The sequence below is a fragment of the Urocitellus parryii genome, chromosome 16 (assembly GCF_045843805.1).
Source record: "Urocitellus parryii isolate mUroPar1 chromosome 16, mUroPar1.hap1, whole genome shotgun sequence".
NCBI lineage: Eukaryota > Metazoa > Chordata > Mammalia > Rodentia > Sciuridae > Urocitellus > Urocitellus parryii.
In genome coordinates, this window is record NC_135546.1 from 10,545,691 (window position 1) to 10,617,779 (window position 72,089).

The window sequence follows — 72,089 nt, forward strand, 5'->3', positions numbered from 1 at the left end:
AGCTTGTGATTTCTACTTAGCTTGTGATTTCTAGCAGTCTTAGCAGGTTGATTTCTACTTACTGTGATTCACAGTGTTTTCCATGGTGGAGTTAATACAAATGTCACATTTCAGCATAAACATATGGGTTAAGACAAGTTAAATGTGGGGTTTAGGACAGGTTAAATTTGCATACACACACACACACACACTCACACACACATACATGCAACTGTGGAACTATTAGTGCTTTCTGCTTTTTTTTTCTTTAATTACTTTCTGTTTTCCAGATGCTGAAAAGAGAGAGAATAGAAGAGATTCTATAAATTACAAATTTATTTAAAGGTATGGTCTACTTCCTCCAGACCATCTAGACTGGTTCCCATTACCTAGCAAATGCTTCAGAGAAGCAGTAGGGATTTTCTGTTTACAATGGAACTACTTGGGGCAGGGATGGTAGCTCAGTGGTAGACAGCTTTGTGTCTTTCATCTCCTCCTGCTCCTTTTTCTAATTTTAGGGATCCTTTTATTTTCCTTCCTGTAACTCATCTTCCATTATTTCAAAAATATCTACCTTTATAGAACACACATGAAAACAGCCTTAAATCCACTTTAAACTATGGACATTTGCTTTTAAGGACAATGTGGTCATGTCCTTCATATGTCACTCCCATCTGAAATTAATGGGCCCAAGTATGGTAAGTCTTGTGTGTCAGGAATTAAGCAGGCTAAGGGCAAAGACCTAGTTTTTTTCATAGTAATGGAGTTGTTTTCCTAATCTTTGTGTTGCTATAGCCAATATACCTGACTAGAACAATTTAGAGGAGGAAGAGCTCATTTTGGCTCAGGGTTTCAGAGATTCAACCATGGTTGGCTGACTCTATAGCTCTGGGCCTGAAATAAGGCAGAACATCATGGCAGAAGCACTTCACAGAGGAAAGCAGCTCAGTTCTTGAGAGCCAGGCAGCAGAGAGACCTTAAGTGCAAGGAGCTAGGGATAAAATAATTCCCTGAGGCATACCCCCAGTGCCCTACCTCCCCCCAGCCACACTCTACCTGTCTACAGTCACCACTCATTCATTAATCCATTCAAATTATTAATCCATCAAATGGATCAATCCATTGAGGAGGTTACAGTTCTCATAATCTAATTATTTCACTTGGACCATTCCTGCATTTTCTCACATGTGAGCTTTTGAGGGACACCTTATTCAAACAGATGGCATGAGGATGTCAAGTATAAATGTTTAAGACAACATGTTATTGCTTTTCAACCTGCAACAATTATGAGTTCACTCTATCCCTAAATTTTATAATAACTTTATTTTATTTATTTATTTATTTTTAATGTGGTGCTGAGAATCAAACCCAGTGCCTCACACATGCTAAACAAGTGCTGTACCACCAAGCCACAACCCCAGCCCTGTCCCTAATTTTTGTGATTAATTGGATACACGACTAATTACAATTCTCGGAAATAGTTGTGCTAGTAGGGAAAGAGGCAGTGGGTCCCTTGAGAAGCGCTTCTCCCTGATGCTTAGCTAACTGATTGTTCTTTTCCCTTGTCCCTAGGACCTGGGGAGACACAATGGAAATCTAGAAGTTATAGGAATTCTCTAACCTCAGTATGATTTTTGTGCAAAGATTAATACCTGCTCCTCCTCTCCTTGGGGAAATGGTAGAAATCTTCTCTCCTGTGTTTTGAAGTAGACAGTATTTTCATGAGAAATCTGTGTATCAGAGGTGAACAGAATAGTTGTCCTAAGCAGTGATTTTCAGTAGTTCCATGTTATATTTTTACTTACTTATTTTATTTTTTAAAATTATTTTTAGTTGTAGATGGACACAATACCTTTATTTTATTTATTTATTTTTATGTGGTGCTGAGGATCAAATCCAGTGCCTCATACATGCTAGGAAATCTCTCTACCACTGAGCTACCACCCCTGTCCCAAGTAATTCCATTTTAAACAGAAAAATCCCAACTGAAGCATTTGCTAGATGATGGGGCCATGATGCTAGATGGTCTGGAGGAAGTAGACCATACCTTTAAATAAATTTTTCATTTATAGGATCTCTTTTCTTTTCTCTTATCTACTAAAAGCTGATTCTCCAGCTGAGGACACATGTTCACTTTTATTCTATTCAGCACTTGTTGGGTCTCTGAGCTTGGTCTTTTTGAATGATGCTGGTTAAAGGGTGGGGATGGGGGCATGACTTGGGTTTTACTCTTTTTGAGGTATGTTTATTTTGTTCAACGGGGACATCAAAACCCTGACCAGGTGACTCCTATATACAGGGGATTTTTTAGTCAAGCGTGGGAGGGAAGGCTGGAGTAGCCTCTAGATGGGAAGTATGGTTTATTCTAAAGACATCATGACTCCACAATTGGGATTCCAGAGTATGTTGTCCTTGGAGTTGGTGTTACCAGTAACAATAATGCTAAGATCCACAGTGACAGATAATAAGTGTTTCATAGTGAATTAAAAAAAAATTAGTTGCCAATGGATCTTTATTTTACTTATTTCCATGTGGTGCTGAGAATTGAACCTGGTGCCTCACACATGCTAGGCAAGCGCTCTACCAATGAGCTATAACCCCAGCCCTCATAGTGAAATTCAAACCAAGAGAAGTATGAATAGAATATTCAGTTGGAATATTCAAAGGCACAACCTACTTTTAAACAGGTAGTACTATATTGGCCATAATTTCTTAAATGAACATTTATTTTCCCTGGAAGCTTTTATCTTCCTTTTCATTGTGAAAAATCATTATCTTTCCCACTGAGATTGACTTTACCTATTTAGAGGGTCATGTTAGCTACCAAAGAAATGCAGAGTGACTTGGTGGCTTTTACCCAAATTGTAAATTAGAATGGAGTGATTTTGATTCACTTTACCCTAATGCTTCATATACTCTTTGCATCTTTTATTTCTGCCTGAGACTTCAATTTTATTTTGTCTGATTCCCTTCTCTCTCCCTCTTGGGCCCCCAAATTTTCATGTTTTTGGCTTTTCTCATCCAAATGAATCTGACGTGATTCACCTAGTGGGAGTTCCCCAGGACCCAGCTAGATGCCAGAACAAATCTGATAAACCTCTGCATGAAAATGAAAGTGGTAATAAGGGGAATTGTGTCTCAGCACAGTTAGTACATTTGCATTTAATATGGTTTTTTAGAAACTCCTATGAAAGAAAATGAAGCTCAGGGAAATTAAGTGACTTCCTGGGTTATGTGGCCTTTTTATTTTGTCATAGGATTGGAGTCTAGGTCTTCTATTTTTAGCTCATCTATTTTTCATTCTATCAGTATTTTTCCAACTTGAGCTCCCTTTATGACCCCTTTCAAGTTTTGCTATTATATATGTGCATATTTGTAGTATTAACTGCTTAACAGAGTCTAATGGGCTTTTTCTCATGTTTTTTTCAATATTGCTAAAACTATGGATTTGAAAGTTATGGATTTGCAATGTTATGTATTTACATATAAACATGCACACACATATTTACATATGCATATTCTAATGTACACTAAAATAAATCACTGTGCAAATGAAAAAAGAATGAGCTTACTAAAATCATCTTGGAGACTATCAGTGGAGTGTGACTTCACTTGAGAAAAGTAGGAAAATTCAAGTCACACTGTGATCTCTTTTTTAATGCCTTAACTTTACTTCATAGGTAATGTTGGCACTTTGATTGACAGCCTGGGAAGAGGGAGAGAGTGAGAGAGAGAGAGAAAGAGAGATCTCCTTGTTCAAATTATTCCACAGAAGTAGTAGTGTACCCCTCGGAGTCAAGCATTCATGGATTTCAAAGAAGATCTCAGGGTCAGGTATGTGCCTTTCAAAGTAAGACCTGGCTTTCAACATTCTTCAGTTAGAAGCTTTTCTAAAAGATAAAATCACTGGGTTCCCCTTATAGTGGTAGATACCTGATGGTGTAAAATAATAAACAAGACATGGTCCTTGCCTTTAAGAAGGATCCATCTACAAGCAGAGATTATTGCATGTAAACAGAGACTATTTCCACTATAACTGCAGGCCAAAGGGACATATTTCATAATTTTTTTCTCCAAAATAGAGTGTCCAGTAGGATGCGGGAAAGCTCTCTTATGATTGAGCATGGAAGCTGCTGGAAGTGTTAGCATTAGAACTGAGCTCCAGAACAACGAATGTGAACAGGCTTGGAGGGTGGAGCAAGGATGTTGGGCTTCCTGTGTGACCTGAGCTGCTAACTTGCATTGTGGTGGCCCTCTAGTGAGAAGGCTCCACTTTGAGTTCCCATGTGGCCTCAGCTTTGGTAGGGATCTTGACATTGTGTTGGAACTCTTGGCTTGATTGGTTGACTTTAACTCAAGAGGTTATAGTCACGCTGAGTTGGTGAGTGAGAATTGGTTCTCAAGGGCTTCCTTCTGCTGTGCTCTGGATCCTCATCCGTCCTTCTCCTGATGGTGCTAACCCTTCCTTGCCTGCCTAAGACCTTCGCAAGGTCATTCCTGAAAGAATCAATGACTAGACTTAGAATCTAGAGTTTCTTTTAAATCATCCCTGGCTTGGTGGACTCCTGCACATTTGTCACCTTGAAATCTTTTTGTAAAATGTAAATACACTTGATAGAATCTACTATGGGCTAGGTGCTCTAATAAGGACTTAAAAACCCTGACACTAGCGAGTAAGAAGGGAATATTATTACTCCTGTGGTCAGTGATGTTAGTGCTTTGCCCAGATCCACTCAGATACCTATAGAATTCTCATTTATACCAATCCAGTATATTTTTAATAACAGCCCTTGTTTCTCTGCTGAAGCCTGGTTTGCCTGTATTTATCAAGAGACATTTAGGACTTTAGGTCTCCCTGTTACCCCCCAGAACCAATGACTGACAGATACAGGAATACATTCAGTTCCCTTGCTCTGGTTGAGATGGCTTTGAGGTAAGACCTGTGCTCTCTCTATGGGACTCTGCTTAATGTCAGGCTCCCTCTCATCCCTGTTCCACTTTTCTACTCTGCTACTAGCTTTTCCTCAAAGAACACTTCCTAAAAATCTACATATTCATATGGATTGTTGTTTTAGTGTTTACACTGAGGAAATTCTACCTAAATCAGTCACTATTATACAGTTAGGAAACTGAAGCCCTGAGAGGTTAAGTGGTTTTCCAAGGAAAAGATTAGGGAGCCAGATGGGTTATCAGGAGGAATCTTCTTTAATGAAGAGGGTAAGAGGATAGGGGTTCCCAAGAAGTACTGAGGCTAGGGTTGAATGGCTTGGAAATGATTCTCAGGAATCAAATGGATTATGAGAAAATGGAGAGGAAACTGAAGATAGGAGGGTAATTGCCAGTACTGGGGGCAGGGAAAGGGAGTGGGCATTGGTGTTCCAGGGTATTAAGACCCAGTTATTCAAGATGGACAAGTACTGAAAATGTGCTGGATGACATTGTGTTAGTATTTCATCACTGTGATCAAAATACCTGACAAGAGCAACTTAGAGGAGGCAATGTTTGTTTTGGCTCATGGTTTCAGAGAACTGGCTCATGGTTTCAGAGCCAGTTCCATTGCTCCGGGCCTGAAGTGACAGAAAATCATGGTGAAAGGGTGTGGCAGAGGAATGTGCTATCAGCTCATGGCAGCCAGGAAACAGAGTGGGGAGTGGAAGAGATAGAAAGGTGTCAGGGAGAGATATAGTCCCCAAGGCCATACCCCACTGTGACTTACTTCCTCTAGTCATGTCTCACCTCCCTATAGTCTTCACCATCTCCCAATAAAGTCCATTCAAATTATTAATCCACCAAGTGGATTAATCCACTGATGAGGTTACAACCATCATGATCCAATAATTTTACCTTCACAATGTGGCATTGCCTAACCGTTGAGCTTTGGTGGGGGGACATTCCAAATCCAAATCATAACCAACATTATGCCTGTCATTAATTGTACTATACTGTGCACTTTAGTGTTTGTTTAAGAAAGCAGATCTCATGTTAAGTATTCTTTTTCTTTCAGTTGTTTTTTGAAATTGTAGATGGACAGAATGCCTTTGTTTCATTTGTTTATTTTTATGTGGTACTGAGGATCATACCCAGTGCCTCACACATGCTAGGCAAATGCTCTGCTGTCGCGACCCCTTGCCCACAAGGAAGACGCAACTCAGGAATCTTCTTTCAGCAGTTTATTCAGGCCTTTACTTATGTGTCTCTGAAAGCTTCTTTTTCTCTCTACTACTACTACTACTACTACTCCTACTGCCACTACTCCTACTACTACTACTACTCCTACGTGCCCCAGCCTTACTAAAGCAGATAAAGCCCCAATGCACAACTGCCACATGGATCTTTCTCATAGGGTGTTTTACAGCTACGTGCCAACTCTCCCAAAATAAGGAGTTGTTTATCACAGGCCACGGCGCTTATCAGCGCCATCTTGTAATGGTGGCCACAGTACACAGAAACGGCTCACCACACTCTGCCACTGAGCTACAGGCCCAGCCTTCATGTTAAATATTCTTACTAAATTTTTTTAAAAAGAAAATGGAACACAACATAGCATTGTGGCTCAGAGCGCAGGCATAAGGGTTAGACAGACCTGGTGTGAACTTGGCCTCAGATACTAATTTTAACCTTGTTCATATCATATTTTCTGGTTTTTCTTCTGCAGAATTTGATAAGGATTTCTATCTCACAGAGGTAGGAAATAGGGAAATAGGGAAGCCTGCTTAACCCAAGTATTAGTACTGATAGGAATTTGTCACCAGCAACCTAAGTAGTTTTCACTATGCCTGGCAAATAGCACTAAACCATTATAACCATTATAGATCCCAAGTCCTTGCAAAAGTTAGTGTACTTATTTTAGAGACAAGAAGATAGATATGGAAAAACGATTCAGGATTTGGAACAGGACAGATTCTTAATAACAGTCACTTAACTAAGACTATAAATACTATAAATCTTCATCTATATTCATCCTAACATAGTGTTTGTAGGCTAGCCTGAGAATCTGCCCATCATCCACATTTATATTTTTAACTGAAAGAGAAATCCAAAGACCCAAATTACAGACCTCTAGATCAAGTGCTGAAACAGTAGACAATCCTGTTTACACTAGGAAATCAAGAGTCAGAATTATTAATCCATTTAATCATCCTGATTGCAAACTTAATTGGACATGAAAGAAAAAGTTTTTGTAAAAACAGATGCAGGAAAATACGACAACATACATTTCCCAGATTGGTTACTTACCTCAGGTAACCTGAAAATGACACTGTATTCTCACTTGACATAAAGATGTAGTGAGAGGGTATATTTATCAAACTCTGGGTGCAACGTCTGCTAGAGAGCTGTTCAATGGATATTAATTTATTTCTTTCACTTGTGTTCAGATATCTGGGATTTCTAGAGTAGATGTGCCCCTTGGACTTCAGGGACCCTGGTGGTTCCATCTGACATTTCCAATACGATCTGCAAGGTGGATTCTGTAAAGTCTGAAAGATGTCTTACACTGGATCTTTTAACAAAGCCTTTTATAGGAATGTTTTAAAAAGGACAGAATGGTAATCTTTTTGAAATGCCAAAAAAGCTATTTGAAAGTAAGATAGGTCATCACTGTGTCAATCTAAAACCTCTCTAAGCAGCTAACAGCATCCTATAGTAACTGGAAAGACCACGAGGTTACTGTTTCTGTAGATAAGCAGAATTATATCCTTTGGCTCTTTCCTTCAACCTCTTAAAATTCTTCAAAAGAATAAAATCTCATAGAAATGACAAAATTAAAATGACCTCTCAGTTTCATTAATTATCCATTGAATGGGATTTTTCAGAACAGTAAATCAAGAGACTTAAGACTATTAATTTATCTTTTGTAAATTCAGAGTTTGACTTAGCAGCTGAATTTATAGTAATTTACTTCGTTTCTTTGTGTTTCAGCGTACTTCCCAAGGAAAGAAATTCAACCATGAATGTGGCATATTTCATTTAAAGTAATGGAGAAAATTCTGAGTTAGTCTTTTTAGAAAACAACACATATATTATTTCATTTGACAGGCTAAAAGAAAGCCATAGAAATGGTTACATTTTTTTCACAAAGATGCAAGTTTTTTATTTGCAGTTATCCAGTCTGTTTTATCTATACTTTTTTTTCCTGGGACTTTTCCAAAGAAGATATAATAAGTCTGGATAAAAATTTAAACAACAAGAGATGAAAATTAACCAGATTAGGATAAAGATTTAATTAGGGAAGTTGTTAATCAAATAAGATCTGCCCCTGGAAAAGGCAAACAGCAGTTCTATAGGCCACACCAGCCTGTTTTTATAAAATCTTATTGGGACACAAAAAAATTCATTTGTTTATATATTGTCTGTGGTAGCTCTCACAGGTGAGTGGCAGAATTGAAAATAGAGACCTGTAAGCCTATAATGTCTGTGCCATATTTTGAAGAAAAGTTTTCCTGTCCCCTTAAACATAGGTTTAAGAGAATAGCCTTTGTTTAGAGTCTCTAAAGAATACTGGAAGAATACATGTACTTTTTTTTTGTATAATGGCATTAAAAAAAAAAGAATACTGGAAGGATTAAACGAAAGATGATATGTATTTGTCTCCAAGTTCGGCATCGGGCTACTATTGCTGCAGGAAATAGGGAAGCCTGCTTAACCCAATTATTTGTACTGATAGGAATTTGTCACCAGCAACCTAAAAAGCACTTGTAGAATTCCTTCTCTGTACCCTCATGCCATCTTATCACTGTAGATACATCACAGGGAGTCCCATGGGTGGCTCTGGTAAATATTCTCTGGGCCTTCTATGACCCTGCATTTCATGGGATAAATATTTGAAGAGCACATTGGAACCTCCTTCCCCAGGCAGCAGGTGCATCAGGGGTCTCTGTGGAGTATACTCCTGGGCGGGCCTGGTAGGGCTGGCATTTATAGGCAAGCACATAAATTCATAGACTTCCAGGATCTCAGATTCCATCTAAGGCACTGTTTCTACGCTAGAAAAAAATTGGGGTTCTGTGAGTTAAAATAAAAGATTTCCATCACTAAATGTAAATTGACAGTTTTAATTTGATTTATAGGAAAAATTGTGATGGATATACGTTCTCAATTTCAAGCTCTTTCCTTTAACATTTTCTGAAATCTTTAGTGCCTGCTAAATTTTCCTTTATCAATTATTCATGTGTGTGCTCATTTATTATTAATTCATGTATACTCTCAGCAGATTTTCTCTGTGGGCCTACTCTGTGCATGGACCAGGATCTGTGCTGGGGCCTAGAGCAAGGAGAGGAAGAAATAAGACATCTCTTTCTCATGAGAATGACATCTAGTGGACAGATGTCAAACAAGTTGTTTCTGTCTAGTTGTTCAAATCCCAGTGCCTCCACTTCCTAGCTATGTGAACTTCATCAAATTGCATTACCACTTTGAATCTCTGATTTCTTGCATACAAAGTGGGGACATAGATCACATTGTGTTATAAGGCTAAAATGCCATACCAAACTCAAAGCATGTGGGATATTTCCTGCACATTGTATGTGTCAGAAAACATGAGAGTCTATTATTTCAGATACATGTACAAATAAATGTATGTTTGGTTTGGGGCAGATGCTTTGAAAAACAAAGTTGTGCATGAGAAAATAAAAAGAAGAGATTTAACCCTAGTAGTGTGGTAATGTGACTTTGAGGATAGCCTGAGATTTAAATCTACAAGGAGAGTTGTAGCTAAAGGGCCAAGGCAGTGTAGACAAAGGCCCAAGGCAGAACATGGCCTCTAAAGAGTTCTAGGTTCTCAAACAAAAGTGTTAAAGCTATAGTTTAGTGAAGGCTTCCTGTGGCTCCTATTTGGACATCTAATTTCCTACCTTAGATAGACAGATTAAATAAGACAATATATAGAAACAGGGATATAGAACAGTGCCATGCATGTAATAAGCTTGCAAAATATTGGCTGTTATTCCTGATGTTGTCATCATTGCTGGGATTCTGATTTCTCATATTTGGCTTTCAATGTTAAGCATTTTCCCTGGTCATTCAGAGGAGTGGTTGTCAAGGGTTTTAGGGTCACAAAAAAATAATGCTAATGAGAATTGGTCTGATGAAAGCCAAGTTGCTTCTCAGAGAAAAATCACATTTACTCAATGGAGAAGCTGTCATTCCATTTGAGGCATCTCATTGGCTCCCAATTAAAGTTTCTTGAAGACCAGAATCATACTTTTTGCTTATTTAGAACTCGGTCTAATGTAGAAGATGCTTTATTTTTAGTGATCACTTGTTTCTTGCCTTTTTAAAAGCCACATTTTTATTTGTGCTAAGATGCACCTTTTTTCCCATACTTTTAATAATCTGTGATGTTGGGTTGCATCTTTTTTGAAAAATTATTTTATTTATTCATATTTATTTTTATGTGATGCTAAGGATCAAACCCAGTGCCTCACACATGCTAGGCAAGCACTCTGCCACTGAGCTACAGCCCCAGTCCCTGAGTTTAATCTTATAATAGGAACACTGCCATGGTATATTCAGCAGAATTTTTTTTTCTTAGTGCTCTATAAGGTCATGATACATCTTACTGTGCATGGTGTGTTTGATTTGGCAAAACATGGTGCCTACCTCCTGTGTTAGTCCATTTTCTGTCACTGTGATGTAATACCTGAGTTGAATCAGCTGAAATGAGAAAGGTGTATTGTGACCCACAGTTTCAGATATCTTGAGTCTGTGGTTGGCTGGCTCCATTGCTTTTAGCTGTGCAGTGAGGCAGAACATCATGGCAGAAGTACATGACAGGAAAACTACTCATGTCATAGTAGCTGGGAAGCAGCGGGGGTGTATGTGAGCAGAGGTCTGGGACAAAATGTACCCTTCAGGGAACTGCTTCCTCCAATTAGGCTCCACCTCCAAAAGTTTTTGCCACCTTCCATCCATCAATGGAATATCAATAAACCAATCCATTGATGAGTTTAGAGTCCCACTGAGGGCTTTAGTGACCTCCAAAGGCTCGACTCTGAACACTGCTACATCTGGGACCAAGTATTCAACATAGTAGCTTTTGTTTTTGTCTAAGCTATAATATTGCTATAACATAGTCTATCAAGCTCCAAAATGCATGAATATCAGGTCTTACAAAATGTTTTAATTTCTTCAACTGCTTCCTTTCTTTAAGATGTGAAAAGCAGTTTCCTCTTAATTCCATAACAGTTCTCCTCCAGAAAGGGATTGTTGACAGGGCCACTCCATCTGGTTGTCAGTTTGTGCTCTGCACAAAAGTACGTGACCAGCAGAGGTGCTAGATTCTGGCCTGTGCTTGCTCCACGTGGCTGGCTCTGGAGAAGGCCCTCAGAAAGGACAGGCTTTTGGGATCCATCCGCTCAGATTAGGTGCCTTTGTAGTTTGTCCTCCTAGAGTAGGTGACCTTTTGTCATTTACACAAGGCTTATTTCATGCAAGGGGCAGACCTGATGTCCCACAGCATAGTCTTAACTTGTTGTCTTTCCTTTTTCATCCATCTTCATTGGTGGCAGGTTTTATTTTTCAATGAAAGAAAGTATAAAGGAATCCTAATCTAGTTTTCCCAACTACATGTAAATAAACACTCTTTCTAGTGGACACGAATTATTTTGTGGCCTCTCAGCATCCATTTCTTTCCATGATATCCCTATAGACAGTCACTCCCACCCACATGCTCTCCATGAGAGTTTGGGTGGGATCCAGACAGGGCTGGGAGTCTACTAGGCCTGAGTCAATAAGCTGATCGTGCTCCCCTGTCCACAGGGGACTCGGGCCCAATCAGAGTTGAGAAGATACAGGAGGGCTTTTTTTCCTGGGAATTTTTGCCAGGAGTCTGTCTTTGCTGAACTGAGATGTGAGGTCTGGAGGGCATGATGCTGCCTTGTTTCTGAAAACGGAGCCAATGGCCTGGAAGGTGGAGCCAAAAGGAAAAACTGGGTCTAGATTTCACAGTGTGAGATTTGAAAACAGTTTTGTCTGAAGTCAACAACATTCCTGAAATTCTGCTTTTACAGTGCTGGGGATGGAATCAGGACCTCAGGCATGCTAGACAGGTGCTCTACCACTGAGCTGCATCCCCAGCTCTCAACTTTTTAATGCATTAGCAGATACATTCTGATTTTTGCTCATAAGGGTAGGCTGCTTTGTAATTTGCAGCAAAAGAGTCCTGATATGCCCTCAGCTCCACTTTCCTCACAGTTACAACAATCTAGGATTAATTTGTTCTGTCTCTGTCTTTCTAAGTCTCTCTCTCTTTCTCTCTCTCTCTCTCTCTCTCTCTCTGTATCCCTCTTTTTTCCCTGTTTCTATCTTTCTTCCCTCCCCCTCTCTTCTTTTAGGAAACTTTAAAAGCTACTGTAAAAGCTAGTGCTGAGACTTTTCTCTTGATGCAGTAGAAAGACAAGTATCATGTATTTGCCTAAAAAATAAAGCTTTTTCTGATGAGTTGAGAGATCTCTTAGAACTGTCCTAATTTTACTGATCATTCTTCTGGCACTACTGTATATGGGTAGGAGATTTCTGGTTTTGATGAGGAAATGTTTTTGTCAGCTACGTTCATAAAATATGGATGAGCGGCTGGGGTTTGGCTCAGAGGTAGAGAGCTTGCTTAGCGCATGTGAGGCACTGGGTTTGATACTCAGCACCACACAGAAATAAACAAAATAAAGGTATTGTGTCCATCTACAGCTAAAAATTAAAAATATATACCTGAATGAGTTCATAATGGAGGAGAGCATTAGTGTTTGGTTATTCTGAATGGATGTGTTTAGACGAAATTTGGAAATTATGAAATCTTTAGCAATTGGATGGCAACTATTGTTACTAAAGAACTGGTTTATCTAGCATAGTAAGATAATAAAATATAAGCTTCACTAGGTCAAGGATTTTACCTTATTCAAAACTCTCTAAATATTCAATACTTAGAAGGAACTTAGTAAATATTGGATAAATGAATAAATGATGACTCATTTTTGTTGATGAAGTTTACTTCATACTTGAATTACCACATGTGTGTTCATGATCAGTTGTAAGGCATTAAAATAAAATGTATTTTGTCTAGTTATTTTGTTAATTGAATGTGGGAGGATACCACTTGAAACGTGTTTTCATTGTAACAGGCTGATTCTTCCTGATTCCTGTTTTTTCCCTTTTCTCTGTCATCTCAGAGTTGCTTGCCCTTTGGATGTCAAGTTCAGCAGTTCCTATGGTGAGATGGCTTCTCATTCTTTCTCCCTGAAAATATCTTAGCTGGAATAATCAGTCAGCTATCCCCTCAGATTCTGAATTTCTGTGTATCTAAATGACATTTCAGATAAATTTCACTGAGATAGTTTAAGGAGTAACATGTATAGAGGTAGAATAGTTTTTCTGTTGCCCGGGAAGGCATCCTGGGATTCCTGATGTGGTTGGCTAGACTCGCCCTTTTAAAACTATAGAATGCCATTCTCCATCTCTGATGGTCCTATTATCTCCTTCTCTTTCTAGGGAGGAGGCACCTCTCCAAAGCTATATTAAGCCATTATCTCCTGTTTGAATTCAACAGTCACTTGGCCCATTTTGGCAAATACACATATGTTCTCAAAAGTTTTGTCCCAGGCAGTGATATTTCTTATAGAAGCTGTCCCTGGATTTGCATTTGCATTGAGGAAATGGCATGTTTAGCTGATAATTTGTTTACACAGTCAGTGCTTCTTGGGGCCAGAAGCACAACAAATGTTTGTATAGTTCTCTTTTGCTGAAAGCTATTCTTTACAAAAGAACATGCAGGTAGCACTTTTGCAGATTGCATTTTTCATCCGCTTGAATGACATATTTTATAAAGTCTTCAGAGGGAGTCTTCACACTGCAGATAAACAATAAAACAGAGTTATTCCCTATAGGGGATTTAGAGTCGCAGCCCATTACATTTATTGACAAAGGACAAATTATTCTTTTCATTGTATCCAATTCAGGGAGCCAAGTGATTCAGACTCCTTACACCTATACTTTATCCTCTTTTTCCAAAATTGCTCACAGAAGTATAAAGTATGCAGACTGCACTTTGGGTGATGACCTAATTTTTCATTTTACCGAATTCCTCATTTAGCATTTAAAGATGAATTCTTAATAGAGAGCTTGCTTACATTCTTGGAAGTGTTTGATATGGCTTAGAGTGACTTACACATTAAATGTTTAATATGGTTTACATTGGTAATTGAATCAGCACCACACTTCATTCAATCTTTTTTAACTTTTCAAAATCCCACTTTTCCCTCGACAATCGAAAAGCTACATTTAATGAAGTTAAGGGCTCACACTTTGAAGCTTTAACTTCTGTGGTGTGATTTAAATTATCTATGGCAATTCATTTTCAGAACACTCATGCTAACTCTTTCCTTGGATTTCAAGGTAGGCAAAATGAGGAGGGAGGTAAATAGAATTGTCTGAATAATTTAAGCCAGGAACAAACAAGAGAACCATTGTAGTGATAGTGAGCAGTGTTACCCTTGATCAAGATGAATGTCTCTTTTGATGGGTTCTCTGAACTACATAGTATATTTCTCTTTGAAATGAAGCCCAAAGCTGTAATAGAGCCAGGGGGCTCATAGATTTCAGATTGACATCTTTTATTCCTCTCTAACTCAACAAAACATTACAGGTCTTGCAATTGATTTTCGCTGCATTCACAACACTTCAAGGTAGCATCCAACTGGGGAAAGAGAGCCCACTGTTGAGTACCAGGAACTTTCGCCCACTACTGCTTGGCAAGTTATTAACTGCCCATGTGTTAGTTTAAGATACACAGTGACTGTTTTATTGTTCAACAGATAACATGAACATAATCTCAGTCACCTAGAGTGAACAGGAAGACAGGAACCATCCATTCACAGGCTGAAAGGGGGCATTAAAAATGAAACCATTTCATGGAAGACAAGACAGTCCTAAATTGAAATGTACCTTGCAGAGTGACCATGTTGGCAAGTTACTCAACTTCTTTGAACCTTTTTTTTCTCATTTAAAAACACAAAATAATGTCTTTTTTATTTTAAAATTGTATGCAATCCTTATACATATATGCATAAATCTAGATACACATATGTGTTAGTCAGGGTTCTCTAGAGGAACAGAATCAACAGGAAGTATAATTATAAAAAGGGGATTTATTAGGCTGACTTACGTCACCAGAACCTCGATAGTCCACAAGGGCCATCTTTAGGCTGGAGAGCTGGAAGAGCCAGCCGTTCAAGAGGCTGGACAGTTCAAGAGGCTGAAGCCCCAGAACAAGAGGGATCAGCGGTGCAACCCTAATCTGAGACCAAAGGCTTCTGGAAACTTCCTGGAGAATCACTGTCAGAGTCCACTTTGGAAGGGTGAAGAAGTGAGGGTCTGATATCCTTAGAGGATTGTAGCAGCAATCAAGAACCTGTTCAAGAAGAATTGAGCTTGCATCTGCTGCTGCTTCCTTATTCTTCCAACTTTTATGCCATCTAAGTCAACATCCTATTAGATGGTGCTGTCCATGCTTGGGAGGGGTCTTCAATTCAGTTGGCTATCCCACATGCCAGTCATTTCTAGACATACCCTCATTGAAATTGGCATCTCTTAATCCAATCAAGTTGACAATTATAAATTATCCATTGCAACATATTAAACACTTATTTATCCTGTCTCATACCTGCAGTATGAGAAACATTTAAAAACAAATGTTGTGCCCGGCTTGGTGGTGCACTCTTGTAATCCCAGCAACTTGGAGGTTGAGGCAGGAGGATGGGGAGTTCAAAGCAAGCTTCAGCAACTTAGCGAGGCCCTAAGCAATTCAGCGAAACTCTATCGCTAAATAAAATAGGAAAAAAATGTCTGGGGATGTTGCTCAGTGGTTAAGCATCCTTGGGTTCAATCCCTAGTACCAAAAACAAAATACAAAAATCGGCAAATGTCGTTGTCTTATCTTTCCTTTGTTTTCTTATAATCATCCTTCGCACAAGGTTTATAAACTTCATGGCAAAACAAATCTTTCTGTAAGTTTTACAGAATTCCCTCTGTGTTAGTCAGCTTTGTGTCACTCTGAAAGAATCAACTTACAAGAGGGAAAATGTTTTTTCTCCCAGTTGTAGAGGTTATAGTCCATGATCAGTTGGCCCTGTTGCTTTTGGACCTGTGGTGAGGAAGCACATGATGGAAGGGGCTTCTGGTGGGGCAAAACCACTCATCCTATGGCCGCAGAGCCAAAGAAAGGAAGAGGAAGGGGCTAAGGTCTCATTGAGCCCTTCAAGGACGCACCCCCAATGACCTAAGGACCTCTCTCTAGGCCCCACCTCCTGAACCTTGAACATGAAGGTCTCTGGGAGATATTCAAGATCCAAGATATTCAAGGTATTCCCTCTAACTGGGAAGCCTGGTGAGAAGCAGGTATTGTCTGAAACTGGATACCATGGTGGAGCTATATCAGAGTGGTAAAGGTAATAGAAAGAGAAATAGGGCCAATCATGGAGAACTTAACATTCTGGCCAACAGAAAATGGGACCCAATGGAAAGGACTGGACAGGGAGGCAAAAAATAGGTAATTCCTAGACCACTCTGGAACCATAAAGTGCCTAGGAAAGTGTTGATGGAACATAACATGCTTCGCCAGGGATAGATTGGTGATGTGATATGAAGAATGGTTATGAAAAATTTTAAGACTATTAGAAATTTCAGTGCATTAGAAAAATATTATTTAAAAAATCAGTACACTAGAAATCCAGAAGCAGATATTTTTGTAAAGAAAAATATCTTATTGCTAGTTTTATTCATTATGTCAAAATTCTGTTTTGTGACTTTACATTTTTTACCATATTGAGTTAAAATAACAGCAGCAGCAAATGTCAATCTCTGCATCTAGTTTTGCCTGCCAGACTCTAGAGGATATAACAGGTATTCAATAATGGGTTGATCATCCCTTCCAAACAGGCCAACCTATTGATCTGTGGGAGAGTCAGCAACATATTAGATAATTTTTGAAATAGTTGTTGAGATCTAGGATCTTTAGATTTCTTTGGTTTATTGCACCTGCCTCTGTCTCTACAAGGGAGTTGGAGGAATCATGAAAATCTGGTATGTTAATCAGCAAGTTTGTGGTATGCAGGAAATGCATTGGGTCGGGGGTGATTGACAGGCCATTATGAAAACCTGGTTAATGTATTGGTTCCCATCCAGTTGCTTCTAGTCTCTATGGGTCAAAGAACTTTTATATCTGGTTATGTTTTACTCAGCTTTGTTGCTGTTATGACAAAAAGACCCAAAAAGAACAATTTTAGAGGAAGAAAAGCTTATTTGGTGCTCATGGTTTCAGAGGTCTTAGTCCTTAGATGGCTGACTCTATTACTCTGGGCCCAAAGTAAGGCAGAATATCATGGCAGAAGGGTGTGGAGGAGGAAAAGCAGTTCAGATAATGGCAGTCAGAGACAGACGCAGTCACCAGGGACAAAATATAAGCATCAAAGGAACACCTTCCAGGGACACATCTCCTCCAGCTACTTCCTACATGCCTATAGTTACTGCACAGTTAATCCATGCCAGTGGATTAATGCACTGTTTAGGTTAAAATTCTCATAACAATCATTTCACATGTAAACTTTCTTGCATTGTCTCACAGGTGAGTTTTTGGTGAACACCTCATATCAAAACCATAGCAAATTGCTACTGTGTATTTGTTACTTTATGAAATGTACTAACACCTTCCCATTTTCTGTCTTCTGAGCAATCTCCAGTCCCCTCTGTACATACAGTTCATATTCTGTGGTCTGAGACTAGAGCTCCTGCTGTTGGAGACCTCTGTATAGGGGGTTGGTGGATGGGATCATTGTCTTGCTCTGCCAGGAGGCTATTCAGTGTCAGGGAGGCAAAATTTTTCCCTTCTTGGGGATGGAGAGAGAGCAGGAGAAGTGTGTGGGAAAGATTAGTATTATTATTATAAATTGAAGATTGTGTTCAATCAAGTAGCCTATTTCTTTAGAATTACAAAGTAAGAACTGTCCCTTTCCCTTTCCGTGTGCTATGTAAATATCAGGATTCTGGACTCAAGGAGGGTAGGAAGCATTCTGACCTGATCTGCTTCAAAATGGAGCATAGATAGCATGATCTTAGTCTATTTTTTAATTTTAAAATATTCTGATTATTTTCAAGTTGAAAAATAAGTCAAAATAACTCATTCATTTGAATACTACAACAAATGCTTAGAATCCCTAAGAATGGACTTTGGACTTGGAAATGAACTACCATTTAACCCAGTTATCCCACTCCTCAGCATATACCCAGAAGACTTAAAAATCAGCACATTATAGTGATATGGCCACATCAATGTTAATAGTAGCTCAAATTATAATATCTAAGCTATGGAACCAACCTAGGTGCTTTTTAGCTGATGAATGGATAAAGAAAATATGGTAGATATACACAATTGAATATTATTCAGCCATAAATAAGAATGAAATAGTGTCATTTGCCGTTAAGTGGATGAAACTGGAGAATATCATGCTAAATGAAATATACCAATTCCAAAAAATCCAAAGGCCAGATGTTCTCTCAGATATGCTGACTCATAATAGACTGGGATGGGGGTGGTTCACCAAACTGGACAGATGGACTTGAGGGAAGGGAGGGAGAATGGGGGAAAAGTCAGTAGATGAATTGGACATAATTTTTCTACATTCATATATGAACACATGACCAGTGTAACTTCACATCATGTACAACCACAAAAATGGGAAGTTATACTCCATGTATGCAAGGTATGTCAAAATACATTCTACTGTATGATTAAAAAGACCAAAGGAAAAAAAAAGAGTGGACTTTGGGTAGGAAAATACCTATCTAACTCATCATTCTTTTCTCTATTCCTTGGAAACTATCCCCCAAATCCAGAAAAATGTAAAATATACAAACAGCATTTGTTTGATCACATCTGGAAAGAGAACCAAAAATATTTGTAAAGACTTTTAAGAGCAATTGAATTCCACAAAGACCATGTGGGAAGAAATAGAGAAAAGAAAGCTCGGTCCTGCTAATGCCCAGAAATGATCAATATAATACACTTCTTGAAGGTATAGGGCACAGGGTGAAAGGCAAAGAGTAATATTCCCTTTTGCAATGTTTAAGCACAGAGTCAGGGGGGAGTGTTAGGTAACAGGAGAGCCACCAGGCTCTCGACTGGCTCAGGGGTTTAGTGAGAGTTGGGCTCCATGAAGAAGTACACAAAACTCCATTGTCCTTGAAGCTGCTTTGTGTGTGTGTGTGCATGAGAGACAAAGATAGAGACAGAGAAATGGATAAGCAACCATTACATGGTCTGTTAATGGTGCTAGTGGTAATGGATTATTCAATGATTCTCATTAGATATGGACAGGTTTTTTTTTTATGTCAAAGATTAGTTTTGGTGACTGCTCTGAAAGAAGCATCACCCAGCTTACCAATGGGCCCCCAGTTGCAGAAATGAAGATTTGAGATTCCAGGGAGCAGACTTACTAATGGTGAGGATGCTTGCCAAAAGCCTGAGTCTCCAGGCTTACTCAGACATGGGAATTAGGGTACAATTAAAAGGAAAAATATAGGAAGGCAATTACTCAATTTTAGTGAACAGTAAGAATTTCAGTTACCAGTGTTTTTAATGACTGCTTGCTTCATAATTGACCAAGTCCAGCCACTTACATTAAAGTATGTGCCATGAGAGAGGCAATAAAAAGAAAGGCTTTTGTGGAGAAAGCAATTTACTTTTTATTCTGATATGGGGGATGAAAGTACAATTTACACTGTTACAGTCTTTTTATTAATGGCAATAATAGTAGATACCATTTAATCTGCTTATTATATGGTTGGGTATTGTGCTAGAAACATAGATATTTTCTCATGCAGTCTTTCCAAGAACTTAGTGATGCAAGTTATATTTTTGTCAGAAAGCTTGAAGAAGTACCTAATGTTAAAAAGGGCAGGTCAGACTTTGAAGCCCATTCTCTTTGAACTCAGCTAAAGTCTTCAAGAACTACCACTCCATCTTTTCGGGTTTCTCTCTTTCCCTCCTTTGCAATGCCACTAAATGTATGGGGGTTGTCATGGTTTGGATTAAGTGTTCCCCCAAAGCTCCCATTAATGCAGGAATGTTCAGAGGTGAAACAATTGGACCATGAGAGTTGTAACCTATTCAGTCCATCTTAGTTTGAATGGACTGTCTGGGTGGTGACCTTAGGCAGGGGGGTGTGGCTGGACAAAGTGGGTCAATGGGAGTGCCTTGGAAGGGTTGTTCTTCCTTGGCCTCTCCATACCCCCCTGATTCCTTGCTCTATCATGAGATAAGCAGCTTTCCTCCACTGGGCCCTTCCCTTATGATGAGCATGTTGTGGCATGTTGGGCTCAGAGCAATGGCATCCACCATCTGTGGATGGAGACCTTTAAAATCTCGAGCCCCAAAGAAACATTTTCTCTTCTAAGTTTCTCTTATTGGGTATTTTGGTCACAGTGACCATATAATGTATCTTATTTCTACTTTTGGAAGACAGGTTCTAATAAGATGTTCTAATAAGATGTTCCTATTGTTGTAATAGCTACAGATTAGGTTGGGAGATAGGCATCTCAAGAATGTATTGCACACAGGTAAGGGAAAAGGAAAGATCAGAGACACAGGGACAGATAACACAGAGGTGAAGAATTCAGGACCAAAACATCCGACAAGATTTGAGTAAAGGATTTTGACAACTTATCAGACCCATGAATGAATCAGCTCAGCAACCGGATTCATTAATATTCAAAGCCATTTGAGGTTAAGAACTGCTTAATTCTGTGCTAGATTGGAAGGGAATTAATCCCAGTGCCTAAGGTAGAACCTACTAATGGAAACTAAATAATTGCAAATATGTGATGAAAAGATCACATAGATCATTATTGAGTCTTTGTTTCTTAGGGAACTCTCACCCCCAGGAAGCTGCCTAAATAGGGGAGAAACGAGATCACTGAAAAGCAGGGAAGTATTCCAGTCACACCAGGTGCATGTGGGTTAGTGGAAGCGATTTATTCATTCAACACATATTTACTGATACCTACTAAATGCCAGGCATGGTGTAGGGAAGTCGTGGAGAGTGGAAAATGGTCTCTGATTTTGTGGCGTTTACCCTCGTGCTGGGGAAGATGCTACTAAAGTTCGTACATGAGAAAATTACAACCATAACTGAAGATGTGGAGGAGCAAAGGCTGGTGCCATATGAGCCTGTCATAGGGGAAATGGCCTTGTCAGGGAAAGCTGGGCTCAGAAATGATGAATTAAACTGGTTTCTGAAGCAAGGGTGGGAAGAAACTGGCAAAGAAGCTTGGTGAAGAGCCTTCCAGGCAGAGCAAACAACCTGTTAGGTTGAACCATATAAAATTGCTGCCTTTAAAGGTCAGCAATCATTGAACATCAGCTATTTCACATGGTTAACTTATTTATGAGTGTTAGGCACACAGACAGCGTCCAGAGCACTGTGACTCAGAGTAAGGTAATTTATATGCTTCCTGTACTCATACTTCTTACAGTCCAGATGGGACAGCCAGGAAAGGATAAATAAAATTTAAATGATGATAAAATAAAAAAGATCACAGACAGTGAGAGATCTTTTGGAGAGGAAGACTTCTAGAGAAGCCTTGTGCTTTAGATGCTGTTCAATGAGGGTGGTTTTGAGGCTCATGGCTTCCCATCAAAGGTATGGGGTAGAGACTTGGGATGAATCTGCAATGGCCATTCCTTAGCCTGACCTTCTTCCTTGTTCAAGGAAGGCACTATGCTAAAATAAGCCTTACAAGATTGCCTCACTGACTGTGTCCACACAGTGTCTTAATGACAATGAGATCAGTGGAGACCAAATGACATAGTCACTCAAGGGTTTCATTAGTTAGTCATTTTCTTCTCAACAGAATGGGTTGGTGCTGGTGGTGTTAAATTATCTCATATATTTACAGGGGATTAGAGACTAAGGGAACTCATCTAGTACAGTCAGGGAAGTTTTTCTCTTCCTCCAAAATAAAGAAATGAGGAGGCAAAGAGAGTTGTGTGCGTGCTAAGAGTGGATACATACCATGCTGCTTTCCTTCTGAGATGCTGGATTTACACTGTGGTTGTCTATTTGATGCTCCTGATATGCCATTAACTATATTTTTGAGGATATTTTTTTTTTAAAGAGAGAGTGAGAGAGGAGAGAGAGTGAGAGAGAGAGAGAGAGAGGATATTATTAGATGAAGGGAAGAGAACTTTGAGCTTCCTTGGAGGTAGATGTGCTAGTCACTGGACTTTGGTCCACTGGAAGAAAGTCAAGTTTGTTTTTTATTTTGTTTGTCTGTGGCTTAATAATATAAGAAAAATGAACGAACAAGAGCTAAAGTTCTTAAAAATTATCCCATTCATTCACATTTTTCTTCTTAAAGCCTTTACTTATGAAATAAAAATTTTTATATTCTCAGCTTTAGTTCTTGGGAAGGGGTCAGTAATCAAGGGATGTAATGTGTCATTCAAAATGCTGAAACCTATTTTCCAGACTTTCTTTCCCAAGTGAAGAGTTTGAGAATGATGCTTACATTTATGTTAGATGCTTACCTTCACCCTTAGAGCATGCTCATTGCCATCATTGCTCTCCACAGCTCCGGGAACAGGCTGTAGGAGCCAGCAGCTATGTCTGTTCTTTCCCGCCGCCCTTACTTGTGCCTTCACCCTGAGCTAGCAGTGAGCTAAGATGCCAGCTGATTGTGTGCTTTCCTCTGAGTCGCGTAATAAGCCACCTCATTATCTCTCCCACCTGCAAAACGATGAAAGGTGAGGTGCCACTGTTTCAAATGCAATTTTCATTTTCTAAGAAACACATTAGATACAGGAAGTCTGGGTGAAAATTCAGACACAAGAGAAGAAGATGTGTGAGCAGAAGAAAGAGGCCATATATGTCTCCTTATTCTTGTCCAATCAAAGTTCACCATTGTCATCGTGGAAATGATAGTGGCTGACATTTAGTCTTTATTGAGTGATTGCTGTGTGCTGGGGCACTGTGCTAAAGTGTTTTGCATGAAATATATTCCTGAAGTTTTACCAAGAAGTTTATGAAATAGATACTTTTTCTGGTTTAGTTTCAGAAGGGAAATGATTAGATTATGAGAGATACAGACTAATTAGTAGATTCACTCCCTGAGAGAGATTAACTGGGTGGTTACTGTAGGCAGGGGAGTGTGGCTGGAGAAGTGTCACTGGGGATGTGCCTTTGAAGTCTATATTTTGCCTCTGTGCTTCCTGGTGGCCATGTCCTGAGCTGCTTTCCTCCACCACACCGTTCTGCCACCATGTTCTGTCTCTCTGGAGGCCCAGAGCTATGGAGGTGCCCAACTCTTGGCCAAGACCTCTGAAACCCTGAGCCAGAACAAACGTTTTCCTTCTCTGCTTTGTTCTTCTCAGGTCTTTTGGTCACAGTGATGCAAAAGCTGACGAAAGCAATTCTCTATATGATCCCAGGATTATACGGAGAGGTGAATAACTTAACCTGAGATGACAGATGTGGTAAGAAGTGTTGGAATGTGGTCTTACAGAGCCGGCACTTTCAACCATGTAGTATTGTTCCACATGACCTTTGGAATGGAAGCGCTAACATCGCTTGTTAATAAGCAGATCCTTGAGCTGTACCCCCAGCACACAGAGCTCCTCTGGGAGGTGAGGCCTGAGGCTCCGGAGTTTAATAAGCCTTTCAGGTGGTTCTGATGTACACCGCAGTTTCAGAAGCACTTTATTTCATGAAAGTAGAGAAAGCACCATTTTTAAGTGAGTTTTAGCCCACAGAAGTCTGCCAAAATGGTCATAGGTAAGTGGCCGCCCCAAATTAAAAAATGGAAGCCTTGGTTCAGATGATCATGGTTGTGTGTAGTAGATATATCCCACTCATTCCTCTGGGCATAGGAAGCAGCTGATTCAGAACTATAGAAAACACACACCCACACCCACACACACCCACACACACCCCCTTACTTCTCCTTGTGGGGGAGGATCAGAGCTGGTTGGGGCTAACTCCCTTTTTTCTGTCTTCATTGACTTTAACAGATTATTACATGAGTCAGGCTGTTTCTTACTTTTTTTTTTTTTTTGGTACTGGGGACTGAACTGAGGTGCACTTGACCACTGAGCCCCATCCCCAGACCTACTTTGTATTTATTTAGAGATAGGGTCTCAATGAGTTGCTTAGCGCCTTGTTTTTGCTGAGGCTGGCTTTGAATTTGAGATCCTCCTGCCTCAGCCTTGTGAGCCACTGGGATTATATGCATTTTTAAGGTGAATAAACTAACATCTCTGAGCCTCTTTGCCTGCCCTTCCTTCCTTCCTGCCTTCCTTCCTTCCTTTCCCCTGAGTTTCTACATCCATAAATCAGTAAGAGTCAAAATACCCTTAGGGTTTGGGTTAGAGATCTTTTTGTCTCTCCAGATGCATTTCTCTGCTTTTCCACTTTGCACGGTGGCCCAGGAGGATGACTTGTCTGTCACCTTGTCCTTTGCTTTCCAACTGGGTTCAACCCCTCTGGGCAGTACCAGAAAGGGATCTAAATGCTGAAGGAAAGTTAAGGGGGTTTGATGACCTCTGCTCACTTCTGAGGGGTCACAAGTATTGGCTGTGTTCCTCTCAGAAAGACCACATCTTGCTCGTTAGTCTTGCCAAGTCTCCTCTCCCTGCGTTCTTGTCATACTGCTTGACCTTCAGCTCCTTCTGCCTAGGGATGGTGAAGACTGGCTGTCCTTAATTCCATGCATCAGTCTTTGTTCATTGCCTTTAACCAAGCTGCTGTCTTATAAATAATAGTTTAGCAGAAGCCCCTTTGACTGTACTCCTGATTGATGCTGGGATCGTGGCAGCTAAAACTGTGATGAGGATAAATGACAAGAATTTACACAATACACTTGGCCTCATGCTATCAATGAGTGAGGGCCTAATAATATGAATCATTATCATTGTTGCTTTGTAATATTTGGCCTAAATTGTCCTGATCGTTGTCTGTATCTGTGGTACCTATCCATACATGAACAGCTCATTAATAACCTTTTGTCTTCTTCAGGTATCACTTAAATTATCTGGACTGTCTTCTTCATTTTCCTCAATCCTGGGTAAAATTATATGTTCAATTTTTGTCATTCGTCTTAGTCCATTTTCTGTTGCTATAACAAAATACCCAAGACTGAGTAATTCATAAAGAAAAAAATATTTCAAATGATTCTAAAGACTGGGAAGTATAAGGCTAGGGCCTTCTTGCTGATGAATATTTCCAGGGTGACACAGGGCATCACATGGCAAGACAGAGCCAAACTTGCTTTTGTAACAGACTCACTGTCAAGATGATTCGGTAACCAATTAACTCATTAATCCCACTCATAGATTAATCCAGGACCTGTCCTTATGACCTGATCACCTCTTAAAGTTCCTAACCATCTCTTCTCTTCTTGTCTAACAGTAGGGATTAAAGCTTAACACGATTTTCTGGTAGAGAGATTCAAATCATAGCAACATCTAATAAAGATACACAACTAATGTTGAGCCTTTAGATATAACTATCCTGTTTTGTCTTGGGCAATGTTAACTAGTGCATGACTCCTATTTTTAGCTGTGTTAATCAAAAATATTGTTAGATTATTGCCTCCTTTTGAGAAAATACCATTATTGAACATAAATAACATAAATGTAACATATTTACATTTATGGGCAATGATGTGAGGGATAGCATCGCTGGGGTTCTTCCCACATTTATTGGCAAGATGGAAAGGAAGAGTCTTTGATGTCATCGAGAAGCTGTTGTACCAGTTCTGAACAAACTGCCTCTTTACTTTTTAAATGAAAAAAATTAAACCCCAAGTGTGCAGGCCACAGTTGTTGGGCTTTTTGCTGCCTGCAAACAAATGAAATCATGACAATTCTCTTTAATGAGAGATTGAACCAAGTCTCGCCAGTGTCATTAGAAAACGTTCAACGGAGTAACAGGTGTATTTATTTGAGAAATGCAAATTTAACAGAGTAACAAGGATATTGCTTTAAGAAATGGGGGCTACTTTTAAAAATGCACCAAATTTGTACACTTTATCAGTATCCCTTCAGTTAGTCAGCTTTCTGTCACTGTGACAAAATATCTGAGATAAACAACTTACCAGGAGGAAAGGTTTGTTTTGGCTCACGGTTTCAGGGTTTTTTCCATGATTGATTTGCTGTTGCTTCAGGCCTGTGGTGAGGAAGCACATCACAATGGGGGAATATGGCAGAGGAAACTGCTCACTTCATGGCAACTGGGAGACAATGAGAGACAGGAAGGGAACGGGTTCCAATATGTCCTTCAAGGATGTACCTCCAAATGACCTAACTTCTTTCTACCAGCCTCAACTCTTAAAGGTTCTACTACATTCCAGTAATTCCACACGGCTGGGGACAAAGCCCCTAACACAAGAACCTTTGGGGGACACTTATTCAAACCATAGTACCCATGAGGAGTGATTTGCAAAGCAGACTTGTTCAATCTTGGTCATTGCTGTATCCAAAGTGTCTTCTGCAGTGCTGGATACAGACTTCATAATCTGAAAACAAATGTTTTCTTACTGAATGTGCACAGTGTGTGTTTAGTAGAGAGTGTGACTGATTACATTTATAGGCAATGACAGGAGGACAGCATTGCTGAGGTTCTTCCCACATTTATTGCCAGTTTCCATGGTCCAAGGCCTAGGAGGGAAGGTAACAGGAGACTGCTGTCACCATCTATGTCTTTATAGGACATAGGACAACATTCAGGGAGGGGTAGGCTCTCTGAAAGCAAATAAGGACATGAATGTGAATAAGGAAGTGTTTAGTCTCTATATGGAGTGGTATGGACTTAGAAGTTCTTCACATCTCTGAAGACATTTTGTGCCTTTTGGGGCCTTAAATTACTTCTTCATTATTTTTCCATAATTTTTCAAATTTAGAAAATCAAGAGCATAGAAAGATCTGCAAAATTCAAAAAGACCTATAGGGGCTGGGGTTGTGGCTCAGTGGTAGAGTGTTCACCTAGCATGCACTGGGTTCCAGCCTCAGCACCACATTTAAAAATATAAAATAAAATAAAGATATTGTGTCCACCTACAAATATATATATATATATATATATATATATATATATATATATACACACACACACACACACACACACACACACACACAAATAAATAAATGATGTCTTACATAAAATATAAAATAAAGGATCTATAGTCCTGCATCTAGACTTCAACAATTTCTGGGTGCCTTTGATGGACATTCATTTCCCATCAACACTAACTTCTTTCTAGAGCCTTTTTCTGCTGATGTTTTTCTGCAACCCAGCTTGGTAATTGTGACTGACTTTCTAAATCTGCTCTGCTAAGCCATGATAATGAACGATACTTAAAGTTGTCATTTTGCTTTAATTTGCAAACCTTTAGAGCATTTGCTTCCTTTCACTGCATTCTTGATATTGTAATTTGCAACAACAGGTCCTTATTCTGAAAGTAGTTTATTTAAAGATGCCTCATTTACTGTTCCTCTGGGTATGTTATTACTGTGCAATGCATTTGAGCTTTATTATCCTTGTCCTCTTTTGACATACATGAGCAAGAGCTGATATTTTTAGTGTGCTATTAATACTATTAAATTGTATTACATGTTTTATTTGGCTGATGTGTTATTACAGTTACCTTTCAAATTTATATCTTTAATCTCAAAAATTAACTAGCATTCATATTTTTAAAAATGCTTTAAAATGCCAACAAGGTAATTAAAAATATAAATTAACCAAAGCCAAGGGATTTTGAAAGACTTTATAACCTAATAATGGTAGGGGAATGAGGAAAGAACTGAGAGAAGTTGTTGTAGGAGACTTCTCCTCAGACTGTGTAGGTATATAGCTGATTTCCTTTAGAATTCATGTGGGCCTTCCTTTGCTGTTAGACAATCACTGAGAAGTGAGAGAATAAATTTACTTTGATGTTTGATATATAAATCTCACTTTTGGGGGTTGGGGTTGTGGCTCAGTGGTAGAGCACTTGCCTAGCATGTGTGAGCCACTGGGTTCAGTTCTCAGCACTGCATATAAATAAATAAAATAAAAATTTAAAAGGTCCATTGACAACTAAATTTTAAAAAAAATCCCACTTTTGTTGAGCCCTTATATTCGGATTAGTCCCTTCCTTCTGTTTTGAAAAACCGTGCAAATCTGAAACATTTCGTGTTATGTTTCTGAAGTTCATTCATTCAGCCAGTCATGTTTATTCAACATGCCTTTATTAGGTGTCTCCTTGACTGGAAATAAATTGGTGAGCAAGACACTGGGGTTGCAGTGAAGAAGAGAATCCCAAGGTCACCCTTCTTTTGCATCTTGCCACCCGGTGGAGGGAAGCTGGAGTGTGTTAACTAATCACAGTGATAAGTCTGTAATTATAAATGGGTGCTGTTGCAGGGAAGAAGAGGATCATAGTTTAATGAGAAGGTAAACAGAAGATTCCAAGCTAGGCTGGCAATGACTTTTGGCTCAAGGTCAAAAGAGATTCAGTGAGGAAGTAAAAAACTGGGGCTGAGAGTTTAGGATGCATAGAGGTGAAAATTAAAGGATGGAAAGGTGGCGGGAGGGCAGTGGGGAAGGGGGTTGTTGAGAGCAAATTTAAGGCCTGTGTCTAAAGAGAATGTGGAATGGGCTTGGGCCCTAAAAGAGAGACATGTGGCTGGAACCCATTAAGCAAGGGATGGAGTCAATGCCGGCTAGACAGGAAAGTGGACCTCAGACTCTGCAAAGCCAGGAAGGTCATGTTAAGAATTTAAGCGGTGGGGATGTGGCCCAGTGATAGAATGCTCACCTAACTTGCCAATGCTTACCTAGCATGCATGATGCCCAGGCTTCAATCACTGGCCCTGGAAACCAAACATTTATATCCTAAAAGCAATGGAAGGAAGCTACAGGGAGGTTTGTTCCATCTTTTTTTTTTTTTCCTTAACCCATTTCCCTTTGCTTATTTTCTTGTGTATATATGACTCATGGCTCTAACTGGGATATTATAATAATTAATTTTTGTGTCAACTGGCTGGACCACAGTACCCAGATACATTATCTTAAATGTTTCTAGGAAGGTTTTTATTAAGGTAGGTTGACATTTGAATTGATAGAATTTTAAGTAAAGCAGATTATCTTCTATAATGTGGGTGGGCCTCATCTAATTAGTTGAAGGCTTGAATAGAACAAATGACTAACCTTCCCAGGGCAAGAAGAAATTCTGCAGCAGACAGCCTTTGGACTTGAAATGCATTATCCGCTCTTCCCTCGGTCTCTAGCTTGCTCATCACCCTGCAGATTTTGGACTTGCTGGCCTCTACAAGTGTGTAAGCCAACTTCTTAAATACGTTTCCTTACATGCATATCCTATTGGTTCTCCTTCTCAAGCATACCCTGATATGGGTATCACTATCTCCTTGAAATAGACAATGGTTTTACTCATTTCTGCACATTCTTGGTACCTACTACATTGTAAATGGTGATTGTTCAGTAAACTGGCATTTCTGTAAGGATAATTACTCAGGATGCTATTTATGCTACACCTAAAATATAGCAAAACTTATCAATATAGTTTAACTTATCAATATAGTTTATCAATTATAAATAGTCACTTTCAAAAATTTGCATAGACCTGGATCTGTGCAAGTTGAATAAACTTTTTCACATGCATTCTCAGGATCTTGAAGGTGCTATTATCTTTTGTGACAGAGTTAGATATCAACACATTCTCAAAAACTTTTTTGTGGAGCCTCTTGTTGGACTTGCGTTGGGTATCATTAGAAAAAAATATTTATTGAGCCAAAGGTAAATCATTTCACTCTTTGTATACTGGAGTCTGTATATTTCTGAATTTGGTTAATTCTGCATAGAGGGAAATGTTTATTTTTGAATTACTAAACTTCATCTGATGAGTCCTTTGACTAGAACACTTCAGTGACTTGGTTTGTTTTAAAGAGGTTTCACTAGAGTTAGGGTTGTAAGACGTATTCAGGAGATTTAAGGATTATATAGGAGGTTGCCAAAATGTTTATACATAATAGAGAAAAAGAAAAAAATCAGCATTATCTATAAGAGTTCCTCAAAATGTGTTTGATGGATTGACCATTCTGCACAAAAACTGAGAAACTGAGAAACTAAGAGGAAGGATCAAAAAACTTTCATAGCATTTGAAAATAGTTTATGTTGATGTAATTTATTATATGTATTTCTATATGCCTTTTAAAATACACTTTTTATAGTAAGTAATTTTAGTTGGGTTTACAAAATTATTGATCTGTGATAGATTGGAGATGAAGATAATGATTAAACAAAAAACTGAAATTGGTTAACCATTGCAGCTAGTTTGAGAAGCGCTGGTCTAGACTGGTGGAGAAACCATTCTGGGGAAGCGCAGCTGATTAGAGATCAGCTCTAGGAGCAAGCTGTCATCTTTGAGGAAGAAACATCGTAAGCAAGAACTCAGAGACAGCACTGAATATGTGGCGTAGTGGCCAGCATGGAGGCTGCAGGATGGACCAGGGAGGGGAAGGTGGAGCAGGCCCCCGGAACCCACTTGGGCAGCTTTATGGAGACAGGCCTTGTCAACTTGTGTTTCTTGTCAGATGTCGAAGGCCTCTGAGGAGCAGCATTAGGAGGCATGGCCAAATTGTGTTACCCTTTGGGGGATGGTTCCAGCTGTGTACCAATTGCTCCATGAGCTTTATTGGTCCATTTCTAAACAGGAGTGTTAGTCTGAAGGTTGATGATTCCTCAAATGGCCATGAGAGTATGTTACTTGGCAGAGAAAACTCTAATTAAAATGTTTACAGGAAGCCAAAGCTAATTCACTGTTTACAAGAGAACACTTCCATAGCCTGCCCTCCCCTCATATCCTGGAAGAAATAAAGAATACTGTTTGGTTTGATTTCTTCTAGGAATAGAGGACACTTTTCAAGGTCAAACTCTTGCCAGATGTGTATTCTTTATAGTTTGTCCATCATTATGGGTTATTAAAATGATGATGTTCCTGGCAAGGATCTTCCCTAGTCTCCCAAGAGGTTTCAGAGGTCATGTTCTATCTTCAAAAGCTAAAAAAGAAATGTTTCATTCTTATGAAGAGAGTGGTTACAGAACCAATATTTTAGGAACTTGAAAAAGCAGCTGGGACAAATACATTTATGAAAATGGTAGATACATATTAATGACGTGACACTGTTTTTTAAAGTTATTGAAGTATCATTGACCAAAGCTGAGTAGTGTCCCTTCTGTTTCCTGTTTAATTATAAATGTATCAAGTTTTAAGCAAATTTGAATCAGGTGAGGTTTAGTTTGCAGAGTGTAGAAGATAACGCACAATTGAAGGGTTATTTTGATTGCTCTGTTTTGGTTATCGCTATTATTGAGATCTTAAATGTTTTTTTACTTTCTATCCATCTGTCTGTCTTTCCTCCTTTGGTGATATGATGCTCTGGTCAGTATTTTTATTTGTTTCAAATGATTATTCTGTTGGAAATCTATTGAGCTATTAGGTATTTTCGCAAAGCTTTGGTCAGTAGCCTGGATTGTGAAGATGTAAGAACAGCTCTCACTTCTGGCTGCACAAGGAAAAGACCCAGGGATGGGAGGGATTGATGGATTCACTCTTTCATGCAAGCAAGCAAGCAAGTGAGCAAAAACACAACAAAAGACCCTAAACCTAGGCCCTATAATCCCTTTAAGTCAGATTCTTTTTTGAAGTTGTATAGGTGATTTTAAAATGTCATTTGTGATGATGATTTGCAGCTAGGATTGAAAGTCACCACCTTAAAGCAGAATCACCTGAGTGATTGCTGTCCTTCTTGCCCCCCCTCCCCCCTGAGCTGCTAATCAAGTAAGGCTGAGTTGGGGTCTGAGATTCCACTTTTCTCACACTATAACAAGTGATGATGGTTCTGGCCTTTGGACTGCAGTTGAAAACCTTGGATGGGAATTGAGGTTAACTTCGAGAAATGAGCAGAACTGGAACAGAGGGAGGGACAAGGCAGTGTAGCTGGAAGCAAAAAAATTAAAACTAGAAGATCAGAGGCAGATAGCTATCTTCCCCCACCCCCAATCATAGTCTTTTGTTCATTAATATTAATATTAACTAATATTAGTTAATATTGAAGGTGTGGTCCTTTAGAGATGGTACCTGTCAGTGATGCTTTGTTTTGTTGGATGCTTTTGTTTTGTTTCCTGTCCATGCATTCACCATTTCTTCAACATAATGCATAATGCCTTGTATATAGAGTCTGCTCAGTTTGAGCTTTTAAAACTTGGTTTTGTTAAGTATTTATTTATGTGACTTTTGTTCATAATTTTATTCTTGTGATAGTACCATATTACCGATACTATACTGCTAAGTGACATACTAAAGGAATAAGAAAAAAAGATGCAAATAACCCAGTGTGGCAATCAACCACTTTTTCTGCAAAGCACCAATAGTAAAATCTTAGTTTCTGTGGGCCAAGAGAAAAATTGATATTACACAGGTATTTATATAAGAACTTAAATTGTTATTATTTTTAGCTTAGATTCTATATAAAAGGAGGGCTTGGGTCAGATCTGGCCACAGGCTGATGTTTATCTCTCCCTGATGTAGTAAAAAAAGAAAAGCCTTGATTAAAGTCACCTATATGTACATGAGTGACATTTTGTTAATCACAATAGGGGGGAAAGTTGTGGGCTCATACAAGAAGAGGCAAGAGGGGTGTTATCTGGGATGGGAAGGGAAGTCAGAGAAAACTGCTTCAAGGAAGGGCAAATTGCATTGTCTTCCAGGATAAGCTTTGGAGTCAAGTAAGGAGTATTTAGGGACAGGAGGAACAGAGGAACTAACGGAAAGCCGTCAAAGTGACCAAGGTGGGATTGGAGAGGAGGAGAGACTATAGTTTTCAGAGAAGAGAAAGGTTACTACAAATCAGAAACAGTGGGCAGCACAGGCTGTAAACTTGCTGAATAGAGAGATAAATCATGTTTTAGTGAAGGAATTAGAAAAACCCATCATCTCTATAAACTGAGGCCTAGGTAATTTTGTGATGAGAAGAAAAAAACAATCTGTTCTGCTAAGAAGAAAAAAAAAATCAGTTCCTGGGGAACAAGAGATGGAATTCAGTGAGACTGAGGGCATGTTAATTTCATGCTTGTTGAAAGCCAGGCATTGCATCCTAGATGGTTACTATCTTAAAAATATGTTATTATTTTCCTGTTTCCAGAGGAGCAAATTGAGACATAGGGCAATTTAGCAAATTGCCTGACATTTTACTTTAGTATGTGGTAGAGTTGGGATTCAAACCTGTGCACTCCGATTCCAAAATTCATGCTGTTTTATTTTCTCTTCTAGTTTTATTGTTTTGAAAAAAAAATATCAAGACACAAGGATACTAAATAAATAGAGAAAACTGTGATTTGCTTCTTGCTCCAGTGAGCAAAACATTTTAGCTTTTTAGAAGATGTACATCCAAGGTGGCAAGTATCTAGCAGATGTATTATTCTTGTTTGTTTGTTTTCCCTTACATCTCCAGAAGATGTTGTTAAGCATTTCTTATTGAGTTTCCATAAATCTCTGAATTCTTTTCCATAGAAGAGATGTAAATAAAATGTCAGAACATTGTTCTGAAGAAGTAAAAATGTGAACAATTCTTGATTAATATAATTAGTAGCAGGGTCTGGGGGTGCCATTGGAAGTTGGCTTGGACCTTCCACATTTCCACATTTGCTCGTGCTTTCCCTCTTACTACTTTTTTGTCTTCAGACCAGGGTTCGGCAAACATTTTATGTAAAGTGCCAAGTAAGAAATATTTTGAGCTTTGTGAGATAGTCTCCATTGTAACTACCTCTGTTCTGTTGTGTAAGCAGAAGTCACAGACAATATACGAATGAATGAATGAATGCAACTGTATTCCAGTAAAACTTTATTTAAAAAGTGAAAGCAGCAGGACAGATTGGCCTTTGGGCTGTAGTTGTAGACTGAGTATAAGTGGTGATGGTAGCACTTTTTATAGTGTTCTTTTGTTTCATGTGTCTATAATATCATATATTATATTATCTTTGCAAATCTCTGTCTTTGACAAGCTGTCTCTTTGTTATGAGCTTTTCTAGGGCACACCCTGGACTGTATTTACCCATTGTGTGCTTATAATACTTAGGAAAGTACTGTCATAAAGATTGGTGGTGTGGATTGAGGCAGAAGAAGACTGTATTTTCCAAATCTGGCCAGAGCATTATTTCCAGATCTATATGCCTTTCTAGACCGTTCCACTCCCCTTTCAGAGGAGGATTTTCTTCCCCTACTTCCTTCCACCTAGCTTGGATTTATTTGACTGCTCCAGCCAATAGAATGTACCAGAATTCATGCTGCATGATATCTGAGACTAGGTCATAAAAAGTGAAATACGTTTCTTTTGGCTGTATTTCTTTCTCTCTCTCATGACTCACATCCTGGGATCCCAGGCTCCATGATGAGAAGCAGCCCCAGCTATCCTAAATGGAGTGAGTCTGTATGGAGTTGTCCACGTGGAGAAAAACTGAGGACCCTCTCCTCCTCAACCTCCTCAAGCAAATGAGCCTTCAGGGCTCCTAGGGAGCCAGATCCAGGCAACGGCCTGTTTTTGTAAATGAAGTTGTCCTGGGACATACCATGTCTACTCATTATTGTCCATGGCTTTACTATCCTGCAACAGCAGTTATGAGTAGTCATGACAGAGACTGTGTTATGGCCTGCAAAGCCAAGAATACTTATTTTCCAGTTCTTTACAGAAACATTTCCTGCCTCCTGCTTCCCAGCCTTTAGGTTTTTCATTGAGGCACAAGGCATCTGGAGCAGAAACAACCATGCCTGCCAAGCCTGTCTGAATTCTTGAGCTATAGAATTCATGAACATAAAAAACGATGCTTGGAGCAGAGCTGGGGAAAAAGGAAGATGGCGGCTGGGAATGAGTGAGCCGCTCTGTGCTCCGCGCCACCGCCGCCGCAGCGTATGTTGCTGCTTCTTAAAAGAAGAAGTAAAGATCATCAAAGGACATCTGTCGACAAGGATTCAGCACCGTGTCAAGAAAAGGGCCTAGATGGAGTGAATCCGCCACGACTTCAGCTCGAGCAGTAAGGCTGCAGCCCCCGAGCTGTCGGGCTCCCTGGGCCCCTTCTCACTCCCCTCTCCGCCTCTCCGCTTCGCTTCTCCCCCGCCATCTCTCCTCCCACGCTCACTCCCTAAATCTAGATCTCAATCTCTTTCCCCCACCCCACCCGCTCTCTCGCGTGCCCAGTACCCGGCCCGCGCGGGCCCCGAGGCACTGCCTCCCCTCCCCCAGCCCGCACCCCCTCCACGGGGGTCCCGAAGTCCACAGCTTTGCCGCCGCCGCTGCAGCCACCGCCGCTGCCGCCACCGCTTTCCGCGGAGCACCTTAGAACAGACTCTTAACCAAGTAAAATGGAACAGCTGATAAGATGAGTGACAATTTAAAATCTAAATGATCCAACATGGCGGCGGACGCGGAGAGATCAAGTCTCTAACCCCTTCAGCTGCACGGGCATAGGGAGAAGTAAACTGTCAAAATACTGTTCGCTCAGGACCACTAGGCACGGTTGAGCTGAAGTGGACCCCGGGCGAACGGTCTAGCCTTCTCAGAACACACCGAGCCCGAATTGGCTGCATTCTAGCTCAGGTTCGCCTGCTTCATGGACTCAACACTAATGATCCCACTGAAATAACTAGTCGGCCCGCCTGAACTCAAAGAGGTAAAAGCCAACTGAGCACCACAGCCAGACCCAGGGATCAGGAGTGACGCAGGACTAGCGGCGCAGGACTCCCAGCTATTGCTATCACCAGTGCTGACAACAGGTCCCTTGCACCAGCTATCAGGGGAGTTGCTGCTACCTGAGGGCAAACAAATTCGCTGGGGGCCCTCAGCCCCAAGCCCTACAAACTTAGGGTCTGAGGGAGGCAAACAGAAAGGGTGTGCCCAGGCACCCATGAAAACAGGGCTCCCAGGAGCAGCAGACCTGGCGTGTAGTCAGTATTGTGGTGAGTGTCACAGGTGAGCGGGGCCTGGCTTGAGGAACCACAAGAGAAGGCCCTAGGCACTCAGGATTAGAGACCCACACAGTCTGGGAAGAAGAGCTGAGGCACAGTGATTGGTTCCCACCTATCAAGAAGAAAAGCCTGGCCCAGTGGGCATAGCTCCACCAACTGGATGAGAAGTTAACCGAGCTATATGACTGCATTTATTATTACTATTATTATTTTTTTTAATGATTATTATTAGTATTTTTTTTTATTTTATTTTCACTTTTTGTTGTTGATGTAGTTGTTGTTCTTTAACGTTCCTATTAATGGTTTCAATTTTTTTAAATTCTTTTTATTTTATTAGTATTACTATTATTTTTTAAACTTTAATTTCCATTTTTTTACTATCATTATAAAATTTTTTCTTTTTTTCTTTTTTTTTTGTTGGTTTTAAATTTTTATTTTTTTTTCGTTTCTTCTTTCTTTCTTTTCACTTTTTTTTTCTTTTGTCTTCTCACTTCTTTCAATTTTCCTATTCCACCTTCCTTGAATTCTACCTGCCTACACTCATTCTCTTTAGTGACTTCTTCCCTCCCCTTCTAATATCTCTCCTCCCCAGTATCACACTAATTGGAGGAGGATCACAGCCACTACCTGCCCTGAAAGGGTGATTTTTCAACTATACAAGAGCAATATAATTAAATAGAGGGGGAAAATATCAAAGACACAACAATTTCACCAAGCAGAAAGAAACGCCAGCAGTATGAAACGACAAGGAAAGAAAGGACCACAGGCAATGCAGGTCAACTCAACTTTAGAAGAGGTAATAGCTGCAACAGATGGAATGTCAGATAGAGAGCACAGGACATACATGCTTCAGATGATCTGGAGTCTCAAGGAAGACATGAGACAGCAAAATCAGACAATGAAAGATCATATTGACAAGCAAATCCAGGAAATAAAAGATCAATTTCACAGGGAGATAGAGGTAATAAAAAACAAACAAATAGAAATACTAGAGATGCAGGAATCAATAAACAAACTTAAAAACTCAATTGAGAATACTACCAGCAGAGTTGATCACTTAGAAGATAGAACATCAGACAATGAAGACAGAATATTTCAACTTGAAAAGAACATAGATAGCTCAGCAAGTCTACTAAGAAACCATGAGCAGCACATTCAAGAGCTATGGGATAATATCAAAAGACCAAACTTAAGAGTCATTGGGATACAGGAAGGCACAGAGCTCCAAACCAAAGGATTAAGCAATCTATTCAGTGAAATAATACAAGAAAACTTCCCAGACTTGAAGAATGAGACAGAATCCCAAATCCTAGAAGCCTACAGGACGCCGAATGTGCAAAATCATAAGAGATCCACACCTAGACACATTATAATGAAGATGTCCAACATACAGAATAAGGAGAGAATTTTAAAAGCTACAAGGGAAAGGAAGCAGATTACATTTAGGGGTAAACCAATCAGGATAACAGCTGATCTCTCAACACAGACTCTAAAAGCTAGAAGATCCTGGAATAACATATTTCAAACGCTTAAAGAAAATGGATTCCAACCAAGAATCGTGTATCCGGCGAAATTAAGCTTCAGATTAGAAGATGAAATGAAAACCTTCCACGATAAACAAAAGTTAAAAGAATTCGCAGCTAGAAAACCATCTCTTCAAAAAATCCTTGGCAAAACATTACAGGAAGAGGAAATGGAAAATAACATTGATAACCAACAATGGGAGGTAGGACAGTAAAGGGGGGAAAGTAGTCAAAGAGGATAACAAATCAGGTATAGTAACATCAATAAACAAATATGGATAGAAGAACAAACCATATCTCAATAATAACCCTAAATGTTAATGGCTTAAACTCACCAATTAAGAGACACAGGCTAGTAGAATGGATCACAAAACAAGACCCAACAATATGCTGTCTACAGGAGATGCATTTGATAGGAAAAGATATACATAGACTGAAGGTGAAAGGTTGGGAAAAATCATATCACTCATATGGACCACGGAAACAAGCAGGAGTGTCCATACTCATATCTAATAAAATAGATTTCAAGCCAAAGCTAATCAAAAGGGATAAAGAAGGACACTTCATACTGCTCAAGGGAACCATACACCAACAAGACATAACAATCATAAATATATATGCCCCAAATAATGGTGCAGCCGTGTTTATCAAGCAAACTCTTCTCAAGTTCAAGAGTCTAATAGACCACCATACAATAATCATGGGAGACTTCAACACACCTCTCTCACCACTGGACAGATCTTCCAAACAAAAGTTAAATAAGGAAACTATAGAACTCAATAACACAATTAACAACCTAGACTTAATTGACATATATAGACTATACCACCCAACATCAAGTTGCTACACTTTTTTCTCAGCAGCACATGGAACCTTCTCAAAAATAGACCATATACTATGTCACAGGGCAACTCTTAGACAATACAAAGAGGTAGAGATAATACCATGCATCTTGTCTGATCATAATGGAATGAAACTGAAAATCAATGATAAAAGAAGAAAGGAAAAATCAAGCATCACCTGGAGAATGAACAATAGGTTGCTGAGTGATCAATGGGTTTTAGAAGACATCAAGGAGGAAATTAAAAAATTCCTAGAGTTAAATGAAAACACAGACACAACATATCGGAATCTATGGGACACATTGAAAGCAGTTCTAAGAGGAAAATTCATTGCTTGGAGTTCATTCCTCAAAAAAAGAAAAAACCAACAAATAAATGATCTCATACTTCATCTCAAAATCCTAGAAAAAGAAGAGCAAAACAACAGCAAAAGAAGTAGAAGGCAAGAAATAATTAAAATCAGAGCTGAAATTAATGAAATTGAAACAAAAGAAACAATTGAAAAAATTGACAAAACTAAAAGCTGGTTCTTTGAAAAAATAAATAAAATTGACAGACCCTTAGCCATGCTAACGAAGAGAAGAAGAGAGAGAACCCAAATTACTAGCATACGGGATGAAAAAGGCAATATCACAACAGACACTTCAGAAATACAGAAGATAATAAGAAAGTACTTTGAATCCTTATACTCCAATAAAATAGAAGATAGTGAAGGCATAGATAAATTCCTTGAGTCTTATGATCTGCCCAGATTGAGCCAGGAGGATATAGACAACCTAAACAGACCAATAACAATAGAGGAAATAGAAGAAACCATCAAAAGACTACCAACTAAGAAAAGCCCAGGACCGGATGGGTATACAGCAGAGTTTTACAAAACCTTTAAAGAGGAACTAACACCAATACTTTTCAAGCTATTTCAGGAAATAGAAAAAGAGGGAGAACTTCCAAATTCATTCTACGAGGCCAACATCACCCTGATTCCAAAACCAGACAAAGACACTTCAAAGAAAGAAAACTACAGACCAATATCTCTAATGAACCTTGATGCAAAAATCCTCAATAAAATTCTGGTGAATCGGATTCAAATACATATCAAAAAAATTATACACCATGATCAAGTAGGATTCATCCCTGGTATGCAAGGTTGGTTCAATATACGGAAATCAATAAATGTTATCCACCACATCAATAGACTTAAAAACAAGAACCATATGATCATCTCGATAGATGCAGAAAAAGCTTTCGACAAAGTACAGCATCCCTTTATGTTCAAAACTCTAGAAAAATTAGGGATAACTGGATCATACCTCAACATTGTAAAAGCAATCTATGATAAGCCACAGGCCAGCATCATTCTGAATGGAGAAAAATTGAAGGCATTCCCTCTAAGATCTGGTACAAGACAGGGATGCCCTCTCTGGCCACTTCTGTTCAACATAGTCCTCGAAACACTGGCCAGAGCAATTAGGCAGACGAAAGAAATTAAAGGCATAAAAATAGGAAAAGAAGAACTTAAATTATCACTATTTGCAGATGATATGATTCTATACCTAGCAGACCCAAAAGGGTCTACAAAGAAGCTATTAGAGCTAATAAATGAATTCAGCAAAGTGGCAGGATATAAGATCAACACGCATAAATCAAAGGCATTCCTGTATATGAGCGATAAATCCTCTGAAACGGAAATGAGGACAACTACTCCATTCACAATATCCCCCCAAAAAATAAAATACTTGGGAATCAACCTAACAAAAGAGGTGAAAGATTTATACAATGAAAATTACAGAACCCTAAAGAAAGACATAGAAGAAGACCTTAGAAGATGGAAAAATATACCCTGTTCATGGATAGGCAGAACTAACATCATCAAAATGGCGATATTACCAAAAGTCCTATATAAGTTCAATGCAATGCCAATCAAAATCCCAACAGCATATCTTATAGAAATCGATAAAAGAATCATGAAATTCATATGGAATAATAAAAGACCCAGAATAGCAAAAACAATACTAAGCAGGAAGTGTGAATCAGGCGGTATAGCGATACCAGACTTCAAACTATACTACAGAGCAATAGTAACAAAAACAGCATGGTACTGGTACCAAAACAGGCGGGTGGACCAATGGTACAGAATAGAGGACACAGTAACCAATCCACAAAACTACAACTATCTTATTTTTGATAAAGGGGCTAAAAGCATGCAATGGAGGAAGGATAGCATCTTCAACAAATGGTGCTGGGAAAACTGGAAATCCATTTGCACCAAAATGAATCTGAATCCCTATCTCTCGCCGTGCACAAAAGTTAACTCAAAATGGATCAAGGAGCTTGATATTAAATCAGAGACATGGCATCTGATAGAAGAAAAAGTTGGTTATGATCTACACGCTGTGGGATCGGGCTCCAAATTCCTCAATAGGACACCCATAGCGCTAGAGTTAACAACTAGAATCAACAAATGGGACTTACTCAAACTAAAAAGTTTTTTCTCAGCAAAAGAAACAATAAGAGAGATAAACAGGGAGCCTACATCCTGGGAACAAATCTTTACTCCACACACTTCAGATAGAGCCCTAATAACCAGAATATACAAAGAACTCAAAAAATTAGACAATAAGATAACAAATAACCCAATCAATAAATGGGCCAAGGACCTGAACAGACACTTCTCAGAGGAGGACATACAATCAATCAACACGTACATGAAAAAATGCTCACCATCGCTAGCAGTCAGAGAAATGCAAATCAAAACTACCCTAAGATACCATCTCACTCCAGTAAGACTGGCAGCCATTAGGAAGTCAAACAACAATAAGTGCTGGAGAGGATGCGGGGAAAAGGGCACTCTTGTTCATTGCTGGTGGGACTGCAAATTGGTGCAGCCAATTTGGAAAGCAGTATGGAGATTTCTCGGAAAGCTGGGAATGGAACCACCATTCGACCCAGCTATTCCCTAAAGCCCTAACAAGAGCATGCTACAGGGACACTGCTACATCGATGTTCATAGCAGCTCAATTCACGATAGCAAGACTGTGGAACCAGCCTAGATGCCCTTCAATAGATGAATGGATAAAAAAAATGTGGCATTTATATACTATGGAGTATTATTCTGCATTAAAAAATGACAAAATCATAGAATTTGGAGGGAAATGGATGGCATTAGAGCAGATTATGCTAAGTGAAGCTAGTCAATCTTTAAAAAACAAATACCAAATGACTCCTTTGATATAAGGGGAGTAAACAAGGACAGGGTAGGGACGAAGAGCTTGAGAAGAAGATTTACATTAAACAGGGATGAGAGGTGGGAGGGAAAGGGAGTGAGAAGGGAAATTGCATGGAAATGGAAGGCAATCCTCAGGGATATACAAAATGTCATACAAGAGGAAAGGAGGGGTAAGACAAGATAATACAAATGGAAGAAATGATTTATAGTAGAAGGGGTAGAGAGAGAAAAGGGGAGGGGAGGGGAGGGGAGGGGAGGGGAGGGGGGATAGTAGAGAATAGGACAGACATCAGAATACATCAGACACTAGAAAGGCAATATGTCAATCAATGGAAGGGAAACTGATGTGATACAGCAATTTGTATACGGGGTAAAAGGGGGAGTTCATAATCCACGTGAATCAAACCGTGTAATATGATGTATTAAGAACTATGTAATGTTATGAACGACCAATAAAAAAAAAAAAAAAAAAAAAAAAAAAACGATGCTTGAGGATAATTTTTTATGCAGTCTGCATACCTGGAGTACAGGTTAATACAGCATACTTGGAATACAGGTTAATATAGTGCTTGGGAAAATCCAAGTTTCTATTGATTGAATTAGCAGAAGACCTAAGCCTACTATCTTTTCTTCCCTGTTCCTCCATCCCCTAACACATTCAAGCTTCTGTGCTTTTCATATTCTAACTAAGACTAAGAAACATGACCACTGATTTCTCTCTTAGTGTTTTGGATGTTAGGTTTTATTTTTCTTTTACAAAGAAAATACTAGTTAGTGGTGTCTTGATTAGATTTTAGATAGCAGAAGGTCTTGCCCATATAGGAGAGCTTTTATTTCTACTGCTTTTCCACGGATATCCAAAACCATGCAGTCTCATAGCTCAGTTATTCTGTTTCTTAATCCTTGTAAGAATCTTTGAGGACTAGTGACAAGCTCTGGTCTCAAGGCACTGGTAACTGTGGCCATCGTTCTTGCAGCTAGAGATGTCATGAATATCCAGAATCGAGTTCTGTATTCTGCCCTTTTGCCATTCATCAAAATGAAAGGTTTTCATGAAAAGAATAAAAGACCATAAAATAAAATATATTATAATGCTTTCTCTGAAATGTTTTAAGCATTTATTAAAAATGGGGCAGTGTGAGGTGAAAGGTCATCCAGTAATAATCAATTTCTATAATGTTGATGTGATTTTTATTAAACATTTATCATTGGGGTGTCATTTCAGAAGGCTCGGGAAATCATTTTTCATCTTCCACATATCATTCTGTGGTTGTCAGTTACCCAGCTACAGGAAACGCAATATCGCAATTTCTCTACAGTATATAGCGTTTTATGGACTTGTTTTTCCAAAATTCCAGCTTCTGAGAAATTACACAGTGGATGGACATTTATAAAAGGCAGATGTTCACACAGTTTTCTGTGAGTTATAAAGAGTTTTGTTAAGTTCTTTGATTCAGATTTTAACAAAATATGGAAAAATTTTATATTGTTTCCTTAGTTTCTCTTACATTAGAAGGTTAGGGGCTTAAGAAACATAAAGTTTATTTCCAACTTGTCTTTCCTATTTTAAAGACATATTAACACTGAAACAAAGGTGAGATAATGTTTTGTAGCTCTTAAAATGTACACATGAATAATATCTAACTCCAGTGAGGGTGCAAATAATATGATTACAATTGTTTTGTGCCTTCAAAGGAAATTTGACAAGAGATTTTAAGAGCTACAAATATGTTCTTACCCTTTGACTGAGAAACTCACTTCTGGGACACTATCATAAAGAAGTTATAGTTTAGAGATGAGGTACCCCACAAAAGTTCATGTGTGAGACAATGCAAGACTGTTTATAGGTGAAATGATTGGATTATGAGAACATTAGCTGAATCCGTGCATTGATCCATCAGTGGATTAACTGGGTGGTGACTGTTGGCAGGTAGGGTATGGCTAGGGGAGGTGGGTCACTGGGGGCATGCCTTTGGGCTATACATTTTGTCCATCTTGAGGAGAGCTCTCTTGGCTTCCTGGTGCTGTATCCTTTCTGCTTCTCTTTTCCACATCTTTCCACCCTGATGTTCTGCCTCACCTCAGTCCCTTCGGAATGGAGCTGGACATCTATGGACTGAAACCTCTGAAACCATAAGTCCCAAAATAAACTTGTCCTCCTCTAATTGTTCTCATCAGGTCTTTTGGTCATAGCAATGGAAAAATTGACTAAAACAGAAATAATTTCAAATGAAGGGAAAATCATGTACAGATATGTTTGGGGCAGTATTACACATAGTATAAAAAATTACAAGAACTTTATTCACCAAGAGAATTCCATGACTGACTGTACTCAAGGGAGGTATAACCACAGCACATGAAGTATGATGCTGTGTGCAGCAATCAGGAAAGTTCTAGTTCGACGACTAAGAGATTATGTGAAAAAAGCAGGTTTATTGTTATTTCTCTAATCATGTTAAAAATTTGCCTCTATAAAGATAAATTCTAGAAGGAAAGATAAATGCTAGAAGGAAACAGGCAAATGAAAGAAAAAAAAAAGAAAAACTCTTTTCTGTCTCAGTTTATTTTTTTATTTCATTTTATTTTTGGGTCCTGGGGATTGAATTCAGGGTTACTAGACCATTTCTGTGAGTTGAGCATGGAGGGTTGTGGGGTGTATGTGAGACAGAGATTAAGCAAGACCACAGTGCACACTGCATTTATGCAAAACTAAGAGGTTCCATTTGCCCTTAGGGTTGTCATGAACACCTTACGTTACCAATCGGCTGTTGCTTTCATTAACCATGATGTCCAGTAACTGGTTTGTTCTGTGGTTTATAGGGTAATGGTGCTTAACCACTGGGGGACAAACAGCACTGGGAAGAAGAATAAGGGTTTCAGTCTCACACATCTCAGGCATTAAATCCTAACTTTGCTACTTTTTAGTTCCTATACTTTAGTTATTTCACTTTCCTAAGTCACAGTTTTTCTGAATCTTTATAAAATAAAGACTGCTATGCTTATCTCATAAGGGTCATTCCAAAGATTAAACAAGTTACAATTATCTTAACATCATGCCCACGCTTGGCTTGTAGGAAGCCATGATAAATGGCTCCCATTACGACTTATGCTTCCTCCTAGCTGAGGGTGGAAAGTGTTTTGTCATTTCAAAGAAGGCTTTAGAAAAGTCCATGTACTCAAAATGTTTCTCCTATTTTGTGTTATGTTATCTGTAATTTGATGCCATTTAGTGAGTCTTTTCCTTAAAGCACAATTCCTGGGATAAGCAGTAATCAAAATAGGCGTGTTACCTGTGAATCATCATGTGTGATATTCAGGGGCCTGGATTTGAAGATCAGATTAGCTAGCTGTTGCACAGGGCCTGTCACAATGCTAGGGTATATATAAGATATCAGGGTTGACTTTTCTGAGGAGGAGACAAGCAGAAAGGACAGGCATGGGTATGGTGGATCCCTACTAAATGTATGGTAGTGTTTTGAAAATATGTAACAGAGATCTGAAGAAATATATACTACTTACAAATGTCTCAGGAAGTTGGGTGTTGTGAACAACGTTGGTGCCCCCCCAATTCTCATTAAAGTCCTCTTCTCTGCATCTTTTCCCTGGATGATGTTTATTCTAACAACCCACACCCACAGCTTGTCTTTGAAAGACTTCCTGCAGGTGACAGGAGCCAGTTTATTCTCACAAATGCCTGGAAGAGCCTGGGTGATTGTGGCAGTTAATTTTATATGTGCTGAAGACTCAGGGAACACAGGATGTGAAGCGGAAGAAGGTAGTTTGAGATGCCAGCCGTCATTACATGATGAGTCACAGAAATGAGGACTGCAATCGTCATTCACATTTCCTCTTAATTTATTATGAGTGAGTGAGTGTGTGTGTGTGTATCACTGTGTGTGCATACACATATATTTGTACTCACACACACACACACACACACACACCCTGCAAATATCTTGGTTTTCTTCCATCTTATTCCTTTCTCATATAAGATGTATTGATTTTATATCATAATATGTAGATGTTAATTTTACCTTACAGAATTCTGGGTTATCCAGGAGAAGAATAACATCACCAAGGAACTTTGGGGAAGGGGTTAGTATATTCCTTTATGCATAAAGTATTTGTGTCAAGGTAGGTGGATAATAACTTTGTTAATATCTTTAAATTAACTTCCAAATGAAAATAATAAAAATAATTTGCTGCACCTCCAAATGAGAATAATAGTAACTTTGTTTTTAATGAAGATAATAACAAGTTTATTTTGGAGATTATCTCCATTTGGAAGTTAAGCAAAAATATTTAAGGAGATGCACATGGTTGGCAAGTGGACAAAGGATAGAATTGTATGGTTACATTTTTCTTTTGGTACCAGGGGTTGAACCCAAGGACATTTAACCTCTCAGCCATACCCCCAGCCCTTTTTATTTATTTTTACCTTTTTGAGAAAGGGCGTCTCCAAGTTGCTCATGACTACACTCAATTGCTGGGGTGGGCCTTAAACTTGCTATCCTCCTGACTCAGCCTCCTAAGCTGCTGGGATGACAGACATATGCCACTGTGCCTAGATAATTGTATGGTTTTACCAACCTGATTGGGCTGAGATGCCTAGATATTTGGTGAAATATTATTCTGGGTGCATCTGTGAAGATGTTTCTGGATGAGATTGGCATTTGGATCTGTAGACTCAGTAGGTGGATTGCCCTCCCAGGTGGAGTAGGGCTCATACAATCCACTAAAGTCTTGAGATACTCAAGGTTAAGCAGGAGGGACTCCTCTTTGAACTCAGATATCTGTTTGCTCCTACCTTGGACTCATACTAGAAGCAAGCCTTTGGTTTTCCTGGGGCCTCTGCTTATTGACCACAGATCTGGGGTCTTCTTAGCCTCCATAACCACATAAACCAATTCCTTATAATAAATACCTTTCTCTTTGTATTAATATAATATTAATCATTCTATTTATATATCTACCTCCCTTCTGTTGGTTATTTTCTTGGAAAAACCACACTAACACCATGATGCCAAGCCAAAGGCTCATGGATGTTCCTGGTTGTGGCAACTCTAAGGCACAACTAATGCCCTAGTGTTCCATTTGGGATTGGGATGAAGGTAGCCTCTGAGAGACTTTGCACAGGATCTTGCTTTTGTTTGAATAGTTCTCTGAGTAGTTCCTCTGTGACATTTGCTAGTCTCCTCTGGGTGTCTTTCCTTAATAAATCACTTGTATACAAATCCTCATGTCAGGGTCTGCTTCAAACCTTATCTGATCAAAGGGTAAAAATAAATACTAGGGTTTTTGTTGTTATTTAAACAGATCTGTAAAAAAAATGTGCTTTGGGGAGAAAAATACTTCATCTGTTTAAAAGAGAAAAAGTGGAGACTGACCAGCTGTTTTGGTGGGAACGTTGAAAAACCAGTATACATCATCTGTAAGGAAACAAAGAAGTCATTCAGCTGTGCTGTTTAATAAATTTATAGGAGCTTGCACAATGGGGGCATACAGCAAGAGAGAAGCAAGCAGGAAGATGGTACCAAAAAACACAGAGGATCAGACAAAATTGCCTGTGAAATCCTGCCCTATAGTTTCCCCACAGGAGACTCTTTCATTCCTTTCTAAGTTATCTGCTAAAATGTCAACCTCTTCTTTTTTGCTTGCTGCTGAAAATCTTTTTCTGCTATGACATAGCCCAGTGGTAGTAAAATTAAAGGGAGTAAAGAAAGTGGGATGGAATCCACTGTGGTGAGTTCTGTTACAAGGCTGCAAAAGTCATGAGATTCCTATACTGGGCTAATTCATTTTGTAATCAGGAACTTGCAACCAGAAGATATTAAGAAATATGTATGCACCACCTTCTGAATTCCCAGAGCATTCTGGACAGCAGACAGGTGTGCCAGTGTTCATCAGAAGGTGTTCTAACTAATTCTGTTTTCATTGTTCAGGACTAAATGAGCCCAGTTGGCGTCTGGGCTCTGCTTACTTCTTCACTACTCTGAATGGGGTCTGTAGTTAGCCTTGCAGGAAACTAATATCTCTAGTTCTTCAGCCCCAAAGTGTTTTTTTCCACCTATGTTTTTCATTGGAAAACCTGAGAAAAGTGCTAAATATAGGGCAGGACAGAAAATTCATTTGTTGACAGCCTATGGTGGGCCAGAGAGGAAGGTGCCTAGAAATATCACCTTTCACAGGAAGGAGACAAAATAATGAATTTAATTACAATGATTAAAAGCAATTAAGTACCTAATTCTGCTTCTTGAGAACAAAAGACCATTGGTAGGGTTTCCAGCTCCAAACACTTACTAGGGTAGAAATGATAACTTTCCATAGCCAATCAGTATTTTCCATTTTGGAAGACTAGGGAAAAAAGTGTTGATGGAAAGAATGTCTCTGGGATCATGGATACTCTTATAGTTGGGAGCACCAGTCACTTTTCCAATTCACAGAATCAGGACAACAGATGTTTTCTCCTCTCCAACCTGCTTTGTAAAGTTATCATGAGAATCAACTTAAAGAATGGATAGATGTATGAGGCCCACAGCAGAACTGCCCAAAGGAGTGATCAGAGGATTGCTTTTGACCCATTCTTGCACAAAAGCTTTGTCATGGGCCTTTCTTCCTTTTTTATTTTTTATTTATTTATTTATTTATTTATTTATTTATTTATTTATTTATTTAAAGAGAGAGTGAGAGAGGGGAGAGAGAGAGAGAGAGAGAGAATTTTTAATGTTTTTTTTTTTTATTTTTTAGTTCTCGGCGGACACAACATCTTTGTTGGTATGTGGTGCTGAGGATCGAACCCGGGCTGCACGCATGCCAGGCAAGCGCGCTACCACTTGAGCCACATCCCCAGCCCTCCTTTTTTATTTTATTTAAATTTTATTTTTAGATGTTGGTGGACCTTTATTTTATTCATTTATTTACATGTGGTGCTGGGACTTGAACCCAGAACCCAGTGCCTCACACATGCTAGGCAAGTGCTCTACCAGTGAGCCACAACCCCAAAACCATGGGCCTTTCTGTATTTCCTTTCTTTCCTCCCCAAATTATGTTCTCATGCATGTTTTTTTATATATTTTTTAAATTTTTTTTTAGTTTTTGGCAGACACAACATCTTTGTTTGTATGTGGTGCTGAGGATAGAACCCGGGCCACACACATGCCAGGCGAGCGCGCTACCGCTTGAGCCACATACCCAGCCCCTCATGCATGTTATAATCAATTTACCCACCTTCTGGAGACACAGCTCTATCTATATCCATGTTGATGCATGTCAACATGTAGCACAAGCTACACATTTCTTCAAACTCAGACCACAGAGATCAAAGCATAAGACAATAATTGGTAAGTACATATGACAAATTTCTTTGGAGAACAATTTCTCCAAGTTATTTAAGAAACATCTGATAAACTGTGAATACCTCTTATCAGGGAACATGTAGCTGCTGTGCTATCCCCCACTGGAGGAATGGAAGAGAACATGGCTACCTACCTCCACTGTGTCTATTTGTGAACTCAGAATTTCTCTTGAGCACTGATGACCACAAGTAAACAATGAGTTGGTAGATGAACTGAATGTGTTTGCAGTCCTGTTCTAAAACTTGTTAGCGTTTATCTTTGGAACATGTGTGAGTCCATCCTTGCCATCAAGACCGCTATAAAGAGCATTTCACAGCAGGAAGGAGACAGAGAATAGGATAAATTTTGACTTGAGATAGGGCGGGAAGTTGCAAAGTATCCATAGTAAGAAGATTCTCTAGGGGCAAAAGAGCATTGTAAAAGGAAAAGAGGAAGGTCAGGAAAACAATCTGCTTCTAACTTTACAGTTTTACTGTTCAAAATGGTAGCCACTAGACATAGGTGCTGAGTGAACATTTGAAATGAAGATGGCCTGAGTTGAGCTGTGCTATAAATGTCAAATATACTGCTGAATTAAAAAAAATGTATCTCATAAAATATTTCAGCAAATCTATTTACATTGTTATAAGCAAAATTCAAGATTTTCATGTAACCTGTAGTATATTAATAACGTCAAATTATACATTTTTTCTAAATTGTTATAGTGCTCAAGATTTTTTAACTTGATCTTAAGTTGGAGAAACTTTTCAACTAAGGAAGTAGTAACTGGTGTTGTCAATAAATTTTTAAATATGTTTTTATTTTTAATTGGCATTAATAATTATATACCTTTCTGGGTACAGTATGGTATTTGAAAACATGTACACAATCTGTAATGATGAAATCAGAGTAGTTGGTATATCTGTCATATCAAATGTGACATGTTTGGTTCATCTACCAACTGATTGTTTACTTGTGGTCATCAGTGCTGAAGAGAAATTCTGAGTCCACAAATGGACATAGTGGAGATAGATAGCTATGTTCTTCTCCATTGGTATCCCAGTGGGGGATAGCATATTTCTTTGCATTGGGAACTTTCTAAATATGCTACATGTTTTGAAATATGCTATTAATAGTTGTTAAGTATAGTTACCCTACTAAATGTAACACTGGATTTTGAAGACAATGAAAAAATAAGGTAAAATGGCTTATAAGTAATTTTTCATATTGATTACATATTAAAATCATAGCAGTTTGGATATATTGGGATAAATAAAATATAACATTAAGCTTGATTTTACCTTTTCTTTTCCATTTTTAAGTTGTGACAATTAGAAAAATAAAATTACATGCATCTGTCATCATATTTCCATTGGATAGTTCTGATCTAGGCTATGGGTTTTTACCTGGGTCCCAATAAAAGTATTCTTGCATAAAGTTTAGAAGTCTGGGAGATCTGTGAAATTATATGCCCTGTGTTATGTGCATTCACACAATTGAATTTTGCTAAAAGAATATTCAATTTTTATCAGAGTTTATGATACCAAACAAGGGTAATCACCCTTGGTCCAGAGTCATTCAGGAAAAATTAGAGCTCTTAAATGTATAATTTTAGAAGACCAAATGTATAACCTTCTCACTTCTGAAATCCTCAGAGAAGAATCAAGGTTTCATTATCAGGGTGTCAAGACTATATTTAGTTAAAAGCAACCGTTGAGTACCTTGTTCACCATTTCATCCTCAGGATCTGGCATGCATGGTGTGACACTGAAAAAAAATTTTGTTATGTAATGTCTTTGAGGTTATTGCCTGTGAAAATTTTGAGGTCATTATTTTCTGCATAGATTCTAAGTGCAGTCCAGGGGATAAAAATGACAGCATGAAGCTTATTTAGAAAATATTTTTGCCTCAGAAGGTTTCCCCAGAATCTAAGGACTTGAAACCATGATAGGAAAGCAAGTAGCAGCTTAATTTTGGGGTTGCCCAGTGGGGAATGGGGAAGTGAGGGTGGGGTTGGAAGGAGGCCAGCTCTAGGTGAGTGAATGAGCAGGTTATTGGTTGGGTTCTCTGGGAGACTGCATAGATCATGTTTCAGAGTTCTCTCACAGGAAGGGTGAGGAATCCAACTTCCATGGGGTCATTGGTTGAAGGCCTTGGGTTGGAAGCTTGCCAGGTCCATCTGACATCAATGAGGGCTGAATATCCTTCTGTAGCCAAGGAAAACCCTCAGGCTTTGAGTTGCCACCTCATAGGATAAAATTTGACCCAATTTGGGAAGAATAAATGTCAAGGGGATGCTGGTGGGGTATTGACAGCTTATGCTAAGTATAGCAAGGAGCAGAGTGGCTAGAAGTTATTGCATTATTTAGCATTGAATGGGACAGCCATGTTTATTAGAAGACAGTGGTTCTAATCCATGGGATGTGAAAAACTCTGCATGTACAGATTTCATGAAGATGGTAACCTGCTTTCTGTGGATGAAAAAAAAATGAATGCTATTTCTATACCAAGGGTTTGTTTGCATTTAGACCCATCGAACCTAACATTGTTTTCCAACTATTGTAATACAAATGAATACACATAGGAAAATGGATCTTTGAGTGTTGTTGAAAAACCATTTGTAAAGCCGTAATTATTGTAAAACAATTTGGCAAGGGCGAGGTTTGTTGGTGGAAATGAAAAACATTTTTGAGGCCAAGAGTTTGTTATTTTCTCACAAACAAGCTTAATGGAAAATAAAATTATTTCCTCTCTTTGGCCAACTTTAAATGTTTAAATATTTTCTGGGAGCAGTGAGTGCACATTCTGTCCCATTAATGTAGCTAAAGGCAACCCGTGCCTCATCTTGACAATTCCCAGCTTTTAAAGTATTTTTTGGGAAGAACTAAAATGCATATCAAATTTGGAAGGGCTGTAAGTTGCCTGATGGATCACAGTGTTTACTCTTCTAAAATCCATTCTCCGTTACAAAAACCTAATTATTAGGATGAAAATGGCTTATAAGTAGCAATGCCCTCACTTTGTCTGAGATTTGAAGGGGTATGTTTCTCAACTTTACTTTTTTGCTTTTTTTTTTTTTTTGAAATGGAGTCTTACTGTGTTGACCAGACTGGTTTTGAATTTATAGGCTCAAATGATCCACCTGCCTCTGAGGTAGCTAGACTATAGGTGTGCTTCACGGCATCTGGCTTCACTGTTTTTTTTTATTTTAAAAAATTACATTTTTTTAACTTTACATTTTAATTACTCAGTCCTATTATTCATACAAATGAATGAGTTTCACTGAGACCTTTCCATACATGCATATATTGTCCTCAATCAGGTACATCCTCCCTATTATTCTCTCTTTACTTTCCCATCTCCCCCTTCCTTCAGTGGTTTCTAAACCTGTAAAAATATATAAACATCCTTAATTAAGCTTATCTGATGCATTTTCAGGAACAGTCTGATCCCAGTCTTTCAAAGGGGCAAACAGGATACAGATGCACTTGAACTCTTTGCCAAGAGCAGGGCTCTTCAAACTTTTGAATTAACTGACCTCCAGCACTGCCTTTGTGGAAGGCAGTGGTGCAGGAAAATAGAAAGGAAAGGACCAATGGCATTTTATTTTATTTCTCATTTATTTTCCCATGAGCAAGTTACAAAATGTAATTCTCCAGTAGCCTACCTTTAATTTACTCAGTTCGGATATACCTAAATGCTCCTTTTCCCTTATTTTTGTGAACTTTTACTGGACAACAGCTAGAAATATCTCAATGGTATTCTGAAACTGCTTGATCTGTGATAACAAGGTTGCTCTCCCAATCAAAAATGGAACCCTTGGGGCTGGGGTTATGGCTCAGCAGCAGAGCACTTGCCTAGTATTTGCAAGGCCCTGGGTTTGATCCTCAAATTCTTCCTGCTGAGTGTATACCCTAGTTCTCTCCTCTAACTGTAGCTTCATCATGACTGTTCTCATTGTTCTGACTATGCCTCAGTTCCCTGAACCTCAGCTCCCTGTCTTCTCAGGAAAGATCCTGAGATCTCCATCTCCTTCTTCCTATGTGTCCTGTTTATCTCTCTTCCCATCTGACCTCCTGCCATATGCAATGAGAGCACCCTGAACTTTTCACTCCTTGTGCTTAGCACCATGGTGGTAGCTGCCATCAGCTGCTGAATGGTGATGTTTCAGTCAGCACACACAATGGTGGCCCCATAGGATAGTGGAGCTGAAGAGGTCCCGTCTCCTATTGACACTAAGGCCATCATGACCATGTGGTGCAATATATTACCCATGTGCTTGTGGTGATGCTGATGTAAACCTAGTCAAGTAAAAATATAGCACATACAGTTATATATGGTGTATAATACATGAAAATGAATGATTCTGTTCCTGGTTTATGTATTTACCATACTCCATGTTTCAATCTTATCTTAGAGTGTTATCTTGCTTTTGTTCAAATCCAAGTTTCCCATATAACAGCCTCTCATGATATACCAGCTTACTTATCTCTTTTTAAATTTTTTTTAGCTGTTGATGGACCTTTCTATTATTTATTTATTTATATGTGGTGCTGAGGATTGAACCCAGTGCTTCCCACATTGCTAGGCAAGTGCTGCACCACTGAGCCCCAACACCAGCCTCTTTTGACTGCGTCAATTTCTTTTGACTTGATATAATCTCATGCCAATTTGTTCCCATAGTGCTATGAGCCATAGACTATGCTATACACACATGCACACACCAAGTGGCCTTGGTGCACAATAGGCTATGTCATCTGGGTTCATGTAAGTACACTCCATTGTGTTCACATGGACCTATGTAATGATGCACTTCTCTGAAGATATCCCAGTTTTGAAGTGACCCGTGACTATAATGAGTTATAGTATAATTTATTTAAGGTTTAGTTAATACCCTTATAATCATGGTTTGGTTCAAATCCTCCCTAGTGTCTGATGTCACTGTTGACACCTCATAAGTAATGAGTTTTCAGTTTAGATGAACAACAGGATGACTCAAGACATAATTGCTCAGGTTTTTTTTTTCTTGTCTTTTAACTTAAGTGAATAGTTTTCTATTTAAAATCAAAGGTTGGAAAATTTATACCAAATCATAAAGTGCCTGATTTGCCCAGAAGGGAACATCTTATAATATTTCTCATCTTTGCTATTTACACCAGTGGCCAAATGCCTCATTTTGTCATTGCACAAATATCTTGTTTCTCTTAAGCTCCACACGGGCACTGCCATCTTCTCTTTGTCTGCCATAATGGCCATCACACAGGATTTTCTGAATGAGTAAATGAGAAAGGAGTTAACATTGAAAATGTACACATCACTTATGGCTGGGATGTTCTGAGCAGTCTGAAAGTGTTAGATGAGATCAAACAATGAATTATCCATGTACTTTGATCTCTTCTTGAGTCAAGAAGGGTTAATGAAGGATGTTTGTTTCAGGGGCTTTTATCCAGGATTCCAATACCACCATCAGGGTTTAGGGGTTCAAACCCAAACAGGATGCCTTAAGTAGCTCCATAGGCTGAGGAGAAATCACGAGGCAGGTGAAGATGGATTGCAATTGACTTTCATGAAGGAGATGATCCACATGCAAACTTCAAGACTAATAGTAATGACCCACACTGAACCTTAGAGATTGCCTGAACCTGGTAGATACCGTCTCCCCCCTTTTCACTGTGAGAATATGATCCGGTTTTTTCTTTCTACCTCCTGTCTCTGCACCATGTACAATATAGTACCCTTAATACATGCTTGCAAGAATTCCTCTAGTGCAATCCATAGTCTTCAGATTACTGAGAAATTTCTCTTAAGAATTTTAACTGTGTGGGCAGAAAAGTTAAAAAGTAATTCAGACACAGTATTTCTTTATTTGCTCTGAAATATTTGGAGCCCTGTGTAGGATCTGTCCCATAGCAGTATTCATGTATCTATCTATCAAGTAAGTAATTATTATATGTATGTGACAAAAATATTTTTTGGCTAAAAAAATAAAAATGAGACAGCATTTAACAATGCATCTTGTCTTCTGTTGACATCCGTCCTTGTTAGTGGCAAGTTGGACTTCTGCTTTAACTGCATCTTGCCTTTTTTATGTTCACTGCCACCTCTTTAGTCAGAACCACCCTCATCCCTCATCAGGACCATCCTCACAGCAATCTGATTACTCTCATCCATCTGTGGCTATCTTCAAGTTGTTCTTAGCAACAAATCCAGGGGGACATTTGCAGATGTGACATTTTTTCTTTGTCATTTACTTTGTTTAAAACATTTCCAAACATTTTCATTTTGTTTAGCTTTAATTTAAGCAGCATTTTCTCCAGCTACATCATTCACTGGGCTTCTCCTTCATTACCTTGTTCTAGATGCACAGCTTTATTTCTATCATAGATCCTTTGCACATGCCATTCCCACCCCTCCACCTAGAAGTCTCACTCTTCTCTTCTGGACCTACCTCACTCCTTTTCACATTCAGATCTTAGCTTAGCCATCAATTTTAGGAATAGAACCATGTGATGGTGAATCCTTGTCAACTGGACTGTGCTATAAGGTGCCCAGACATTTGGTCACATATATTATCTCTGAGAGCAAGATCATCATTTGACAGTAACTGAGGAAAGCAGATTGCCTTCCCTAACATGGGTAGTCCTTACCGATCATTTGAAGGTCCAGATAGAATAGACAACTCCTCCTGTATGTGCCATTGTCCTCTGCCAGCCTTCAGATCCAAACACCAGCTTCTCTTGGGTCTGGCGCCTGCTGGCTTTTGTACAGGGACTTACATCTTCACCCCTCCTGGTTCTCAGCCTTTGGGACTCAGATTGGGACTAGTACACATTGGCTCTCTGGTGTCAAGCTCCGTTTTTGTCTTTTTGTGCTCAGGACTTCTCAGCTCTCATAATGTGTGAGCCAATTCCTTAAAATAAATCTCTGGATTACCCTGACTAATACAGCCCTAGTCATCCCTCACTTTAATTCACCCTCCTAGAGGAATACTTTGTAGGACATGACATCTGCATTTTTCTTCTTGTCCTGGGATTAAATCCAGGGGTTAATCACTGAGCCACATCCCCAGCCCCTTTTTAATATTTTATTTAGAGACAGGGTCTCACTGAGTTGCTAAGTGCCTGGCTAAGTTGCTGAGGCTGGCTTTGAACTTGATCCTCCTGCCTCAGGGATCACAGGTGTGTGCCACTGTGCCCAGTACATCTGCATTTTTTCTTCGCATTTGTGTGATTGTTTAATTGTACTGTCTTCCCACTATCAGTGTTCCAAGAGGGCTGACGGGGATTTTTGTGGCATCCTATGAAATTGTAAGCACTTAACACTGCACCTAGAACCAACATATTTGAAGAAACACCTGTGTTGAGTTCCATGGGTAAACCTGGGCCGTCAAGGGACATCGGGTCCATCTTTTCCTAAAGGGCTTTTCATGGGATTCCAGCTCAGCTACATCAAGTTGACCTTTTTTTGTCCTTTCTGATTGGATTTTCCAAATCAAGCAGCTGAGATTCTGCCTTGTTTATTACTTAGTTCTACCTGTAGCATGATTCTGTTGTCTACTGTCCCTGAGGTCCTGCCTGGATAATCTACCCTGTATCACATGACCTCAGCGAGAAGGTGCTTCATTCCCAATCAGGAGTCCTCTTGAGTTCCCAAATCTCAGTCCAGGGATTATGTCCCTGAGTCTGTGGTTTAACATGCTTTCTTGGGCGCCTCTGTATCACCTCTTGTCCACTTCCCTTCCTCACTGGTCCCTGTGTTCCTAGGATGGCATATCAAGCCTATTAGCTGATTTCTTCCAGCTTTCAATGCCAAGGGTCTGGCTTCCAAGAACTATGCTCTATTCTGAAAAATAGACCTCTCCCCACAAGCCCTGGCACTTCCCAGGAAGGCCTGGTTTTCAATCAACTGAACTCCAAGCCTGTCAAAATATGCTTCAAGTTCTTTCCTTTTGTCACGTTTTTAACAGTTTCTCTGCAGGTCAACATGACATTCATTTGGACTCATACAAAAAAAAAGAACAGCATGTTCTCTCTCTGATGTTTACATTTTCTGGAATAAATTACTTTTCTCCCCCTTAATTTTTACTTTTGGAATCTTAACAAGCTTTGATTTTAGAGACAGTGACCTTGTTTTCAAATGGAGGAATTAATTACTTGAAAGTGCCAGTGTTAAAGGTCTATCAGCATTCTCTTCTTGCTTATGAATTATCATCGCCTAAAATCTTGCAAAGATTCTACCAATTTTTTTTTAACAAACTGTCCTGCCTTTTTATATGCAGACCCAAATTCAGAATGGCCCAGGGACAGCTTCGTCAAAATCACCTGGGTGGGGAAAGGGGATGATTAAAAATTTAAATCTCAGGGACCCACTTAAGACAGCAATTTAGACTCAAGAGGGACCTTGGAATCTGCATTTTAATCAAGGTATTCCAAAGATTCTTAAATAAATTGATGATTTTAAGAGAATGTTTTTTTTTTTCATTTAGTACTGCTATACAAAAAAGATCTGGCACCTCATGTTTATGTACTATGCTGATTAGTAAGTACATTGTAAATGATACATCAAAAGTAGAAATCTTAAAAGAAAAGATGAATATGAATAGGAGGCTCTATTTGCTCACTCTATTCCTCAGTGGGTCATTCAGCCCATCCCACAATATTTAAGCATTCTATTTTGGAAACTGTTGTTTTGTAGACTGCAGAATATTCCACCCCTCTCCCACCCCCATTGCCCTGTGTAGCAGAGTAAATCCAGGCTGAGATGGGCTGCAGGATAAATTTTGTTGGGGGTTTCTAAGGGGAGAATCAGGTATAGGGAACTTTCAGGCAGGTGTTCACAGCATGCCAGAGACATTTCAAAAGCCCTGGGACATAGGTGACTGGTGGTAGGAGGTCCAAAATGGTGCGGGGAAACTTTGCTAACAAGGGGTTGTCTTTGATGGATAGGAAGGGACAGCAAACCAATTCTTGCAAAACCAAGCCTGGGTTGACACTATTTGCCATCTATGTGTACCCCTCTCTCTTTCTTGTTCCCTATATTGTACTGTTCCTATTCTCAGAGAGCAAGGGTCAAATCAGAAACGGTATGACTGACATATCTCAAGATGAGTATAGAAATCAAGAGTGTTTAGAAATTTTTAGAACAATTTGACTTTGCTGTGACATCTAGTAATTCATATTCAGTGTATTTTGCCGAAGTATCAGTTTACAGTGAATCGAATCATTAAGCATTTGGGAAATGGTGCTTTCTTCTAGATAGTTTGAGAAACCCTGGCCAAGGTGATATATAAGGCTGAATTCTGTGTCCGTGGTTTTATTTCAGTGCCGGGGTCTCAGGAGCTGGTGAAGGTCTGGGCATTCTGCAGAGGTAGCCTCCCTTGCCTTGTTAGATAGAAAAGGCTGGCCTGGGCATAGCACAGGATCTCTCTGGGACTTTCTTTTGTCATCCAGAAATGGAGATAATGGAACCAGATTCTCAATATGGTCCCTTGGGTTTAAATTCCTGTCATTATGTGAAGGAAGGAGCACATCCTCTCCTTGATGTAGCTGCTCTTTTTCTAGGACAGGTAGGCTAGGACTGCTGAAGCAAATATCCTGACTGTTAGAGACCAGAAAACGTTTGAAGAAACTTAATACCTACATTTTTGGTTGCATCCCAGGCCAAGCTCTTGGGGACATGAAGGGAGATTTTTCTTCTTGCATTTCTCCCTAATTACAACCTGCTTTCTTGACTACAGGGGAGAAAAGGCCAGGACGTTATAGCTGTTAATGGTGTTAAATTTGGAATCAGATATCATTGTGTCAAAACCCAGCTTGGTGACCTACTTGTTAGTGCCACAGCTTCCCTAAACCTTAGCTCTGGAATCTGTTCAGCGGCCAAAACGATTTGTATCTAAGAGCATTTCAGTGAAGGAATAAATGAGATGATGTTTTATAAAATGCTTAGCTTATTGAAAGTTTTTAGAACTTTAAAATCTGTCATATTACTATTATGATTTTTAATTTACTAAATAGTTGTACATCTAACAAGTGCTGTGAATTATATTAAGTAATGAGGTACTATAATAATATTCAAAATTTTGATTTGTAGTTATACTTGACAATAGAGTGTATTTTGACATAGTGTACATTCATGGAGTATAATTTCCATTTTTGTGATTGTATATGATATGGTGTTACACTGGTCACATATTCATATACGAACATAGGAAAGTTATGTCCAATTCATTCTACTGTCTTTCCTATTCCCAGTCCCCCTCCCTTCCCTTCATTCCTCTTTGTATAATCCAATGAACTTCTATTCTTCATCCCCCACCCCTTATTGTGTGTTAGTATTCACATATCAGAGAGAACATTAAGCTTTTGGTTTTTGAGGATTGGCTTATTTCACTTAGCATGATATTCTCTAGTTCCATCCATTTACTAGCCATAGTTTCATTATTTATGGCTGAGTAATATTCCATTGTGTATATATACCACATTTTCTCTATCCATTCATATGTTGAAGGGTACGTAGGTTGGTTCCATAGCTTAGCTATTGTGAGTTGAGCTGCTATAAACTTTGATGTGGCTGTATCACTGTAGTATGCTGATTTTAAATCCTTTGGGTATAAACTGATGAGTGGGATGGCAGGGTCAAGTGGTGGTTCCATTCTAAGTTTTCTGAGGAATTTTCATACTGCTTTCCAGAGGGGTTGCACCAACTTTCAGTGAGGGACTATAATAATAAATCAACCATGATCCTTGTCCCTAGGGAGTTCAAGATCTATTTGACATCAGCACATCTCATTTCCAATGCCCTTCAAGTTCCCAACCACCAGCATGTAAACCCAAACAGTCAAATAATGGTTCTGACCCAGCTCTGAATCCATAGTGGATAGCCTTGTGTGTATTAACCATTGTATTAACCATTTATGTGTATACAGGAGGTGCTCAAGAAATACATATAGAACTGAACCCTGTCATTTTCCATGTCTTAGTTTGATTTGATGTAAGAGTTTAGGTACACATGGCACATATAGGAAGTGATCCCAAGTAACCGCTGTAGGGGAATGGAGGGAAGGAACCCAGTAAAGGATGTCGCACCTGTAGCACACTTATTACCATGGCCTACTAGTCCTCCTAGGGAAATCTTGGGAGCTAGTGAGGCAAGGAAATTGGATATTTTGTCTATCAACCACCATTGGTTGAGAGCTGCTTGGGTGTGGATATTACTCTAGTGGAACTTTTGCCCATAGCACTGACCAGCGAAAGTCCCCATGCACAGAATCACAGGGGCTGGCAATTTTGCATGCAGATGGTAAGTGTTGTGAGGACACATGTGTGACACCCATCTTTCTGCTCTTCCCCAGCTCAGGTCTTTCACCTGGGCTAGTTTTCCCTGTCCTAGAAATCCGCCTTGCTCAGTGGTACCCCCTTCTCCACATTGAGAGCGTCTACCATATATTCATAGCTGAACACATATTTGCTCTCTTCCCTGAGACGCCCCCAAGCACACCAGCTCACACTGAGTTTTTTTCCTCCTCAAAGTTCCTGGTTCATTTATTTATTAATATCTTTGAATAGCTCCCCCACTGGCACAGAAACACACAAAGTTATTTCCATGCTCTGTGTGGGTGTCTCACCTTCCCACTTCAGTGTGAACTCCTGAGGACAAACCCCATGTTTTATTCATCCCCTGTTCTCTCCACATGGCCCAGAACACAGGAGACTGAGAGAAATGGAATTGGGGACTGAATTTAACTTTTAGATGAGGGACTAGTGATTTGAGCTATTTAGGCCACAGTTTCTGCTCTGACTTGACTAAACTGGGTAATTTGCAGTTTTGTTGATTTGTATTTGCATTAGAATATTAACTGCCACATCATTATCGATTTTTTATATTAACCATTTATGTGCCTGGCATTGTCCTCACAATAAAAGAGCAGTCATCCAGGGCTGGGGTTATGGCTCAGAGGTAGAGCACTTGCCTAGCATGTGCAAGGCCTGGGTTTGGTTCTCATCACCACATAAAAATAAAAAATAAAATAAAAAGGTATTGTGTCCAACTACAACTAAAAAATAAATATATATATTTTTAAAAAGTACATTCACTCTTTCCCAGAGGAAGAAATTAAGTCTAGGTAATCAAATGACATATCTAACTAAGATCATGAAATGGTTATTAGAAAACTGCATTAAACTGAAGAGTTACCCCAAATTCCAGATTTTTAACCACTGGACAATAGTGTCTCCCAAATATAAGAAATAATAAATTGAAAACAAGTGATTTATTAATTCAGTAACCTGTGAGTCTGACTAAGGAAACACCTGTGTTCACTAAATTTTCTTTGGCTTTAGACTGTGCTAGTCAATCCAAATGAGACTTATTTTTGGGGAGTCAAAGTTTGGAAACTTTCTTGAGGGTCCCTTAGTGTCTAGTCACATTTGTCTTCTCTTTGTTTTCTGGCCTTCCAAATCCAGGCCTCTACCATCTAGTTTGAGGGCTAGGAAAAATATACCTCTTAACATCATATTCTCCAAAATGTCTTGGAGAGCTTATACCCAGACCTTGATTTTCATAATACAGAAAAATATATTGTTGTTAATTGAAGGAAACATCGTCTTATACATTTGGGGAACAATATCTCCTGTGCCTGAGGCTCAGACTAGAAGACACAAACTCTGCATCTAGCTTTACCCTGTCGGTGTTCTCCTGCCCCCTCTCTGCCTGGAGAATCATCATGGATGAATGGGGGATGGGAAACCTTGCTGACTCATTGTACCTGTTCCCAGAGCCACAGTCTCTGCCAGGACACTTCCCTTTCCTTGCAAGGTCTATGCTTTTGAAATGCAAAGCCAGGAAGAAATATCTTATCCTGCTTGTCCTCTCTTTCCTGGATGCAGGAGTCCTACAGCAAACCTGACATGCTGAATAGGAAAAGGACTCTTGCCTTCAAGATATGATATCAGATAAGAAGGCTACACTAGTTGGTATTGCAGGAAATAGCTCCTGGTGGACTAGCTCCTGGTGGTATTAGGTGTGCACATATGTGTGTGTTTATAAAATGTGTGTGTTTATAATCTTTAGTAACTTACTGTTTCTGTATGTGATGACATATCGGCTTATTGGTCTTCTTTACACTGGGCAGGGAATAAGAGGAAAAAAACAATTCAATGTAAACTATTTAGCTTCAGTTGTGAGTGGTTTGTTAAATTGCTTTAAGGCCAGCTGTTTTATGCTATAGGCCTTGGTTTTATACCCAAAGGCATTGACCTAAAATACTTTCCAAGGATGGAATTTGGAGTTCAGCCTCATTTGGAATTTCATTAGAATCCTGTCTGATTAGCTGAAACTGCCTTCTGAATAGAATATTGAAAAAATTTGTGAATTGTTTAGAATTTCTAAAAGGGAAACATGACTTATTGATTCTCTTCTGAGCATTTTTATTCTTATAATACACAGAGAATTATAGTGGCCTTGTTTGAATAATATAATTAACATTACTTTGCTGTTTTGATGACAGACCCTATTTACCAGAGTTTTGAATGAAAAACATTTTTTTTTTTTTTGGCCTGAAAAACCCTTAAACATAAGGATCACAGAGTGGTAAATGCCAAGAGGATTTTTTAAAAATGTAACATATGATTTGTTGAACTTTTCAAGCAGTCAGTATGTGAAGAGATTACAGACTGAGATACTAAGTTGGTATGTTCTACATATAAGTCAAGCATTTGAAGTAGGCATTATTTTTTTCAGCCCATTCATCTGTAATAGTGGGCTGGGAAATTTGAAAATGACTGAGTGTTGGTTTAGTTTGTTGCTAAGTTGTTCTCCAGGATTAGCAATGGGTCCTGCCCTCAGCCCCACTCCCTCCCCTACGCACACACAGCTCTTCCAGGACTGCTTCAGCATGGGCCCCAGGTGAGCACTCATACTGAAATACTAGTCAGTCTTCCATTCATTACAGGCTTTCCCTGGCAAATCTTTACCCTGAGAAGTTCTTTCCCCACCCAGCCTTAATAGCTGTTTTTAGAACTATGGACGTTTACCCAGTCAAGGGCATATCCATCTTTTTAAAAAGTGCCACTATAACCTCATAAATGTGGCTCAGGGTGCTCAGAAACATGGGTTTGCATTATAGGAAGATGAAGCATGGAGATTAGGGGGAGAGGAGCATGGAGTTCAGCTGGAGTTCTATGTTGCAGACTACCTTTCATGGGTGAGCAGTCTCGGGGTGACTGCTGTCAGTTCCTTATCTTCCCATGGAGAGGTGAGCCAAACTTGGGCACTTAAACTTTGGTGGTGGTGGTGGGGGGGCGCTTTCTTCTCTTCACATCTGTACATCCTTTGGAATTTAAGGAAAACAAGGACAAAGAAGCCTTTCTTTTGTGTTTATTGTTGCTGTGTATCTCTGATATGCTAAAGTTTTGTCCTTATAAAAAATCTCATTCATTCATTTAATTGATTCTTTATGTATTTTTTTCCTACAAGCATTTATAAGCACCTGTTACCATACTCAGATATTATACAAACCTCTGTGGATAAAACAATGAGCACAACGGTCTCTCCTCTTGTGGAACAACAAAATATTTTAGGAATTGATTAAAATAGCTGCTGAGGAAAGTGCATTTGAGTAAGAACTGGGAGCAGAAACCTAAGTGCCTAAGCGGCAGGCCTGTAATCCCAGTGGCTCTGGAGGCGGAAGCAGCAGGATTGTGAGTTGAAGGCCAGCCTCAGCAACCTAAGGAGGCCTAAGCAACTCAGTAAGACCTGTCTCTAAATAAATAAAATATAAAAAGAGCAGAGGATGTGGCTCAGTGGTTAAGCACCCCTGAATTCAATCCCAGCACCACAAATAAGAAAGAAACCTGCTGCTTAACCATCGTCTTGGATTGATCAGGCGCTACCTAAGTCACTTTATACAAATTGCCTCATTAAATCTTCAAAGCAAAGCGGGAACAAAGGAATTATTCTTCCTTTTTATAGGTAACTGGCTGGGATGACACCAATAACATCCGATATTTATTGAGCCTTTCTCACGTACCTGCCATTGTGTTATGAACTTACCATACATGAGCTATTTCAATCGGTCCTCTTACCAATCTTGCAAACTGAATTGTGGTTCCCATTTTGAAGAGCATGAAATTTGGACAGTCGAAAAGCTATTTGTTTGATAGGCAGAATTTTACAATCAACTGTTCCAGAGATTTTCTTATCTGCAGGTGCCTTGCTCTGGATGGAGTATTCTCAGGCAGGGATACCCATTATCTGTCCTAGACCCTACCAGTTAGCAGAGGTCAGTGAGTAATTTCTAAGTTTTTCTGCTTCCATGAAGGCTTATTCTGTCTTATTAGGAAACAGAATTAACAGTCAAAAGTTCTAAAAATGTAGGATGGTAAAGCATACTTGATGGGATTAAGTGCTCATTCAGTCTAAGTGAGAACATAGTTAGAAACACCAATACTTGCACATATACACACATAATGCACTTTTGGTAGATTGACACAGGAAGCCAAGATACTGGGCATGGAGGTGACTCCATGGAGAACAATGTGTATATGAAATTAGATTATCCAAAGGAAATGTTTTGAAGAATAGTAGAATGTCAGAGATGAATCCTCTCCTAAGTTTGAAGAAGATTGAGGTCATACCTCATATTCTCTGGGAAACCTGCTGTGAACAATAATTTATTTTGAATAGAACCAGTGTCTTCTTGCTGGCACTATCATTGCTCCCTACATGTTCCTGTGTTGCACTTAGATGGTGCTTGTCTTGTGCTACTGAATAAATATATCCCATTTAAAGGGCTCCATCGTGCACTTCCTTGTACACCTGTGAGCTCTCAGATTAATGCTGGGTTGGAGTTAAGTACTCCATAACAACTTGTTGGTTTTTTAAAAATGCTTATACATTAATGCACATTCTTATTTAACAGTGCATCTCAGATTATTACGATTAGTCCAAGTCAAAGCCATAAACTTCTGCATGGGAGAATCTCAGTTGTGATGTCTAGGGAGGGAGTGTTTAAAAGACTGTGTGTATGTGTGTGTGTGTGTGTGTGTGTGTGTGTGTGTGTGTGTGTGTGAGAGAGAGAGAGAGAGAGAGAGAGAGAGAGAGAGAGAGAGAGAATGAATTTGCAATCCTCTTGCCTCCCCCTACGGAGCTGCTGGAATTACAAGTGTGCACCAACATGCCTGGCTACTCAAACTTTTCAAAACTAAGGTTTATGCATGATAAATGAAAGGGATTGGAACAGAATATCTTTTCAATGTACTTGAGATTATTCCCATGATGAATGTGATTTCCTATTTCCAAATAAAGCATCGTGGTGATGAAATGTGTTTTGTAGGCTGTTCAGAAAATTCTTTGTTCTGAAATAGTTCCTCCTGTTCATCAGGGTGGCTGAGATTTTTGTAGTTGAAAGGAAGCACACCTTTGAATTTTAGAGTGTTTTTGTTCCTTGAGATTTTTCTAGTCAATGGTCATTTTAGTCTTTGTTAGCTCATAACTTATGGTGCACTTTCGAGGCAACTGCGTGGACAGTTGTTAGGAAAGCATCAGTGAACTGGACTAGCAGAGGTTTAAACTCGAACATGGCATGTGCTATGGGGCTGCCTATAACACTTAATACCTTTTACATTTAAGAAGTGGGGAAGGGCTATTTGCAGTCATGTCTGGGATTCCAATGGCCTGGCCAGTCAGCTTGGATATGGATAGATTTGAAAGGGATCTTCAGGTCAAGATTCATTCTTGGCATCTGGTGAATCTATCAGATGGGTCTCTACATAACTATGACCAATAGCAATAATTGATTTTTCCTTAAACTTTACTGTTGGAGATATCTATGAGTAGTAGATACTATTTCTGTTCTCCCTGGTAATTTGTCTTTAACATGGAGGCATTTTTACCTGAGGTTAGGTTTCTAAGGTAAAAATTTATTTGAGAATTACTCTTAAAAGATTTTTAGCAAGATGTCCTGCCAGAACCAGCATAAGTAGTATGTAGCCCAAGATAGCCAGCTTTTCCTTAAGTATTAGAATGAGTCATATTTTCTGTATCTGACTGCCAACTGATGTATTGGGCTTGTACTTGAGGGCCATTTGTTTTTCTGAAAAAAAAAACTTTTTAAATGCTTATATCACAGTCCCCCATCATACACAGTATAACAAGATGCTCATTCTGTGAGAATTGTACAGGGCAGTAGAGTCATTGGTGAGCCTCAGATGTAGATTCCTTCTGGAGGGTGCCTGTTGAGTGGCATGACAGTATTATGGATCCATGTTATGGTGTAGATTTAAGGTGTCCCCCAGAAGTTTATATGTGAGACAATGCAAGAAGGTTTAGAGAAGAAATGATCAGTTAACCCAATCAGTGAATTAACCCCCCTGATGGGATTAACTGAGTAGAAACTGAAAGTGGTGGAGGTGTGGCTGGGGGAGGTGAGTCATTGGGGGTGTGCCTTTGGGTTATATATTTTGTGTCTGGCCAGTAGAATCTCTCCCTCTGCTTCTTTATCATCATGTGAGCTGCTTCCCTCTGCCACACTCTTCCACCATGTTGCTCTGCCTCACCTCAAGCCCTGAGGAATGGAGCCAGCTGTCAATGAACTGAGACCTTTGAAACCATGAGCCTCCAAATTGGTCTTATCAGGTCTTTTAGTCACAGCAGCAAAAAAGCTAACTAAAACAGTCCAAAACTCTAGAAGTCATTCTCTCTTTCCTCATATCCCACCTCCATACTTACATAATTAACTAAATTGACAAAAAGAAGTGGGAAGAAGAGAATGCCCCAGTGTGTGAATTTACTTTTGTATTGATATTTTTTGATTTCGAAGAATACCTTCCATTCATGCTTTTTATGGGCCATGAATTGTTTCTGCTCCAACAAATTCCCACAGATTTGGTGTCTTACAATTACACAAATGATATATTATCTCATAGTTCCATAGTCTCAAGTCCAATATGGGTCTCTTGGGGATAAAATCAGGATGTCACCTATATATGATTCTGGAGGGTCTTGGGAGCCTCTATGTCCTAGTCATTCAATTTGTCGGAAGAGTTCAGTTCCTTGTGATTAGAATAATAAGGTACATAGATTCTAGAATCAGCCCTGACCTTGGCCTTTGACCCCATTCTCCATTCTCCATTTTCAAAGCCAGCAATGGTAGATCAATTTCCTCTGAGCTTCCAGTCTTTCCAGATGCTTTCTGCCGGCATATTTATTTCACTAACTCTTCTGCCTTCCTTTTTCACTTTAAATGGACCATATTATTGCTCTGGACTCACTCAGATAATCTAGGATAATCAACCAAATTTAAGATCTGTAACTTTAATTGCATCTATAAACTATCCCCCCTCCCTTTATTGCTTTTTAACATAACCCTGTTCTTAGGCTCTAGAGATCAGACTATGGAAAGTTTACGGGAGGGGGAAGAAGTATTATTCTAGCTACCATGGACCACCTGAGAGGAGCTGGTTATTACCTTTTTCCTTAAAATCCACACAAAATGGCTTTATTGTATTTATTTCTCTAAGGAATGGTGTTTATAGTTAGCTGCTTTCGAGAGATGTGCACCAGGAGAGGAAGCAGTTGGAAAAGGCTCCGTGTCCCTTGTTGATCATAGGTAGCCAAGGTAATGGGTGAATTCAGTGTTTCCTGGCAAGGAAGTAGTAGCCATGATATACTTCTGTGGGAAGCCACATGATTGCTAGTTAGCAGGAGAATAAGAATAAAGTTGAAGGTGAGCCCAATCAAGAAATGCTAAGTTTTTGTTTTGTTTTTAGTCCCCTCTCAACAATAAAAGACTACAAGCTATCACCTACAAAAGGAGTCAAATCTCTTCTATTTAGAGCTCGAAGAATTCAACACTGAATAAAAATACAGTCCATCATACCGCCACAGCAGTGAGCTTCCTGAAATAGCTCATTAAGATGTCATAGCTCCTTTGGTGGGCTGCTATTTTGACATTTCTGAGCTCCAAGTTTGCCTTTTGTGTGTTATACAGTGTCTCATCAAGGGACCAACAAAATCCTGTTACAATAAAGCTGATGTATTAGCACCATCAAAAGTAGATTCCCTTGGCTTTTCAGTCACTTCATAGAAGTAATTAACTCCACTTTTCTAGATGGCAGGCTGGTTTTCAAAGCTAGAGATGCCCACCCACTGTTGGCTTCACATACATTTTCTTGCAAACAGAACAGAACAGATGGAAATGAGATGCAGGGATAGTGTAACTGAGAAAGGAAGAGATTGCTATCCAAGTGACATTTGGATACTGGCTCTTTGAGCTGGTTCAGTTGTTTTTCAGACTTGTCTATGCTCTGGTGAGCTGGTTCAAAGTCCTGTGCCCCTTGAGTACAGGGAAGATGTCTCTAGTTGCCATGATATTCCAGGAAGAGATGGTTGCTTCCTCCTTTGATATCATTTCCGGCGACCCCCTTTTCCTTGCGTCTCAGGAAAGCCAATTTTAGAAGTAAAAGTGGGACTTTTGAGAAGTTAGATGGTCTCTCTCCTCTTCCCAGACCCTATTTCATTCAGTGTAAATCCTAACCACCTTACTTCAACGTCAATGCCTTACATCTCAGCTACTTGCTGTGTGGTTCTTGCTAGGCCACAAACTCTTACTGCTCCTCTGCAGCATAAGTACCCTGTCACAGAGTCCAAATCAACAATGTCACTAAGTACCATTTAACTCAGTATCCTTCCAGTAATTCATTCTCAATGAAGGAAGGGATGCGTTGATATTTTTGCATGTAAATATATGTGGATATGTGTGTGTGTGTACACACATGTGTATTTTTTATTGGCCTTCCTTTTTCCCTTTATTTACAGGTTGCTCTAGATGTTGCCATTTCAGTGAGAATTCTTTGACTACCTACATAAACTTTTATCACTTTAATCCTCAGTAAATGCACTGTTCCAGTTCTTTATTTTTTTCTTCCTGGTACGAACACTACTTAATTCCCTGCATATTTTATACACACACACACACACACACACACACACACACACACACACACACATTTTGTTTATGTGTGATTGCTGTTCATTATCTGCTGTTTCCCGTAGATGTAAGCTCCAGGAAGGCAGAAATGATGATCTGTTTTATTTAACTCTTTATCCCAACTTCTAGAAATGTACCTGGCCTGTGGTTTTGATTTGCATTTCTCCAATGATGCAAATCAGATGATGGTGAGAATTTTCCTGTACCTGTCAGCCAGTTGTGTATCTTCTTCTTAAGAGAAGTCTCCATTCAGTTCCTCAAGACCATTTTTAAAAATCAGAATTTTATGTGTTTGTTGTTGAGTAGTAGGAACTCTTTTTTTATGTTCTGGATTTCAGCCCTAAAACAGATACATGATTTGCAAATATTTCCTCCCATGCCACAGATTGCCTATTCTCTCTGCTAATAGTGTCCTTTGATGCGTACAGTTGTGAATGAAGTCCAGTTTGTGTATTTTGTTTTCGTTGCTTCCTCCTTTGATATCATTTCCAAGAAATTATTGCCAAATCCAAGGTTGTAAACCTATTTTACTAAGTCTTCTTCTAGGAATTTTTATAGTTTCAGCTCTTACAATTATGTCTTTGCTCTGCTTTGAGTTCATTTTGTGTGTGGTGTAAAGTGAAGGTCCAATTTCACTCTTTAGATATGTGGATATCTAGTTTTCCCAGTAGCATTAAAGACTCCTTTCCAAACTGAATGGTCTTGACACCTTTGCTTATTCCTGGGCTCTCTACTCATTTGGTCTACACATCTGTCTGTATGACAGTACCATGAAGTTTTGCTTGTTCTACTTCATAGCAAATTTTAAATCAGAAATTGTATAACCAACTTTATTCTTATTTTCAAAATGGTTGTAGCTATCTGGGATTCATTGAGATTCATATGAATGTTCGGGTGTATTTTCTATTTCTGCCAGAAACATCTTTGGGGTTTTCATAAAGATTGTGTTTAATCTATAGATTGCTTGGGGTAAACTGACATCTTAAAAATGTAATGTCTTCTAATCCATGAACACAGGATGTTTTTCCATTTATTTGTGTCTGCTTTAATTTCTTTTTTTAAAAAAACATTTATTTTTATTTTTTTTTTTAGAGAGAGAGAGAGAGAAAGAGAGAATCTTTTTTTTTTTTTTTTTTTTTTTTTGTAGATGGACACAACACATTGCCTTTATTTTTATGTGGTGCTGAGGATCAAACCCAGATCCTGCCCATGCTAAGCAAGCGCTCTACCACTGAGCCACAATCCCAGACAAAAAAACATTTATTTTTTAGTTATAGGTGGACACAATATCTTTATTTTACCCTTATGTGGTGCTGAGGATCGAACCCAATGCCTCACGCATGTCAGGCCAGTGCTCTACCTCTGAGCCACAACCCCAACCCCTCTTTAATTTCTTTCAGCAACATTTTATAGGTTTTTTTGTGTACAATGTTTTATCTACATTGTCACATTTATTTGTATTTTTTAATTTTTTAAAATAATTTTATTTAAAAAGTTAGACATAATGATTGTACACATTTATGCAGTACATATTTCAATACATGTATGCAGTATGTAATGATCAGACCAGGTAATTGCTATATTCATCACTCCAAACATTTAACATTTTATTTCATTATTTTTGATGCTGCTATAAATAAAAATTTTGTTTTTAAATTTTATTTCTGGATTGTTACTCTATTAAAATTGATTTTTGAGTGTTCATTTTGTATCCTGCAACTTTGCTAAATTTCTTTATTAGTGCTGACAACTTTTTGTTTGTATGGAATCTTTAGATATAAGATGATGTCATTGATGAACATCTTCTGTTAATGTAGTATGGTAAATTACTCGATTTTCACATATTGAACCATTCTTGCATTCCCACTTGATCATGCTGTATAATCTTTTAAATTTGTTATTAAATTCAATTTGCTAGTATTTTGTTGAGTTTTACATCAATATGTGTAAGTAATATTGGTCTTTAGTTTCTTGCAGTGTCCTATACCTTTGGTAGCAAGGTAATGCTTGCCTCATAAAGTAAGTTAGGAAGTGTTCTCTTCAAATCTTCAAAAGAGTTTTAGAATGATTGGCACAAATTCTTCTTGAAATATTTGGTAAAATTCACCAACAGAGTGATCTGGTCCTGGCCTTTTCTTTGTTGGGAGTATTTTTTTAAACCAAGTCAGTCTTCTTACTAGTTACAGTCTGTTCAGATTTTAAATATCATCCTGATTAAGTATTGACAATTCATCTGTTTCTAGAAATTTTTCCATTTCACTTAGGCTATCCAATTATCTCATGATTAGTTAGGAGTTTGTAGTACAGTTTTATTATCCTTTTCAGTCACTCAGATCAATGGTTATCTCTCCTTTTTCAAGTCTGATTTTAGTGTTTGACTCCTCTGTTTTTCTTAGTCAATCTTTTAAGGGAACCAACTTTTGGTTTTGCTGAATTTTTTCTTATTGATTATTTCTATTCTTTATCTCATTTCTAATATGTATTGTTTCCTTCCTTCTTCTAGCTTGGTCTTTAGGTCTCCCCGCCCCCTTATTTTTGCTTTCTTTCAGGTATAATGTTAGGTAGTGGATTTGAGACCTTGAGATGAAACCTGGCTGTTTTTTTAGGCTGGCCTTAACTCATGATCCTCCTGCCTCAGCTTCCTGAGTAACTGGGATTATAAGGGCTTGCCCCCATGCCTAGAGATACCTCCTTTTTTATTTCAAGTATCTACAGGTATATGTTTCCCTTGGCACTGCTTTGGCTGTACCCTGTTAGTTTTGGTATGTCATGTTTTCATATGCATTTGTCTCAGATATTTTCTGATTTCTTTTTTGACTTTTAAAATATATTCATTGTTTCTGTTATTTAATTTTTGCATATTTATATGAATTTCTCCGTTTTACTTTAGGTGTTAATTTTTTAGATTCATTTCATTCTGATTAAGAAGAGGGTTTTAGTTTTCAAAAGTTTTCGAGGGTGGTTTTGTGGCCTAACATATGGTCTAACCTGAGAACGTTCCATGTGCACTTAAGGAAAAGATGACTTGATCTATTCCTGAGTTGAGTGTTCTCTGCGTTTGTTGGGTCTGACTGGTCTGTGATGTTGTGCATGTCTTCTGTTATCCTAATGATCTTCTATTTGATCCATTATTGAAATTCAGGTACT